This window comes from Lathyrus oleraceus, chromosome 6 (assembly GCF_024323335.1).
Source record: "Lathyrus oleraceus cultivar Zhongwan6 chromosome 6, CAAS_Psat_ZW6_1.0, whole genome shotgun sequence".
Lineage (NCBI taxonomy): Eukaryota > Viridiplantae > Streptophyta > Magnoliopsida > Fabales > Fabaceae > Lathyrus > Lathyrus oleraceus.
In genome coordinates, this window is record NC_066584.1 from 18,583,120 (window position 1) to 18,644,067 (window position 60,948).

The 60,948-nt window shown below is 33.1% G+C and overlaps 2 protein-coding genes and 1 pseudogene across 2 annotated transcripts; 1 reads left to right on the forward strand and 2 right to left on the reverse strand.

Annotated features, from left to right (window-relative positions):
* Positions 1 to 43,621: 43,621 nt before the first annotated feature.
* On the reverse strand, positions 43,622 to 44,299 carry LOC127093735 (secreted RxLR effector protein 161-like). Its single transcript, XM_051032641.1, has one exon. The coding sequence runs from the start codon at positions 44,297 to 44,299 to the stop codon at positions 43,622 to 43,624; it is 678 nt and encodes a 225-aa protein (XP_050888598.1).
* An 8,839-nt stretch (positions 44,300 to 53,138) lies between these two features.
* Positions 53,139 to 55,444, forward strand: LOC127093736 (uncharacterized; annotated as a pseudogene).
* Positions 55,445 to 56,365: 921 nt separating this feature from the next.
* On the reverse strand, positions 56,366 to 57,169 carry LOC127093737 (uncharacterized). The gene is made up of 2 exons (XM_051032643.1): positions 56,721 to 57,169; positions 56,366 to 56,641 (listed from the first exon to the last, which is right to left on the reverse strand). The coding sequence occupies exons 1-2, from the start codon at positions 56,859 to 56,861 to the stop codon at positions 56,366 to 56,368; spliced, it is 417 nt and encodes a 138-aa protein (XP_050888600.1). The 5' UTR covers positions 56,862 to 57,169.
* Positions 57,170 to 60,948: the final 3,779 nt, after the last annotated feature.

The window sequence follows — 60,948 nt, forward strand, 5'->3', positions numbered from 1 at the left end:
TTAGAGAGCTAAGGCGGAAAGGGAAAGTTGGTGATGATCTGACATTTCTAAAAAGAGAATAAAGTAGGCACGATAAGCGGAGATGGTCAGTGCGCTTAGCGACCATACCAGATCAGGCTCTATAAATAGGGGGTGCCATTTTATGGTTATAGGTATGAATTATGAAACTCTATATTTGAAATTTGTATAAAAGAAAATGATTTTGAAATGTGGGCTATTTTAATCAATGGTTTGTTTTTTCCTTTAATGATGAGGTAGTATATAAAATTGATTTTCATTAGACCGAAGAAGTGTTATACCCCAATTTTGTCAAATATTTTATAATTTTTAGGTAGATATTTGTGTAATTTTATTGCATGTTTTATTTTTATTCTAAAAAAAATGATTGTTTTAGTGGTATTTCCTTTGATATTTAATTATTTTAAATTTCTTCCACTTCTTTAAAATATATAAAAAAAATATGTCATAAATTATTTGTTATCTTAGTGAGCAAGTAAAGAGTCAGGAAACTATTCGTATGATCCTTTTTAATTTGGAAAAAGAATAAAAACAAATAATTTATGATTTTATCTTTTTATTATATTGATCAAATCGATTTTCTTACCCTTTTATTTTAAACCTAATGTGTTAGTATTAATAGAAGCCCAATTGACACAAGAAAAGATGAAAAAAGCCTCCTCAAACCTCTATCTCATGTGTGATATGTTTTAGAAAAATTAAAATCATACAAAGAACCTCATTCCTTCATCACCACAAACCAATCCCACACCACACTTTTATCCATCATAACCTTCAATATAAACCTCATTTCAAACACCTTACTACCACCACCATCATCATCATACAACCATAACTATACTAAACTCCATCAAATTGCAACCCATTAACCTAAAACAACTCTCCACTAAACCACCCCATAATCAAGCATCACAAAGCATCAACTATCACAACATAAAATAACCACAACAATCAACAATATTAAAACAAAAAAATCATAAAAAAATTGAACCAAAACAGAAAAGAAGAAGGAGATTCAAATTGTCCAGAAGTCATCGCGAAACCACCAACAACAACTGTCACCACGTTGAAAATCATCAACCATAATCGCCGCACACATCGCCTCCTTCAATGACGCAACCATGACCCCCGATCCTTACAGCTCCCCACACGATTGCTCGCTCGCACCATCCGCCTTCACGTGTCTCCACGGGCCGGTCACCCTGTTAAGCCATTCTGCCGCCACCCACACTTCTGATTCAGTAGTTTGTTTTGACTTTTTTCTTGCCTTGTGATTTGATTTCATTGCTTAATAGTAGATTGTTGTTGAGTTGTTAATTTGTGTTGGGAGAATGAGAGATATTGAGATGGAAGAGAGTTTGGGAAGATGAATGTTGAGAGAAGTTGAGGGAGAAGAGAGATGTCGAGAAAGAGGAAGAGGGATTTCACATTCTGATTTTTTTTATTTCTTTCTTATATTTTGTTTCTTTTAATTAAAAAGGGACACATGTCAAGATCTGAGTGGTCATTGAATTTAATTGTTTGAGCGATCCTTTACGGGACTCCCTCATAGGGTCTATTTTTTCCTTAATTTTGAGTCGTTAGATGTCGCTATCTCTTTCTTGTATTTTATTTTTTTAATTAAAAAGGGACACGTGTCAAGATCTGAGTGGTTGTTGGATTTAATTGGATGAGGGATTCTTTATGGGACTCCTTCATATGGTTTATTTGATCCTTACTTTTGATTCGCTAGACCTCAATCAGAAGGCCAAAAAGTCAGGATCGCATAGCCCAAATTGCAACCGTCTGATCATCATCAGAAGGTCCAGGGTTTTTGTTTGCCTTTCTTTTTATTTTGGGTGATTTTTATTTAAGTGGGTTCGGCCTTGGGATCCTAAAGCTATTTACCCCCACTTGTTATACTTGCACCCCCTTTTTCTTATTTCTAATCTTTAGTTTTGTAGATTGACTAATTTTAATTCTTAAATATTATAACAATAAAAAACCCCACATTCATTTTCAAATTAAAATCAAACTTTTCCACAATAAAATCAAACTATTTTTCACAATTAAACTTAACCTTTTTCATAATAAAGTCTGATGAAAGAGGATTTCTTATATGTAATATCCAGCCTAGTCCCCGAGCATTTGAATACAAGTCCTATAGCTTGACTTTCGAATACTCGTCTTCCATCTAAAAATAACTTCAACCAATCAAACCTACTTTTTCCGCCTCAGCACAACCAACAACTTTTTCACAAATGAACAATGTTTTATCCATTCTGACGCGAGAAACAAGCAAATGCTTCATTCCACCTATGCGCGACAAGAAAGCTACGCTTAACCGCACAAATGCGACCTAAATATCATTCACTAAAATCAACCAACAAAGAAACATTTTCTACTCAGAACTACGTAGCTTTGAGTTTCTTATCACACTTGGACATACATAGGAGAAATATTCACAATCGTTAAGCACCCCAATAAAAAACTAATTTTTCCCTTTGCAAATACATCTTAGTAATTAGAAGAAATTAAAATACCATACCCTAACACTCTTATTCTCAAAACTAATTAAATGATTCATGTTAGATACAATGGATGCCGCCGGACGCTAATACCTTCCCCGCGCATAACCGACTCCCGAACCTGAATTTGGTTGCAACGACCATACTTTTGTTCTTTAGGGTTTTATAGACGTTTCTTCCCTTTTAAAAATTTAAACTTTAGTGGCGACTCTTATTGATTTTGAGCGTTCACTTTCTTGGGTATTTTTATCACCACGACAACTGGCAACTTTGTCGGGGACTTTAGAGATTCAAGCCTAGTATATTTAGCTTTGCAATGAATGTTAGCATTATTTATTTGCTTTCTTCTAACTTCTCTTAAACTTTTATCTCTTATGTGTTATTTTTGTTGTTTATTCATCTACTATAGGATTTCTTACATGTTGTGGTTGGAATTTTCTGGTTGCTTTCATTTTAAATGAGGCCATATACCCGATTCTCAGAAAAAACTAAGTTTAAGTTGGTGGTTATGTAGTGTTGGCCTTCGAGATGTATGTCTCGCTTTGGTGACACGAAGACCCTGCCTAGACTAGATCATCTTGGAGGTATTGTTGTCTAATGAGTAATTCGTTATTAATGACTATATTTTCAAATAAGATCCATGACTCTGGAAATTGTGTCTAGAACATTGGACTCAATGGTTGTGTAGTGTTGGCCTTCGAGATGTATGCCTCGCTTGGTTGACGCAAAAAACTCACCTAGATTAGATCCTCTTGAGGGTATTGTTGTCTAATGAGTAATTCGTCATTTATGGAAATATTATCAAATAGGATCCATGACTCTAGGAACCTTCTAAAATTATAGAGCCTACCTGTGTGGGGATTGTTGATTAGATAACAACTAAAATCCTTCTATAGTGAGAAATCATACATGGATTGTTCAATACCATCTTACCCATAAACCCAAAACACATGCATGGAATTGCATTCTCATAAAAATCTTTGGCATATAAAAAACAAAACAAAAATTCATGCATCTGCATTCATCAGCATGTTTGCACATCTCACCTTTTATCTATAATTGCAAGTTGAACTCTCGACACTCGCTTGGAACTCGAAACAACTCTAAGAGAATCATGGATGAACTTCAGCAAGGACATGAAATGTTAAGAGAGGAAGTCAACCAGTTGAAAATCCAGATGGGTCTGGTCATGGAAGCCCTGTAAGTTTTAGTAAGGAGATAAGGTAACCTTCAACCAACTGCTACGGCAAAAATGGATACCCCTATACATTTGTCCAGTTCCACCCTAAGTTAAGGGAAGTCCCGTGTGGCAACCATTCATTATCTGATGTATGGTCCTCCTCTTGGATATCCTCCTCAACATTTGCTTCTGATGCCTCCATATCAACAACACCTGTTCGTCCCTCCCCAAGGTTACCGGAATCAGAATCACAACAAGAATCAGAATCTGTGTAGAAGAAACATGACTCATTTTGATCCAATTCTTATGACATACAACCAACTCTACCCACATTTGATTCAAAACACATTGGTGGTTTCCAGGTCTCTTCCCCCTTTGACATCACCCTTTCCTCCTTGGTACAACCCAGATTCTCAATGCGAGTACCACGAAGGGGAAATAGAACATTCCTTGGATGGTTGCATGGCGCTTAAAGTTAAGGTACAAGGACTAATCAATAACAATATTTTTAACTTTAAAGAAGAAGATCCATGGGTGAATAGAAACCCTTGACTCTTATGAGTGAGAAGACTATAAGAAGCATCTCTTAAAGTCGGTGAATCAGACAGGAAAGCTTATCCTCGAAGTTGATGATCATTATGCCATTTTATCATTTTCATTTGTAATTTCCTTATTTGCTAAGTACTATTTGTTTTAAATTTGTTATTTTTTGAATGGTAATATTAATGAAATGAGCATGCATCTTTAGAATAAATCCTTTCGGTTTCACTTTCTTATATTTTTTCATTCGCAAAAGAAACAATATATCAATGTTTCTTCATTTCACTTTTTCCTTCGTCAAATTTTTGTGTTAACAAATATTTGATGGGATGATGTAAGCAAAATAACCAAGGTTACTGAAGTATGCTTTTGTTAGTAAGACCTAGCTGATGATGTAAGGCATTGTTTCATTTCCCAAAATAAGGGGTTAAGGAGATTTAGTCCATAGTCAACCCCTTCGAGCCTAGAATCTGGTGTTCCTTCTGTTTAAAAAAAAACTCGATCTTAACCAAGGGCATGGTAGTTTTTTCAGTTGGTTTGATAATGCATTCATATTTCAAGAGAATCATTCCATCTAATCAACCCAATAAGAGGTTCACTCACATCTTCTTCCTCTCACTCATCATACAATGTCGAAGAATTAGTGACAATCCAAAGCTTATAGTGGTTATTTCTCTCAAACCATTAACATGGCAGCCAAAAATCAAAATAACAAAGTTTGTAGAAATTGTTCCCGGAAAAAAATAAGATATGGAAAAAGGGAAAAAAAAAGAGGTCATCAAAGTACTTCTAAAAAAACAGGATTATGGCCATCATTTAAAAAAGAGTGGTTGTCATCTTAAGACGTCTCATCAATTCTTGAGCCATCACATCTTCATTTTTACAACCGAAATATTATCTTAGAAACTGAATGCATTCGTTGAATTAAATGAATTTAGGAATGGAGATGATAAAAAAGGAGAGTCGGGGAGAGTTAAAATTGAAATTTGAGCCTTATAATTCTTTTGTTCATAAACTGTGAACATGGCCACGTTATTGTTAGTGTAATCCCTAGAGACCAACACTTTTGGTACTTGTATCGAATTATTTATTAATAATAAAAGGTTCTTTCTTTATTATGTTTGTTTAATAAAGTCCCTAGAATAGCTAGTCCGTTTAATGTATCAAGTGTGACTTAATCATGAGATCCCATTAAACATAAGGATATTATTCTTAAAGTATATGTAGTCTAGCTTTGTTGTGAAGTGGGATAACATTAAAGCATTAAGATTATTATGTGTATAGACTGATGATCACATCTCATGGATCATGGATAAGTAGTTATCAAGTCTTAAACATAGGTATGAATATTATGAGTAATATTTATGCTGGATTGATCCGCTATGAGAATACTACATAGAATGTTAGGCAAAATGTCATAAGTTATTCTCATGATGATATTGGTGTATACCACCCTTAGACTTGAAACCACCATGGACCCTAGATGTAGAGCCGAGTGCTTTATTGCTGATCAAACATTGTTCGTAACTCGATGACCATAAAGACAGTTGATGGGTACTCCACGAAGCATGTTGAGGGACATGAGTGACCTAGATGGAATTTGCCCATCCTATATAACAGGATAAATGTTTAAGAGGCCAATATTAAACTGGACAAGGATGACACAGTCTATGCCTTGTGTTCAATATAGACATAAGGGCAAAAATGATAATTATACACACAAGTATTATCACAAAAAGGGATTTGTCAAATCACATGAAATTTTTCGTGTCCGAGGTAGCAGTGATATGTTGCTAGATACCACTCACTATTTATTATGTTAAATACGTGATTTAATATAATTGCCAGTATCGCGAAAATCTACATGGTCACACACAAAAGGACGGATTGATGAGAGACATACTAAATAAGGAACACTATGAGGTACGGTGCACTTAAGTGAATTGTAGAACATCATAAGGTACGATGCACTTAAGTAGAATACGAAATGTGGTAAGGTACCACACGCTTAAGTGATTTTTTGTATACCATAAGATATGGGCGACATACACTTAAGTGGGTCTTTTGAGCTTGCATCCCACACAAGTGGTTCTATAAATAGAACCCTTATGCAGAAGCATTTCACTTGATGAAATTTAGTTTCTCTCTGTCTCTCTCTCTCTCTCTCTCTCTCTCTCTCTCTCTCTATATATATATATATATATATATATATATATATATATATATATATATCTCAAAGCCTTCATTTGTAGCAGCTAGCACTGAGACTGAAGGAATCTGTTCGGATGGAAGGTTTCAACCGCTACAAGATGTAATAGTTTCTATCATTGATCATGCCCATTTGTAAGGATCAATAAGGAAATTTTTTAATTCCGCTGCGTTTTGGATCTCAATTTTCCTTCAGTGGTATTAGAGCCACTTACGAAACCATGTATCTGATAGCTATTTATTTTCTGTATTTTTTGTATCAATACGATTAAAAGACATAATGAATTTAATAATAAATGAGTAATTAAATTTGGCATCATGTGTGTACGATTTGGATGATTGATGTTGACTATGCTTCGGAATCCGATGTTAGTATGGTGAAGCAACGATACTTCGATCATCCATAGGTTACACAAATGAGATCGATCAATTTATATATATGATATAAGTAATTCTGATGCAAAATATGGTATATATGATATAAGTAATTCTGATGCAAAATATGGTATATATGATATACTGTTTATATTTCGTTTATTCAAACACTTAATGATTGTTATTCCTTTGGGTGATCAATGGTCATTTGCTTCGGAATCTGACATTATTATGGTGAAGGAATGACGTGTTGATCAATCATACTGAATTATCAATCGAGGTGTGTTTGACGACATGAAATTGCTGCATTAGGATTCATGACGGTGCAAAGGTTATGCTGTCAAAGAGTTATGTGATTAGGGTTGTGACTGCACAAGAGTTGTGCTTTAAAGTATCAAGTGTTGATGCGAAAAACGACGTCGATATCAAATGAATTGTTCATCAAAATTTTGCGTCAGTTTCATTAAAATTTTGTGTTTATTATTAATAGGTAGCGGAACCCCCGACTAAGTCTACGTAGTATAATCAATCGCCGAAATTTAATTTGGTTTATTTAATTAACAAAATTTAAATTAATAATAATAATGTGTTTATTATTATTGTCTTGTGGTGATCAGTTATGGCCTTACCTTTCCTTTATTTTGTTTTTGGGATTTTAAAATACGGCCTGCATGTTGTGTCTCTCTTTTAATCTCTTAATGTAACTTATTTTCTCATCACACTCCTTCGTATATAAAATGAGTTTCTTTTATGTAATGTAATGTTATTAAGAAAGAGAAGAATGCAATATCAAAGGAGGACAACCTTGAAGATCTTGCTTGGAGAAGCTTAGATCGTTATTAGGTTAGCTTAGGTTCTCTCATTGGCTTGGGAGAACAATTGCACTAGGGGTCATAACTGTTTCATTTTGTATGTATGTTGACGCATGTGAATGTATGTTGATGCATACGAGAGACGATTTATATGATAAATAAGCTAGTGAGATCAAAATAATTGAAAATTCCCTCAAATTAAATATTAAGTTTATACTTTCCAAGTTTTAGCACTCATCAAGACTGGTATCGAATAATGTAGGTTTCGCCTACACGAGGTGCATGTTCTATATTAGTAAGGTGTGATGGGATAATTGTAATATCCAATTGCTAAAACAATGGGTCAAACTTAACTAAACAAATTATAATAAGATTATATACGTTTAGAAGCAAGAGTTGGAAATGATCCATATGATGGATTGAAATAAGGAGTTATTCACCCAACTAAAATATTCAAGAGTTGTATTAGATACAATTGGAAGGAGTTCCTACATAAATAACCTGGTTTTGTGTAATCCACCTACTCGAACTTAAAACAAAGTGAAATGTGGATCTCGACCCACTAGAAAATCTTCCAACAGGACTTTTCGAATCAAATGGTGAGGGTCATTTGTTTTGAGTAAAATAGTGGGAGCATATTTAATTAAAGGCCTAATTGAATATGTTATTTTAATGATACTTATATTTTTCATGTAGATTACCATGACAACAAACACCTCTAACAACATTTTGCGATCAATCCTTAATAAGAAAAAAATGTCAAGGGAACAAATTTTATGGATTGGCACCGAAATCTAAGGATTGTCCTCAAGCATAATAAAAGGATGTATGTCTTGGAGGAACTTGTTCCTAAAGAGGAACCTCCTAGTTCTGCACCAAAGGCAGAAAGAGAGGCTTATAAGAAGCATGTCGATGATTCCAATGAAATTGCTTACCTTATGCTAGCTACCATGAACTTAGAGTTGCAAAAGCAACATGAGAACATGGTAGTGTTCGATATGATCGAACACCTAAAGATGCTCTATCAAGAGCAGGCATGGGATGCAAGGTTTGAAGTTTCAAAATCCCTTTCTCAAGTCAAGTTAGCTGAGGGAGCCCCTATAGGTCCCCATGTGCTCAAGATGATTGGGTATGTGGAGAACCTTGAGAGATTGGGTTTTCCCCTCAGAAAGGAACTTGCGACTAATTTGATCTTGCAATCGTTTCCAGAGAGCTTCAGTCAATTTGTCCTTAATTACAACATGAATCATATGGACAAAACTCTTCCTGAACTGCTAGGCATATTAAGAACTGCTGAGCAAAATCTGAAGTCAAAAGGGAAGTCCATTATGATGATCGGAAATGGAAAGAAACAGAACAAAAGGCCCACCAAGCAGGGTGGTAAAGGGAAAGGAAAGGAAGTTGCCAGACCCAAACCCATTGCTCCTGCTTTGAAGCCTAGTGGGGGTATAGAAAATGATGGCACCCGTTTTCATTGTGGTAAGACCGAACACTAGAAGAGAAACCGCATAAAGTACCTAGAAGATAAGAAGAATGGAGTAGATACTTCAACTTCAAGAGCTAAAAAGGAGTAGAGATTTGGCAAAAGGTGAAGTTGACCTACGAGCTGACAATGGAGCAAAGGTTGTTGCTTTAGCCGTAGGAACTTATGTATTGATTTTACCTAGTGGTTTAATAATTCAGTTAGAGAACTGTTATTATGTACCTACATTTAGCAGGAATATTATTTTCGATTCTTGTTTGGACAAATTTGGTTTTTCATTCATAATAAAGAACAATTGTTACTCCATTTATTTGAATGATATATTCTATGCTACTACACAGATGAAAAATGGATTATATGTCCTTGATCTTGAAATGCCTATTTATAATGTTAATATTAAAAGGATGAAACCTAATGAGTTAAATCTAACTTACCTCTGGCACTGTCGATTAGGCGACATAAATGAGAAACACATTTCCAAACTCCATAAAGATGGACTCTTGGACTCTTTTGATTATGAATCATATGAGACATGAAAATATTGTTTAATTGGAAAGATGACAAAGTCTCCATTCACATGAAAAGGTGAAAGAGCTAATGATCTTTTGGCCCTCATACATACTGGTGTATGTGGACCACTGAACATACCAGTCAGAGGAGGTTTTCAGTACTTCATCATATTTACTAATGATTTCAGTAGATATGGTTATGTGTATTTAATGAAACACAAATCAGTCCTTTGAAAAGTTCAAGGAATTCAAGAATGAAGTACAAAACCAACTAGGTAAGAATATTAAAATCTATGATCAGATCAAGGTGATGAATATTTAAGCCTAGAGTTTGATGACCATTTGAAAGAGTGTGGGATTCTATCCCAACTTGCTCCTCCTAGAACACCCCAATGGAATGGTGTATCTGAGAGAAGAAATCAAACCTTATTAGATGTGGTCCTATCCATGATGATTCACGTCGATCTTCCAAACTCCTTTTGGGGATATGCATTATTGACAACAGCTTACACACTTAACTGTGTTCCATCCAAAAAGGTTCAGAGGACACCATATGAGATATGGAATGGTAAGAAACCACATATGTCTTACATGAAGATTTGGGGTTGCGAAGTTTATGTGAAACGACAAATTTCAATTAAGCTTGAGCCCAAATCTAACAAATGCTTATTTATGGGGTATCCTAAAGAAGCCTAAAGAAGCAAGAGGGTATTACTTCTACAATCCTTCTGAGGGCAAAGTGTTTGTCGCTCGAACTGGAGTTTTCCTAGAAACGGATTTTATTTCCAAAGGAACCAGTGGAAGGAAAGTAGATCTTGAAGAAATTCAAGAATCACAAAGCATTAATACACCTATGAAGGGATTAGAGCAGGAAACACAAGTAGTTGTGGAAGGGCAACCTGCTCAAGTAGAACAAGACCAACGTTGGTCAAGCAGGATACATCACCTACCTGAGAGATATGGATATCTCATAACTGATCAAGGTGATGTATTACTCATGGATTAAGATGAGCTTGTGACCTACCAAGAGTCCATAACTGGTCTTGAGTCTGAGAAGTGGCTAGAAACCATGAAATCTGAAATGGATTCCATGTACATAAACCAGGTTTGCACCTTGGTAGAGCCTCTTATAGAAGTTAACCCTATAGGATGCAAGTGGGTCTTCAAAAAGAAGATTGACATGGATGGTAAGGTACATACCTATAAGGCAAGACTGGTTGCAAAAGGATATAAATAAATTCATGGGGTTGACTATGATGAAACCTTTCACCAGTTGCAATGCTTAAATCTGTTTGGATTTTACTTGTTATCGTTGCACATCATGATTATGAAATATGGCAGATGGATGTCAAAAATGCTTTCTTTAATAGGGATCTTCTTAAGGATGTGTACATGGCACATCCTGAAGGATTTGGCATACCAAAAGAAGCCCAAAAGATATGCAAGTTACCGAGATCAATCTATGGATTGAAGCAAGCTTCCAGAAGCTAGAATATTCATTTTGATAAAACGGTAAAACAATATAGATTCATCAAGAATGAAGATGAGCCTTGTGTCTACAAGAAGGTTAGTGGGAGCATGATCGTCTTCCTGGTCTTATATGTAGATGGCATATTACTCATTAGAAACGATATCCTTACCATGCAACAAGTAAAGACTTGGTTGGGGAAATGTTTTTCTATGAAGGACCTAGGTGAAGTAGCCTATATATTAGGAATCGGGATTTATAGAGATAGATCACAAAAACTGCTTGGCCTAAGTCAGAGTACATACATAGACAAAGTGCTAAGACACTTTAATATGCATGATTCCAAGATGGATTCATACCTATGCAACATGGCATGTGTCTATCAAAAACACAGTCCCCTTCAACTAAGGAAGAAAGGGATCATATGAATAAGATTCCATATCTATCTGCAATAGGATTTATCATGTATGTCATGTTATGTGCTCGACCAGATTTCTCGTATGCTTTAAGTGCAATGAGTAGGTACCAATCTGATCTCGGTGATGCTCATTGAGTAGTTGTCAAGAATATCCTTAAGTATTTGAGAAGGACTAAGGACTCATTCTTGATATATGAAGGTCAGGAAGAGCTTGTTGTAATTGGATACAACAATGCTAGATTCCATATAGATAAGGATGACTATAGATCGCAATCTAGTTATGTGTCCTATTTAAATGGTGGCGGTGTGAGCTGGAAAAGTTCCAAGTAAGATACAATTGTTGATTCTACAATCGAGGCCGAGTATATTGCTATCTCAAGTGCAACAAAGGAAGTTATTTGGATAAAAAAGTTCATTACTGAACTTGGCATAGTTGCTAGCATTGTGGATCCCATCGATATTTATTGTGATAACAATGGTGCTATTGCACAAGCTAAGGAGCCTAGATCTCACAAACGATCCAAACACATACTTAGGCGTTATCACCTCATTCGAGAGAGAATAGATAGAGGAGATGTGAAAATATGCAGAGTAACTACACTTGACAATATTGTTGACCCACTGACAAAGCCTCTTGCACAGCAGAAGCATGATGGTCGTACTAGATCTATGGGTATTAGGGGTATCCCTGATTGGCTCTAGTGCTAGTAGGATATTGTTAGTGTAAACCTTAGAGGCCAATACTCTTGGTACTTGTATCGAATAATTTATTATTAATAAAAGGCTTTTTCTTTATTATGTTTGTTTAATAAAGTCCCTAGAATAGCTAGTCCGTTTAATTTATCAAAGTGTGACTTAATCATGAGAACCCATTAAACATAAGGACACTATTCTTAAAGCATCTGTAGTCGAACTTTGTTGTGAGGTGGAATAACATTAAAGCATTAAGACTATTATGTATATAGAGTGATGATCACATCTCATGCATCATGGATAAGGAGTTATCAAGTCTTAAACATAGGTATGCATATTATGAGTAATATTTATACTGGATTGACCCGCTATGAGAATACTACATAGAACGTTAGGCAAAGTGTCATAATTTATTCTCATGGTGATAGTGGTGTATACCACCCTTCGACTTGAAACCACTATGGACCCTAGATGTAGAGTCGAGTGTTTTATTGCTGATCAAACATTGTCCGTAACTCGATGACCATAAAGACAGTTGATGGGTACTCCACGAAGCATGCTGAGGGACATGGGTGAGATAGATGGAATTCCCCCACACTTGAACTTTTGCACTCTGAGCAAAATTTAAAATAAAACAAAGAAAACACAAACACATCATTAGTTACTCATCCTAGGCTACAAGTCTTCTTCGGTTAAGTTTGCATCGATAGGTACTAATCTTGCACACTAAGGATATCGTAGGAACACTAATCCATAATTGTGCAGTCATAAACCTCCCGAATACACAAATCAACTCGAATCATGTTAATATGTTAAAGCCTAACTTACTCATCCTTCTTTTTGTTCTTTTTCATTCAGGCGCAATCACATTAAGCCCGTTATCTCCACACACCCATAGCAAGGCGACCGGTTAGTGACTCTGATCATTTTTGCACAGGATTTTAGTACTTACGTGGCATAACCCTTTGCTTACTCAGTTGTAGTTGCGGGGGATCGGACCGTAATCCGCCCTACCAAGTTCAGCACCAGAAACCGCTGAACCAACTGACAACGAGTCTTATTTTCAAAAAAAAATTTGAAGGTTCTACATCCGTTGGGTTAAGTGACCGGGTGAGGGTCACCAAACTTAGAAGGTGCATTCCCTTTTCTTTCTCTTTTTTTTCTTTTTCGGAACACTCACTTATATTCATCGGCTTCCCTGCGTAGAGTGTGTGTGAGATGGTGCTGACTGCTGAAATAAACTACTCAAGAGCTGTTAGAGAATGAGAATTTAAGGCTAAAACATAATAAGAATTCGAATCAATTTCCATATGCAGGAGACTTACGGTGTTAAGACGATACCGATCTTGTGAATTTTTCCCAAGTCTCCGCAAACTAATCTCAAATTAGTCAGTCTATAGCCTAAAACTTTCAAGAAGATTCATTTTTTTATTTTTTTTTTAAGAAAACAAACAAAAACCAAAACAGAGAAAAACTGAAAATAAAACAAATAAATGGTTCCCTCCCCCACACTTAAAACATACATTGTCCTCAATGAAAGATCATAAATATAAAATAAGAGTGAGAGAAAGGAAAGAACACACCCGAGGAGTCAAGGCGGATAAGTGATCGCATAAGAAGCCTTTCCCAAAGAGAGTTCTTCTACAGTCTCTTCTTCCAAAGTCGAGTTCTCATGTAGTAGCTTTGGATAGTGTCCATTGACCTTGAAATTTTGATTAGTGCATTTGCCTTGTATTCCAGGATCAAAGAAGAATCTTTGATAAGTAAAAGTGTTGAATGGGCGCGTGAAAGTGATCTCCTTTTTCACAATATCAAGAATCAAAGGATTACGGGGATGCCTCACTACTTTTATTTCATCTTTAAGTGAGATCCTATGCATACATATGGAATGGCTAATATCACGAGTGTCAGCCAAGGTACATCCAATTCCCTTCTTATGTTTCTGCTTAAGTTGAAGCTTTGATGAATAATATGAATTCTTGGGAAGTGGTTTAGGCTCTATAGAATGTGGTTGTTCAATGGACGGTATGTTTGGGGAAGCCGGAATGTCAAGAGCTTCAGCTACATAAACAACTCCATTTACACTGTCACCCTGCAAGGCAACATCAATTTCAGCACAAACAACACAAAAGTTAGTGTTAGTACAATCATCACATGAGTAAATATCATCAATACCAGATAAAGTTGGAAAATCAGCTGAAAACAAATCAGAATAAGCTTCATCAACAACTTCAGAAACCAACTCTATTTGAAAAATAGAATGATTTTCCTCGTCAACTTTCTTATTTTTCAGTACTCCTTGTGGGAAAGGGATTGGTGATACATACTTTTTTTCAACCTCAATAACAATAGAAGGTTCAAGTTTATTTTCAGGTGTTACACTAACAATGTTTTTATTTTTTTCTGGGGATGGTTCTGTAACTTTTTCGGATCTGAAGGAAATTGCACTCACATTAGAGCCTTTTGGATTAACTACTATTTGGCCATGTAGTTGGTTTGATCCTTGAGCTTGTTGCATGGAACTCAATAAAGTGGCAAGTTGTCCAATTTGTGTTTTCAAAGTCTGAATACTATAATCTGTTCGTTGTTGAAATTGGAGACTGTTTACAACCATTTGCTTGACAAGTTCCTCTAGTGAAGGTTCAGAAGGTGAAAAGATGGTTACTTGTGGAGAGTTATATGGTGGTGGTGGTGGTGGAAGGGGTAATATCAATTGTTTCACTAAAGAGGTAAGTTCATCAATTCTGGTTTCTAGAGCTTTGTTGGAAGAAGAAACTTGAATCTCATTCACATCTTTTGCTTGGACCACAAAATTATCCCTTGTTGTGAACTATTGGGAGTTAAGTGACATCTTCTCAATCAAGGATTTGGCAGCAACTGAAGTCTTATCAACAAGTGCTCCACCACTAGCAGCATCTAAAATGTTTCTTTCCATTGGTAGCAATCCCTCATAAAAGTATTGTATTAGTAATTGTTCAGAAATCTGGTGGTGAGCACAACTCGACACTAATAGCTTGAATCTCTCCCAATATTCAGCCAATGATTCCATGTCAACCTGTCTAATACCACATATTTCTTTTATGATTGAAGAAGCTCTTGAAGTAGGGAAAAATCTTTCTAAGAAGATTTTCTTCATATTATTCCAACTTGTAATAGAATTTGGCTCAAGATAATATAACCAATCTTTTGCAGCACCTTGTAGTGAAAACGGGAAGGCTCTCAGCTTGATGTGATCTTTGGTGATTCCTTAAGGTCTCAATGATGTAGAGTAAACAACCTGAAATTCCTTAAGATGCTTATGCGGATCCTCACCTGCAAGACCACTAAACCTTGGCAACAAGTGTATTAAACCATATTTCAACTCGAAAAGAACAGTAACATCAGCATATTCAATACATAAACCATTGTAATTCATATCAAGAGCAGCAAGTTCTCTCAGAGTTCTTTGGTCAGCCATATTAAACTCAATAGAAAAAAAATCAACAAACAATGAGAAAACACATAACTAATTTAGCAATGCAGCAACAAATAGGAAAATATCGACAATGTCCCTATTAAGAACAAACAATTGAAATACGTAAAAAACTATTAAAATAAAAGGAAAAAAATACAAAAACACAAAAATTAATCTAATAACGTCAATTAAAATTTTTGAGAATTTTTTCGGAATTTTCTGAAACTATCAAAACAGAAAAAAAAAATCATAAAAAATAGAAAAATAAGGAATTTCGGATTTTTAGAACGGCTTCCACCATTTAGTTCCTAAATAGAGGCTTTTGATCCTTGATTTTTTCCTAGTTAACCGACAAAAAATCAGAATAATTTAGATAATTTCCTAAAAAAATAGATTTTTTTAATCCTAAAACGCAAAAAGACCAAAACGCAAGAAAGTTAGGGCAAAAAAATGCTAAAACACAACACCTATGGCTATAATAATAGATAGACTATAATAATGGTTAAAATCTACAAGAATCCCCGGCAACGGCGCCAATTTGATCCGCTGTCGCACACAGGTCAAAACGAGTAATTAGAAAACTGTAGTTTAGCGGAAGCGACAACTCGAGTATTGTATCGCAAGGATTCTTGTATTATTCTTAACCTAATGAAACCGATTTAAAGGGGTTTATGTTTAGTATTCGATTTAGAAAATAAAGCAAAAAATGATTAAAAATAAGAGATTATAACATAAGTCAATCTACTGTTTTCGGTTTCCGGCTAATCACTCGTTTTTACCTACCAATTCCCCTAAGCGGCTTCGATCTCTATTCGATTCAAATTCGATTGACAAGCGTAATAGATATATGACATATTTATATTCCTATACTCCGAATTAAGCAAACGGATAAATACAATCGTGAATTAAGCAAACACGATTTACAAACGCAATTTAACGACAAAGTGACGAAAACGGCGATTAATAGTTAGGAATGCAATCATACGAATTTAATCAAAACCATTCCATAAAATACAGATTAAGCAAATGAAATTTCATAGAATAGAATTGAAAGAGAACGAAATTAAATTGATAGAATAAAAACCTCAAAGCCTTGGAAATTCGGTTATAGCAGTTTGACTCTAGGAGATTAGTTCCTCTTCATGATCGCACAAAAGCAAAAAGTTATCGTGAATAATGTTTATTTTCCACAGTACCGCGGCTGCCTTTTAAACAGAATAGGGTTTCACTAATAATTCAAACTGGGCCGGAAAACCTAAATTCGACCAACAAATGGCCTAAAAGAAAATATTTCCTAAAGTACGAAACTTCAACGAATTAATTGAGACGTCTTCACTCCGAATCAGCTTTTGGCTTCAACATAAAAGTTGTAGCTCTTTCTCTTAGCTTTCCAACTCTTGGTAGCACGCCTTGATCCGATACTCCTAGCTCCAGTTATGATTTTATTCGTGCAGACTGCTAATGCTGAAAATAAACTGCGAAAAACAAATAAGTGTAAAAATAAGATAAATTATAAAAACACATTAAAAGGGAAAAATAACCAAACTAAAACATGGAAATTCATAAGTATAAATATAGAAGAATGTGCATCAAAATGCACTGATCAATGGAATTTAGCCATCCTGCGTAACATGATAAATGTCTAAGAGGCCAATATTAAACTGGACAAGGATGACACGATTTATGTCTTGTGTTCAATATAGACATAAGGGCAAAAAGGGTAATTATACACATAAGTATTATCATAAAAAAGGATTTGTTAAATCACATGACATTTTTCGTGTCCTAGGTAGCAGTGATATGTTGCTAGATACCGCTCACTGTTTATTATGTTAAATATGTGATTTAATATAGTTGCCAATATCGTGAAAACCTACAGGGTCACACACAAAAGGACGGATTGATGAGAGACATACTAAATAAGGAACACCATAAGGTATGATGCACTTAAGTGAATTATAGAACATCATAAGGTACGATGCACTTAAGTAGAATACGAAATATGGTAAGATACCATGTGCTTAAGTGATTTTCGGTATACCATAAGATATAGGCCACACCCACTTAAGTGGGCTTTTTAGCCTGCAGCCCACACAAGTGATTCTATAAATAGAACCCTTGTGCAGAAGCATTTCACTTGATAAAATTTCGTCTCTCTCTCTCTCTCTCAACCTTCATTCGTAGCAGCTAGTACTGAGACTAAAGGAATCCGTTCATGTGGACTGAGTAGAGGCATTGTCACCATTCAATGTTTGTTATCAATCCTTAGATGTGATCTAAGGTTTCTGTAATATCCCAAATTCCCTTAAATACCCAATTAGTTGTCAATTGAGACCAATTGAGTTCCTATGTACTCTATCTATCATTAGTTGTAACAATTAGAGCTCATATGTGCTCTAAATGTTGTTAATTGGGACCAATAGGGTAACCAGTAAACTCTGAAAGATTAATTATTAATAAAAGAGACAGACCAATATTAATAAGTGCAAGAGAGGATATTTTTTATAACATTAATAAGTGGTCAATTGGTACTGGAAGATAAAATATCGATTGGTATATTTTTATTACTACCTAATATTATAATATGTACTATATATATATATATATATATATATATATATATATATATATATATATATATATATATATATATATATATATATATATATATATATATATATATATATATATATATATATATATGTTATAAGAGAAGAAGGAGAAAAAGATAAGAAGAAGTAGGTAAGAGAGAAAGAGAGATATCAGAATGAAAAGAAAGAAAGGGAAGAGGAGAGAAAGAGGAAAAGAGGAAGAGGAAGAAGAGGAAGGAAACCACCACCATCATCATCTCATCTTCATCATCATCATCATCACCAACTTCACATCTATTTCACCATCTTCATCTCTAAGATGAGTTCTTAGATAGATTTAGCATTTGGGGAAAAATAATCCATGTTTGAGGGTTAGGATTTGTGATGAACTTGTTGTGTTTATACCCCCATGGTGCCATGTAGTTGTTGTTGTATGTTGTTTGTGATCTTTCATGTTGCCATATGAATGGATTTTATGTTATGATGGATTAAGGTGTTGTTCCTTGTTTACATGATGCTCATGTTGGTTGGGTTGATGGGATGAATTAAAGATGGTTAGGGATGGTATAAATGGAGTTAACAGGTGAATTTTTGAAGAAAAAGGAAGAACCAATCGATTTAGTGAAAATTTTTAGAGAAATTCACATTCAATCAATTGATTCATTTGATCATTCTATTGACATGAATTAATTATTTGATGAATAAAAATATGTCACAAATGCGGTTTGAACCTAAGACCTCCTCAGAATGGTACAAGCCTTACCACTAGGCCAATGATTTTGTTATTGAATATGAATAAATGTTAATCTAAATCTTGATTAAGATAGATTAATGAATTAATTGAGTGTTATAAATTCGTTTTGGACGCAGTCGGAGGCGTTGGAAAGCTCTTTCAATGCTCTATCATATAGTGATGAAAAACATGATTATATGTCAATTATTGGTAGTATAGTGATGATATATATATATATATATATATATATATATATATATATATATATATATATATATATATATATATATATATATATATATATATATATATATATATATATATATATATATATATGTATGTATATATATATATATATATATATATATATATATATATATATATATATATGTATATATGTATATATATATATATATATATATATATATATATATATATATATATATATATATATATATATATATATATATATATATATATATATATATATATATATATATATATATATATATATATATATATATATATATATATATATATATATATATGAGTTGTTTTTTTTGTTGATTGAATATATGGTTCTTGTTCTTGCCATAATTCAAGAACCGTGAATCCGACTGATATGAGACTTAAAGATTTGAAAAGCTCATACAATGAGATATTGCATGGTGATGAGAGACCATGAGCTAACAAAGAATTATTGGTAAAGGATAGTGATAATTGTATGCTTGGGTTATGTTTGACTTGTTTGTATGTGACAACTTGAATAACCTAAGAAAATGAGGAGCATGTTGTGAGTCGGATATGTCTAGGGTTTACTGTGACATATTATGCTACTATGGGTGTTCTTGTATGATGTTTAATGTGCTAATGTATATGCTATAAATTGATGGGATGTTGTTGGATGTGAAATAATATGATTAAAACTCTATAAAGATGAGCGAGGAAACCTAGGAGAATAACTTGATTAATAACTTAGAAAGATGATCTAGGTTATGGAAATGAGTATACGGTGATGCTTGGATGCAACGGTACCTAGGTGTGTATCGTGGACAAGTATTCACTTGGTAAGTGAACCAATATGCCTTGTATGGAACATGTGTGATTTATGTATGAGAATGGATCATGTTATGATGCCATGAGAATTGATATGATGTCATGAGAATCGTTTGATATTTTTGGTGAAGAAAATTTGTTCCAAAAGTCCTATTTTTGGTGAGGAGCATTGCTCCGAAAGCCCTTTTGGTTATTAAGAATTAATCACGTATTCTGAATTATTTGTGATTGTGCACATACCACTTCACGGGATTCGGTAAAGCGGTAAGTGGGGATGTGGCACCAATGATTCGCGCCTCAATTGGGTTTGAGTCCCAACCATGACAGACATCGAGGAAAGGTGGACACCTAAGTGGGTTAGAGTCCCATATGGTGAAAGATACTCAACATGGGTTCGAGTCCCATACGAGTGATGGTTCTTACAAGTGGGTTCGAGTCCCATACGAATGATGGTTCTTAAAAGTGGGTTCGAGTCCCATAGGGGAACCTGATATCCACCGTGAAAGTCGAATCATACGGACATGCGTGAACCAAGCCTTGGCCTAGATGTAGGTCCGGTTGGGGATCGATGTTGCGTGAATCCGAATAATGATTTGTTGAGTTATGTGAACTCAAGTGACAAGTTTCCATACATTGTGTTTATCCCTCTGTTACTCAAGTCCTAGTTACAAGGTGCGAGTGATGCACAAGTAACGGAAGGTGAATACTTGAGTTAGAATCGAGTGGGAACCCTGTAGAGCCGAGTGGACCCATAGGATAGGAGAACTCATTGAGATTATTATCTCATCCCATTATTGTCGCTATTTTTCAGGTAATCCTTGCAGGCTGAATCTAAGAGAAGTTGTTTATGGATGTTTCAAGGGATGTTGTTTATCATGATCTTCCACTGTGGAGTTGTGTGCAATGAAGATATTGCACATAGTTCTTAGATTTTTTATTGTTTAGGAACTATTGTATAACATGTTTCATTGATGTTTTTAGTTTGGACATGTATATATATTGTTGCCATTAGGCACTTATGTTGGATCAGTACCAATTATTAACACTTGTATGATATTATTCTAGATATATATTATACGGGTTGTTGCAATTTCAATCGCCACAAGAGGTAACGGTTTCTATCAATGATCATGCCCATTCGTAAGAATCACTAAAGGAAAATTTTTAATTCCGCTGCATTTTGGATTGCAATTTTCCTTCAAAGACCTAATTGGAACTAGGTTTACTTTGAAAGAATACTACAGCAAAATTGTGTTAAGCTAACTCCAAAAATATTTGTTAATCATCTACGTTGGTATCATGCTTGCGCATTACCATTTCCATACTTTAAGTGTCTAAATCGACATTGCATTATGACCAGTGATCCCTTCACTCTGCATTTCAACATCATTTCAATAACAACTTTCGATTTCAAAAATTTCCAGAGCATTGCATTAGAATCACCATTTTGAAGGAATAATTTTATTTGCAAATCAGCATTTAGCATCGAGGATATTTCAACAATGTAACATCAAGAGTAAGCTGCCTCAAGACTTTATTGATGAGGGGAAAATCTCCAAAGACTCTGTTGGTCAGGGGAAAACTGCCTCAAGAATCAGTCAATTTGGGGCAAATTGCTTCAAGACCCGCTCAATTAGAGGTAAATTGCTCCAAGAGTCGGTTAATTAGGGGCATACGACCTCAAGGTTCAAATATTGGGGCAAGTCGTCTCAAGGTCATATTATGGATACAAAACTCATATGGGGGGAATTTCTTCAAAGACCCAACAACTGGGGCAAGATAAGCTAGAAAGGGGAAAGTTTTCTCCATACCTCAAGGTGCTTAGGAAAATCTACAACGCATCAGCAATGATCAAGTTCAAAATGAGTGTCGAGAGATCATGCTAGAACAATCTCCTATCAAATAATCTTTTCCCTAAACAAGAAACCTTGATTCAAAAGAATCCTTCCATCCATTACCCGCCACAAGAGCACTTTTGGAAACTCACAAGTCATTACATAAATCACCCTCATGCATTAACCATGTTTGCATTGGTCTAGCATATAAACATGCATATCATCTTATTCATCAGGCATATTCTCATATCATGCATATGACATAAAAAACAAGAATGGTAACATAAGTAAAGCAAATCAAACATCTGCAATCGAAAGCCTTGCCTTACCTAGGGCACCTCAAAGTCCAACTTTTATTGACACCTCAAAGTCCAATGTTCCATTGGCACCCAACCATTTAAACCACAAAGGCCCAATCCCACTTGATACTTACTCATGAACCCAATCTTCATTGGTACCTACCAAAATCAACACACTACATGCATCAATAAATCATTGAATTTCACATAACATATACATATCTGGAACATTATGCCAAGCATCCATAACATTTCATGCAGCAGCCAAAACTCACAACGTAAAGCATATTCAGTTATAATTCATAACACGAACCAAGTTCATTTTTCACACGCATCTCTAGAAGAACAATCATCATTGGCATCAATCATCTAACCTACACACTTCCCCAGCGAAGCCAGTCACAACTCCCCAAGTGAGTTTCATCTAAACAAGACTCCTCGCTAGGTGTCCCCAATAAGTGTTCTTCCTAGTGATTTCCGTTGAAAATCTTCCCCAATGGACATTCTTCATGAATTGTTCCCGATCAATCCCAACTGTAGGATTCCCTGGTAAATCTCGGTATTAGATTTCCTAAGTAAATCTCGATAGTAGGATTCCCCAGTAAATCTCGGCAATAGATTTCCTTAATTTCTTGGCAATAGGACTTCCCATCAATCCCGGTAGTAGGATTCCCCAGTAAATCTTGACAGTAGATTTCCTCAATAAATCCCGATAGTAGGATTCCCTAGTACATCTCGGAAGTAAATTTCTCTAGTTCTTAAGCAATAGGACTTTCCAGCATATCTCGACAGTAGGATTCCTTAGTAAATTTCAGTAGTAGGTTTACCTAGAAAATATTGGAACTAGATTTCCTTAGCAAACCTCGGAAGTATGATTCCTCGATAAATACAGGAAGTGGGACTCCCTAGTAAATAATGGCAATAGATTTCCCTAGTTCCTCCGCATAAAAACTTCCCAACATATCCCGGTAGTAGGATTCTCTGGTAAATCTTGGAAGTAGATTTCCCTAACAAATCTCGACATCAGATTTCCCTAGAAAACCTCAGCAGTAGGATTTCTAAAAAATCTGGACAATAGGATTCCTCGATAAATCTCGATAGTATATTTCCCAACAAATATTGGCATTATATTTCCCCAACAAATCTCGGCAATAGAAGTCCCCAATAAATCTTGGCAGTAGATTTTCCCTAGTGAACCTCGGCAGTAGGCTTCCCTGGTGGAACTACTTAAAATTTTCCTAGTTAATCCCCAGTGAATCTCATATCCAATTCTTTGTCGATCCAACTATCAACATAAGCAATTAAAGTCAATCATCTCACTTCATTTAGATCTAACTATCAGCATAAGCATATGAAGTAGATCATATAATCTCTTTTTGATCCAAATATCAATATAAACAGCTGAAGTTGATAATCCAATCTCTTATCGATCTAACTATCAGCATAAGCAGCTGGATATGATCCCATTGTTGATTTACCTTTAGCATAAGCAGTTGAATATGATCTTCCAAATGTCATGTTGGTCTATCTTTAGCATAAAAGGCTTAATATGATCTTCCAAACGTCATGTTGATCCACCTTCAACGTAAGCGGATGAATACAATCTTTCAAATTTCATGTCGATCTACCTTCAATATAAACAACTGAAAATGATCTTCTAAATGTCATGTTTATATCCTTCAGCATAAACGGCCGAATATGATCTTCCAAATGTCATGTCGATCTACCTTTAGGATAAACGACTGAATACAATCTTAAAAATGTCATGTCAATCTACCTTCAGCGTAAACGGATGAATACAATCTTCTAAATGTCTTGTGGATCTACCTTCATCATAAACGGATGAACACAGTCTTTCACAAGTCTTGTTGATCTACCTTTTACATAAGTGGATGAATATGATCTTCCAAATGACTTATCGATATACGCATCAAAACTCTCGAGTTGACAATAATCTCCTTAACTTGATCCATGCATCGACTCTCAAGATGACGATGATCTCCTTACCTTGATCTACACATTAGCTCTCAATTTGATGACGATCTCCTTACCTTGATCTATGCATCAACTCTCAAGTTAAGGACGATTCTTACCTTGATCTGTGCATCAACTCTTAAGTTGATGATGGTCTCCCTACCTTGATCTATGCATCAATTCTTGATTTGACAATGATATCCTTCCCTTGATGAATGCATCAACTCTCGAGTTGACGACGATGTTATTACCTTGATATATGCATCAACTCTTGAGTTGGCGACAATATTCTTACCTTGATGTTCGCATCAAATCTCGAGTTGACAAGGATCACTTTACCTTGATCTATGCTACAACTCTCGAGCTAACGAAGTTCTCTATACCTTGATCTATGCCCCAACTATCGAGTTGAAGACGATCTTTTTACCTTAATCTACACATCAATTCTTAAGTTGACGATGATCACTTTACCTTGATCAACATATCAAATCTCGAGTTGACGACGACCTCTTTACCTTGATATATGCATTTAATCTCTAGTTGACAACGATTTGTCTTCCTATCCTGATTTAGATGTTTTTTTTTATATTTCTACTTGTTCTTGTTCTATTTCAGTACCTCGATGTATAAAATTTGGGTCCATCTTACTTAATTACCTTTCCAAAATATTATATTAATACTTTGGTCATTCAGATTCTCTAAGTTAAAGGTAATTAAGTAGGGGCAACTGACGTACCTCAATTTTGTTCGGTCTTTTAGAATTTTTAGATAGATATTTGTGTAATTTTATTGCATGTTTTATTTTTGTTCTAAAAAATGATTGTTTTGTGGTATTTTATTTGATATTTATTTATTTTAAATTTATCCCATTTCTTTAAAATATAAAAGATAAAAAAAAATTGTGTCATAAATTTATTTGTTATCTTAGTGAGTAAGTAAAGAATCAGGAAACTATTTGTATGTTCTTTTTTAATATGGCGAAAGAATCAAAACTAATAATTTCTGATTTTGTCTTTTTATTATGTTGATCAAAATTATTTTCTTTCCTTTTATTTTTTAACCTAATGTGAGAGTATAAATAGGAGCTCAATTGACACAAGAAAAGAAATAAAAAATAGCCTCCCAAACCTCTATCTCACGTGTGATTTTTTTCAAAAAAACTAAAATCATACAAAGAACCTTCATTCCTTCATCACCACAAACCAATCTCACACCACACTTTTCTCCACCATAACCTTCAACATAAACCTCCATTAAACCACCTTACTACCATCATCATCATAATCAAAATAACTTATCATACAATTCTAACCATACCAAACTCTATCAAATTACAACCCTTCTCCTAAAACAACTCTCCACTAAACCATCACATAATCAAGCATCCTAAAGAATCAATAGTCACAACATAAAACAACCACAACAACCAACAACAATATTCAAACAACAAAATCATAAAGAGCAGAACTAAAATAAAAAAGAAGAAGGAGATTCGAACTAATCAGAATCCGCCGCGAAACCACAGTCAACAATAACCACCACGCAAGAAAGCATCAATTGCAACAACCACACACACTACCTCGTTAACTGACGCAACCACCAACTCTAATCGATACAACGCCCCATGAGACCTCTTGTGCGTGCCCTCCTCCCTCGTGTGTCTCCACTGGTTGGTCACCCTGTTCGGTCATTCCGTCGCTTCTGATCCAGTAGTTTGCTTTCATTTTTGTTTTGTTTTGTGATTTTATTTCATCGTGAAATCAGGTTATTATTGTGTTGTTAATTTGTGAAAAGAGAAGGAGAGAGATTGAGATTGAGAAAGAGAAATAGGGATTTCAAATTCAAAATATTTTTTATCTCTTTCTTGTATTTTATTTTTATTTTTTAATTTAAAAGGGACATGTGTCAAGATCTGAGTGGTTATTGAATTTAAGTGGATGAGGAATTTTGTACAAGACTCCTCTATAGGGTCTATTTGGTTCTTACTTTTTAGCCATCAGATCTCAATCAGAAGGCCCAGATGCCAGGATCGCATAGCCCAGACCGCGACCTTCTAATCATCATCCAATGGTCCATCATTTTGGTTTGCCTTTATTTTTGTTTATGTGGGTTGGGTCTTCGGACCCTCAAGCCATTTACCCCCGCTTGTTATGCTTGCACCCCATTTTTCTTTATTTCTAATATTTAATTTTATAGGTTGATTAAATTTAATTCTTAAATATTATAACAATCAAAAACCCCACATTAACATTCTAATTAAAATCAAACTCTTCCACAATAGAATCAAATTACTTTTTAAAATTAAGCTTAACCTTCTTCACAATTAAATCGAATGAAAAAGGATTAGTTGGACATAATATCCATTATAGTCCCTGAGTATATATAATCTCCTCGATGACCCCAAAGTATGCTCTAGATGCCAGTACATGATTCTTATCTTTCGAACTAGAGAAGTAAATGAATTTAGCTTAAACCATAATCCCTTTATTTTGCATGGTAATACAGTGATCCTTTGATTTTGTATAGAATGAATATTTAGTAATTCCGTATGCACTCCAAGTTATTACATTAAACTTAGGCATATGTGTATTCCACTTAATTATCTATGATACATTAATCTCTTTATAAACCCTTTTATTAAAACAAGTTATGAATGTTTTGTTATACTCTGTCAACAATATTTTTTCACTCATCCGGGGAAATTTTTCCTTGAAGACTTATGTGAATGGTCAAGTAAGGTTGAACTTCATTAAAGTTATTCAATAGATATAAATGTGTTTGAAGAAGTACATCTCGATCAAATTTCTTAACATTTAAACCTTGAATACCTCTACCATCATATCTTCCAACATGAAGAGAGTCATGAATTCCTATAGAGTTCACTTCTGAAAAATAGTTTGTACAAAACTCAATAGCTTATCCGGTGATGTACCGTTCAATAATCGAAGCTTCCAAATGGTGATGATTCTTTGTATACCCTTTAAAAATCTTCACGTATCGCTCTACCAAATACATCCACCGTAAATAAACTGGACCACAAACTATAATCTCCCTTATTAGATGAATAATTAAGTGAACCATAATGTCGAAAAATGATGGAGGGAAAAACATCTCTAATTGACACAAGATAATTGCAGCCTCATGTTCCAACTCATCTAAATTTCTAGGTTCAATGACTTTACTACATATAGCATTGAAGAATACGCATAACCTGGTTACAGTTACCCTTACATTTTTTGGTAGAATGCCACGAAGAACCACTGGTAGAAGTTGTTGCATCAAGACGTGACAATCATGAAGTTTTAATCCAACTAATTTGAGATCATTCATTGAGACAAGTTTCTTCATATTTTATGAGTACCCTTGAGGAATTTCGATACCCTTCAAACAATCGCAAAAACTTTTTTCTTAACGGGATTTATTACCTATATCTTTTGGGACTAAATTTTGGGACAATATGATTTATTACCTATATCTTTTGGGACTAAATATGATTTTTCTTAACGGAATTTCGATACCCTTCAAACAAATGCATGAGGGAAAATATGATTTATTACCTATATCTTTTGGGACTAAATTTTGTCGTATACCCATCACCACCATATATTAACGGGATTTCTTAATATCTTTTTTCTTGCCTTTAATGTTTAGAAGTGTTTCAATCAAACTATCACATACATTTTTTTCACATGCATGCCATCAAGACAATGTCTTACATCGAGGCTAAACTAATATGGAAGATCAAAGAACACCGACCTCTTTTTTCAAATATTTTTCTTCACATGTCATTTTTGTTTCTTTCCAAATATAACACTAATGTCTTGTTGTCTTTGATAAACTTCCTTCCCGGTTAAGGACTTTGAAGCGATACCAGACTCCTATTTTCCATTAAAACCATCCACAACCTACAATATGGATGATTAGATCTTAGAAATTTTCTATGCCCAAGGTAAACAATCTTATTTCTATTTTTTTAATTGGTGGGAGCATTATCATCTTCACATATTGGAAAAGTTTTATGTCCCTTGACGTTGTACCTAGACAGATTATTGTATACAGGAAAGTCATTGATTGTGCAAAACAACATGGCACCCAGCTGAAAGTTATGACTTGTATATGCATTTTCAACATCAACACCTTCCTCCCACACAATTATCAAATCTTCAAGAAATGGCGTTAAATAAATATTTATGGCGTTCCCTGGTTGTTTTGGACCCAGCTGAAGGTTATCACTTGTATTTGTTTTGGACCCGAAACAAATATTATTTAGAGTTTACATCTTGGTTTTCATAAAATTTGAGAGAACAAAACTGAGGTAAAAATTGCGTTCAATTTATTTAAATAAAATATTAATCAAATTTTAATGTCGATTTTCTAAAAAACCCGAGGTATAAGATGATTTATAAAATAATGGAAAAAATTTGGTTCTAAATAAAGCATAAATTTGTAGGAACTGAGAATCGAAGCTTAAACTCTGAGCTACATAACATTTAGTTTTCTATAAAACCGAGACATAAGATTAAAAAATTTAAAAATAAAAAATAAAATGATGCATTTCAGGTCATTTGAACTCAGATTTTTATTGGCTGAGGTGAAAGTTTTGTCATGAAATATATTATTTGTAGTAGTGTGAGAAAAAATCAGCAATCCTAATTCATCCCCTCTATTAGATTCCATCTCATAATTACAATTTGGTATTAGAGCAAGAGTTGGGTAAATTGATCCTAGATCTGAGACAAATGGCTTCCCTTAAACCATTCCTAGGAGATTGTTCTAACATAAATAGACCACCTAGTTTCACCAGTGAATGTTAAGATTTTTGTAAAATTAGAATGCAAATGTTTCTTGAGTCACAAGGTGTAAAAGTTTAGAAAGTTTTTAAACGGTCCCTTCATTCATAGTACAATCGTTGTGGGTGTAAATCAACCAAATTTTGAAGATGCATGGAATGAAGCTGATAACAAGAAATTTTTATATTATAAGAAGGCAGAAATATTATACATTCTTCCTAAGTATAAATCCTTGTGTGTTCTTTACTTTATGCACTTTAAAATTCAGCATTTTACCTTCTTCCTAAGTAACATTCATATCATTGCTTCCGATACATTAAAAAGTTAAGAAAATTAGCACAAAAATGAGAAAAATTCAGCAATCCTAATTCATCCACCTCCCTCCACCCTCTTAGATTGCATCTCATAGTTACAATTTGGTATTAAAGTAAGAGTTGGGTAAATTGGTCCTATATCTGAGACAAATGGCTTCTACTAAACTAATGTTGTAGCATAAATAGATCACCTAGTTTCATTGGTGAATGTTAAATTTTTTGGAAAATTAAAATATAGATGTTTCTTGAGTCACAAGGCGAAGAAGTTTGGAAAGTTGTAAAAAAATGGTCCCTTCATTACTAGTATAATTTTTTAGGGTGGAAACCAACCAAAACCTAAAGATTCATGGAATAAAGATGATAACAAGAAACTCCTATATGATAAGAAGGCCACAAAAATTATAGCATCTACCTTAGAGATGGAAGGTATCAAACCGCCAAACCGCTAAAGAAGTATGTGAAACCTTTGAAACCACACACGAAGGAACGAAAGAAGTAAAGTGGTATAGACTAAACACTCTCTCTCAAGAATATGATATGTTTAGAATGATACCAAGAGAAAAGATTCAAGATTTGCAAAAGATGTTTATTCATTTGAAAAACCATTTAACCTCTCTTAGAAAAACCTTCACCAACAATGAATTAAATTTAAAGGTTCTTAGATCTTTAACAAGAGCACGACAACCAAAAGTGACTTTAATTTCAAAAAAGGAAAGTCTATGAAAGATGACATCGACAATGGTGTTTGGAAAATTTCAAAAACATAAAATAGAACTCGATCGATTGGAAAAGCATGAAGGTCGTGTATAATTAGATCTCTTTCTTTAAACCCTAAAGTCAAAACTTATTATTATGATCAATAAGAAGAGTATCAATAAGATAGTGAAGAATAAAATGATGAAAATATAGAATTTGTTAGAAAATTTAATTTAATCAAATGGATCGAGGCTAGAATCGTGAATGAAATTACTTTCCTTATAAGTATTTCAAGCACTCTCAAATATCTTAGAGTTGGAACACAGGAATACCCTGAATAATTCAGCCTATACTTGAGTTTGCACAAGATCGATGAAAACTCGAACGTAGGGAAGAATATCTGGAATTTTAGTGAAAAAGATGTATGTTTTTCTTGTGTTTTTCTAAATCTGGAATGAATTATTTATAGGTCATATTGGTGTTTCTTCACAAGGCTGCGACCCTTGGTGAAACGACTTCCTTTTACCAAGAGTTACAAGTTTTTGCCAAAAGTTACATTGTTTCGCCTACTACAACATTCTTCAAGAGTTGCATACTTTCATTCTACAACACTTCACGAAGTGTTGCTTATTTCTGAATTCAAACTTACTGCAACACTTTACAAATGTTGCCTATTTCTGAATTCAAACCTATTGCAACACTTCACAAGTGTTGCCTATTTTTGAATTCAAAATTAATCTTCACTTGCATATTTTCTTGTTATTTTGGAATACACACAAGACTATTAATTCTTAATAATTTACAACAATACCCCCACTTGTTCTAATAATGACAAGACCAATTCCAGAAAAGAGAAATAGAGAATGTTAATACAATTAAGTATCTTTCAATTTGAACTTAACCTTATTAAGGATAATGCAAAGTTTAATCAGAATGTTAGGTAGTTATGCTTTGAACTGTTATCCCTCTTGATTATATCGTCATTAACTTACATACATTCTTTAATGGTTTTCCGCCTACATCTCTCTCCTAGCACTACTTATGGCCATGTGTTTTTCCTGTTTTTATGAATTTTTCATGAGAGAAACTCCAACTCTCAATTTGAGACGGCATCATCTAGAAATTCAGATAGGTGAAGTTCATTTTGTATCTACTTATTGAGATACATATCCTCGATATAGAACTTCATTGAGAGTTTGGAAAAACTCAACCCTCAACATGTAATAGTCAACATTGTCACATAATGTTGCACAAACATCCAAGTCAACAACTTGTTGTTACCCGTTGAATCTTAGGTTAATATTTGTTAACTTCATATTGGATTGCTACTGTTGTCAGAACCCTTATTCAAGGAGTTTCAATCCCATACCTCTCGAGGTAGTCTTTACTAAATATCTGGTCAGTGGTCTAGCAAATGGGTTAAACAAATTATAGTTCGATCATATATGTATGAAATGGTTACACCCTTAATCAATTTTCTCACGAAAGAATGTCTAAGTCCTACTTGCCTAGACTTTCTTTTATACACTTTTTGTATGCTCTAGGTAAAGTGGCTTGACTACCGCAATGTATTAACACCTTTGAAACATTGACTTTAGCCAATGGAACTTCCAATAGAAGGTCCCTCAATCATTCAACTTCTTCACCAGCAGAAGCAAGATCCTTAAACTCTGATTATATGGTTGAGAGAGTGATCCATATTTGTTTCTTGATCTTCCAAGAAATCGCACCCCAACTAGTGTTAATATCCACCCAAATGCAGATTTATGATATTCAACACTCCATATCCAACTCGCATTGGTATATCCTTCTAATATAGAAGGAAACCTACCGTAATGGAGGCCAAAATTATTGTTTTTCAAAATATAACCAAAATTATTTGTGATGGCCTTCCAATGCTCATAATTTGGATTTCTAGTAAATCTACTCATCTTACTAACTACAATTTCTATGTCAGGTACATTGCATCAAATGCATTAGACAATCAATTGCACTTGCATATTTCAATTGGGCCAGAATTCTTCCATCATTATTTTAAAGTTTGAGACTAGGATCAAATGAAGTACTCATTTTATTTAAATGTAAGTGTTTGAACTTATCAAGTAATTTCTCAACATAATGTGTTTGACTAAGTTCATAACCCACACTATTTTGCTTTACTTTGATCTTCAAAAGCTTGTCAACTAGTCCAAAATCATTCATCTTGAATGTGGAAGTTAGAAACCTCTTTGTTTCTAAAATTCCATTCATCTTGTTGCTAATGATCAATCATATAATCAACATGGAGACAAATGAATATCACAATATTCTCATACAACTTCGTGTAAACACACTTGTAACAAGAATTAGATGAAGAAGATTTTTAGATAATCATGAGTGATGATGCAAGAAGGTTTTAGATAAAGTGAGAGATGAAATTATGAGTAGTTTAAAGTAGTATAATATAAATTGCAATGATCACCTTAGTTATATTCACTTGTCTCAAATCTTCACTTGAATTTCTATGTTAAACCTTTTTGATCGACTTCATCATTGACGTGTATGACACTTTTGATCCTTTTCTTCTTTGATAATCTTTGTCTTCATCAAAATTGAACTAGATATAAGATATATTCCTCACAATCTCTCCTTTTTTATGACAAACTCTTTGAATTCGTGTTTTGATAATGATTGAAAAGTCTCCCCTTAAGTTGTATGTCTCTCTTTTAATTGGTGAATCTTGCAATGACAAAGTCAAACTTTTGATGTCATTGTTTTAGTGCTTATTTTTTAATCCACGCGGGGATTTGACAAGCTTCCACACCTTTTATTCATTACCAAGAAGCACATAACCTTATGGTTGCTCCATGTAAATTTCCTCATCGAGATCTCCATTTTGGAATATCGTTTTGAAATTCATTTGATGAACTATAAGGTCATGCAAAGAAACTAATGCAAACAATAATTTAATTATCGTCATCCTTGATATCAGTGCATATGTGTTTAAATAATCAACACCTTTTCATCTAAAACTCTTGGTTACTAATCTATCTTTGTAAGTGTTTAGTGTACCATCCTTATGATACTTCCTTCTAAACACCCACTAGCATCCAATGAGTCTTAATTCTTTAGGTAGATCAACAAGTTTCCAAGTATTGTTTGAGATTATTGTATCCATTTCATCTTGGATATCATCCTAAAAAAAAGAGTCATTTGAAGCTATTACTTCCTTATAAGTCTTAGGATCATCTTCCACTTGAAGAATAATAGGAAATTTACAAACAAAATTCGCATTATTCCTTCTACTAGATAAAAGAAATAAATTGATTAACGATTTTCTTTGGTCCTAGATCGTTAGCCTTTCGGACTCTCTTGCTTATTCTAAGTTCGAGTTGTTTTTTCAACAATATGTGACGAACTTCCGATTTGTGTTTTAACAATTCGTGAAGAATCTTCCTCATGAGGTTCTTCATTTGTCGTAATCTTGAATTCCATATCCTCCATTAAAAGATTCTCAAAATTTCAAATCTCAGGATTCAATAATTACATTAGACTCCAAATTCAAAAATATATATAAGTCATGAAAATAAATTTCATCAAACAAAAACAATTGACATGGCATATAGATCATAATTCAATTTCGTAATTTAAAATTATAAACTTTAATAGATTTAACTACTTTAATAATTATCAAATCCAAACTTTAAGAAATTTCAAAATTTTCAATTTCAATTACCTTTCACATAGTAATTATTATTTTAATAAAAAATGGGAAAATAAATAAAAAATACAAAACTTTACAATATGTATATTTGAAAATTGATTACATTCTAAAATAAATATAAATAAATAAATCAATAATAACAACAACATGCGTTGCCACGTTTATATTCAGTCTTAAAAACATGATAAATTTGTAACGTTATGACCACCAATATAGGATTTCAATGCATGCATATGTCTCAGTGTGAAATTGAAGCGAAAACTAATCAAGATTTGTATGACAGTAACAGTACCCAGTCTATGGGAAAAAAAAAGATTCTATTAATTGTCAAAATTTATTTTTAGATTGATAATCATTCCTTAATTATATAAATAATAGATTATCTATAATTCAAAATACTACATATTCACTAATCATCGGAAAATCATATAATTAGTAACTAAAGCTATGCTTCCAATTATTAAAAACTAGAATTATTTTATTTGAATCTAGATAGTATGATTTTTATAATGTTCTAATATCTATGAAAAACAATAAACACATATCCGTATTTATAATAATTATTTTTCTTGTGTTTAGAATGTGTTTGCGATGCAACATTTCATCCTTTGATGATTGAAATGGAAGTCTCGGTTGTTATTATTTAAAACACTTGTTAGAAAAACTAATTTAATCAAATGGATCGTGACTAGAATCATGAATGAAATCATTTTTCTTGTAAGTACTTCAAACGCTCTCAAATATCTTAAAGTTGAAACGCATGAATACCCAGGATAATTTAGCATATACTCATGTTTGCACAACATCGATGAAAACTAGAATGTGGAGAAGAGTATATGAAATTTTAGTGAAGAAGATGTATGCTTTTGTTGTGTTTTTATGAATCCGGAATGAAATATTTATAGGTCATATTGGTGTTGTTTCACAAGGTTGCAACTCTTTGTGAAACAACTTCCTTTTACCAAGAGTTACAAGCATTTGCCAAAAGTTACGTACTTTTACCAAAAGTTACATTTTTTCACATACTACAACATTCTTCAAGAGTTTCATACTTTCATTCTGCAACACTTCACGAAGTGTTGCCTATTTTTTAATTCAAACCTACTGTAACACTTTACAAATATTGCCTATTTCTGAATTCAAACTTATTGTAATACTTCACAAGTGTATAAATTCAAAATTAATCTTCATTTGCATATTTTTTTTGTCATTTTGAAACATATTCAAGAGTATTAAATCTTAATAATTTAAAACATAAGTACTAGTCAAGAAGTTTTAAAAATTCTTGAAAAATGACAAAACACTGAAAATTGGTCAATGAAAGAAGGTTAATGAAGCATAAACTTTAAAGCAAAAGGTCACTTACTTTATATTTGGAAAATAAGGACACATTAATAGTGATTTTCCTTTTCTTCAAAAGAAAAATATATTCAACAACAAAAAGGATAGAAATCCAAGAAGAGCGTACGTCACTTGGGAAGACAATGATGTGAGCACAATTTCTAAATGAAGAACAAACACATCTATCTTTTATAGTTTCACATCACTCTGATGATGATGATAAGGTCAGTAACTTTGACTCAAGTGATAAACCTTCTTATGATGAATTACAAGATCTCTTTAATAATTTGCATGATGAATGTATAAAGTTTTATAGATTATATACTAAACAAAAGGAAATAATTTCATCCCTAAAAATTAAAACTAATACCATGCAAGAGAAATTAGATAAAGTTAAAACAAGTCCAGCATGTAATAAATGTAATTCTCTGACACTAAAGACTAATGAATTAAATCAAGTGATATGCATTATGAAAAAGGACAACTTGATTTAGAGAGTGTTCTAAAGAATGATATACGAATGATAGAAGTGAACTAGGATATTCCAAATTCGATAAACCTAGTCCAAATAAATAAAATATTATCTTTGTTAAGTATAAAAATGCTTACAATAATGTTCAACCAAATAAGGTGCAAAAATAATTTTCAACCAAAAGTGAATTATATGAAAAATACTTTCTATTCTTTTAAAAAGAATAAGTCTTCTAATTCTTCATGTCTTTATTGTAATCGTAAGAGACATACCCCTAATACATGCTATATGAGAATATTGTATGTACCAAAGGGAAAACATGTGTGGATTGAGAAAGAAACTAATCAAAAGAATCCAAAGAATTTTGGATACCTAGAAAGAAATATTAATTTATTTTTGCATATCTACTTGGAAACCAGTTAACATTGTATTATAAAGATTGATTGTTCAAAGCACATGGAAATCATATGGTACGGTAAGATTAAAATCATATTATCTTGGATAAAATTGATACATAATTTGTATTCTTCATTGGTTATCATATGATTGAATTGAAAGTTTTGACTCTTTTGAAGAAGAGTTTATATCTCAAAATATGTTGGTTTGATTGGTGCTATAATTTCATATCCTTATTTGGTATTCAAGCAAAGTGTGTAACTTTACCCCTTGGATTAATTTATTATTCATATGGATTGTATTATTGCATTCTCCATTATATTCCTATGGTAATTCTTCATTTTCTTATTTTTGATTATGTCAAAAGATGTAGAAATGATTGTTCTTGTTATGTTCATAATATTTTCAAGGGGAGAAAGTCTTAAATTGCAAAACAAAAGGGGAGACATATAAGATTTGTGGAGTTTCTAGTTGCTACAAATATTATAAAATTCAGAAATATTAAAGCAACTTGTTAATGAATAAGAAATTTCAAATGATGTTTTTCATCATCAAAAAAGACAGAGATTGTGGAGAAGATCATGTCTTTGACCTTGGTTATTGTTTTGAAGACAACAAATAAATCAACAAAAGAAGAAAATTAGAAAGATAACAACAACATAAAAAAAAATAAAGATGAAGACTATGATTGATCAAAGGTGATTGGAAAAGATCTTCAAAGTTTAGCTTAAATATATTGACCTTTAAAATATCATGATTCATCTCTTATATCACTTAAAGACTCAATAATATTTATCAAACTTCATCTACAAACTTCTTAAATCATTACGCATAAAAGACCATCGACGTAATGCCTTAAAATGTTGTATTTCTTGCTTGAAGTGAAGTTGTAATCAATTATAGCATACTTGTAATCAATTACAAGTTGTATGATTTCAAATTTTCTTCATGTTGGAATATTGTAACCGATTACATGCTTATTCTAATCGATTACAAGTTGAAGCAATACGTATTTTCATCAAACAAAAACTTTGTTTTGAATGGAAAAGTTTCATGAACCTTTTTAAAGACATGCAATCGTTCATAGAGGTTTATAGAGGTGTACATAAAGCATTATACACCAGAAAATGAATTAAGATCTTTAACATTCTTATTAACACAATTCAAAGATCATTTTCGAATATCATTTATTTTCAAAATGGTTTTAAAGTTTGTAAACATTCATAAACATGAAAAGTTTCAAGACCAAAATAGAATATTAGCATTACATGATATACAATTGAATTATAATATTGATAAGAATCAACAATCAAATTTTGAATGTGATTAGTGTATAGCCAACATAATTTCTTCGTTTCTCAACAAATCTATTGTGACTTATTTCACCATCGTGTTTGTTAAAGATCATCACAGCGTTTGGTGATTGTAAAAAATTTATTTGAGTTGAGGTGATTCAAAGTCCATCATAGGGTTAAGGACGTTGTATAAACAAGAGAATGGTGAGCTTTTATGGTTGGTTGATAGGTGTTTCTTTATAGTGCTAGGTGTGTGACTTGTAAAGAGCATTTGATCATAGTAGAAAATCCTCTAAGTGAATAGAGGGACTACATGTACTTTTGAGTTAATAAGGGGACTAGTATTAATCCTCATCTCTTCTTTATATTTGGAACTTTACCTTCTTCCTAAGTAACATTCATATCATCACTTAGCAACATAAGAAACTTAGCGCAAAAACGAGAAAAATTTAAAAATCATAGTTCACCCCCTCTTTCATTGCATCTAAAAATTACATATCTCTCTCTCTCTCTCTCTCTCTCTCTCTCTCTCTCTCTATATATATATATATATATATATATATATATATATATATATATATATATATATATATATATATATATATATATATATATATATATATATATATATATATATATATATATATATATATATATGAGTGAGGATCAACTTACTCCTAATCATAGCCTTTAAATTAGATTTAATCGAATGACTAATTAAGTAAAATATTAATTTAACCCTTAGATTAAATTCAATTTAAAGGTTATGATTTGGAATAAGTTAAATAAACTTACTTTTGGAGTAAGTCTCTCTCTCTCTCTCTCTCTATATATATATATATATATATATATATATATATATATATATATATATATATATATATATATATATATATATATATACACACACTTTTTCCTTAGTGCTTCTTAAGAGTAAAATCTTTTATCTGTGAGGTGTTTGAGTTATATGTGAGGGCATTGTTGTAATATCTCTTTGGGAGAAGTTTAATTTGGTTGTAAGCTAAACCAATTGAAAAGTTCATGTTTGGTTGTTAAGATGATCTTGTTAAAACATCTATTTGGTTTGGAGGTTTATGTAGTTGAAACTTCGTGTTTGGTTAGTGAGTTCATCCTGGTGGTAAAAGCTCTCCTTGGTTCGAGATTGTCTTGGTGATAAAATCTCTTGTTGATTGTGGAGATCCCGTGGTTAAGACTTTATATTTTGTTAGGAATTTAATTGTAACACTTACATATAATACATGTCTAGAATACATATTATACATCGTGTAAGTTTGATACTGAAATATACAAGAGCTTGTCAGCAATAGTGTATATATATATATATATATATATATATATATATATATATATATATATATATATATATATATATATATATATATATATATATATATATATATATGCCCAAAATACGATACACAAATAAGGAACAATATATACAAAGGCGACTAACATAAAAATAGGAACTAGATCATCCTCTGAATGATCTCAAAATAACTATCTACACAACGGAACATCATCATAAATATCAAGATGCCAAGGACATCAAGCCAGCTTTCCCTTTCCTTTCACCAGAACTACCTGAAAAATGTTAAAATAAGATTTGGTTATGCATCTATACCTTGATTTTTGATGATAACAATATTGTATTTACGTGAGAATAATTTTGGAACCCTAATGGTTTGATATTGTGTAGTTTTAACAACCAATTCTGATTCTGAATATATGATGTACAATATCATCAATTTTTGAACTATGTGTTCTAAATACACTTATGCGCAAGTTACTAGAAGTTCTGAAAGACGTAAATATTGTTGCTGCAATGTTCTTTCTACTTCTGAGTTATTTAACTCATTAGAAGCTTCTGAGGAGACATTATGTTGCTACTGCAATGTTCTCTCAATTCGTGCTTCTAAACGAGACTCTGATAACCAAACTTCTAAAGAATGACAAGCTTTTGAAGTTGTGTTTTGAAGCTGAAAACTCTGAAGTTCTCAAGCTAGACGATTGATGTTATCAAGGTTCTGACTGAGGATTTTGAAGTCTCAGAAGATTCTGAAGATACTGAAGACCTCAAGCCTGACTACTGACGTTGTCAATGTTCTGACCCAAGGTTCTGAAGTTTCTGAATCCAGCTCTCTATTTCTTCATTTCATGTTTCATCAACTTTCATCAGAAGCCAATGAATTTGAAGATAATATCAAAATGGGAATGTGATCAAATAGTACATGGTACAAAACGAACAACCTTTCCACTACCTGATTTCATGGACAAGGACAATACTAAACATCACACATATCACTGCTTTTGTGGGAGAAAGGACGTACGCAATATCATTCTTTTCCCATCCAACAGTGGACAGTCGCTCAAATGAGATTTCCCCATTTCTCCCTCCAACGGTCCAGAGCTCATGCTATATAAGCAAGACTTGGAGACTTGAACAAAAACCGACATGTTACGCAAATATTTTTGACAATTTATTTTCTTTGTGAAAAGTTATAATTATTTTGTATACAATTTTTTTTAAGTGTTTGCTATTCATTTGTGTAAAATATGCTTGTGTAGAAGCATCTTGTAACACACAAAATATTATTTAAACTCTTTGTTAGATTCCTTAAGGAGGTTATCCTTAAGAAGACAAAGAAGGTTGTTCTTTGTGAGTCCTTAAGGAGACTAAGGTTTAGTTGGATCCTTGAGAAAACAAATAAGGTTAGTCTTTGTGTTTGTTGTAATTTGTTGATTATAGTGGATTAAGTCCTTATGTGTAAGGCCAAATCACCTTGGCGGGTGGACTGGATTAGCTTTGAGTTCAAGCGAACCAAAATAAAAATACTTGTGTTTTTATCTCTTTGTTATTAACTTGTTAGTGGTGTTTTTGTTTTAGAAAAAGATTTTCCTTGTAAAACCCAATTCAACCCCCCCCCCCCCCCCATTTCTTGTCTTTTCACACCTTCAATTGGCATCATAGCTCCGGTTCTGATTGTGATAAAAAATGTATCAACACCTTACAATGTTCAGTACCGATCCAGTTGTGTGAGAAAAAATGGTTGCTGCTAACGTTGTTAATAATAGTGATAGAGATCATTACAGTGCAAAACCACCTATTTTTTATGGTGAGAAATTTGACTATTGGAAAGACATAATATAAAGTTTCTTTCTTGGTTACGATGTTGATCTCTGGGATCTCGTAGTCAATGGCTACATTCACCCAGTAAATGCTGAAGGAAATACTTTAGCAAGAAGTGATATGTCTGATCAACAGAAGAAAGACTTCAAAAATCATCATAAGGCCAGAACCATATTGCTTAATGATATTTCTTATATGGAGTATGAGAAGATAACAAACAGGGGTTCTGCCAAATTCATCTTTGACTCTCTGATAATGAATCATGAGGGAATCACCTAAGTAAATGAGATAAAGGAATTGACCTTAATCCAGAAATATGAGGCTTTCAAAATGGAAGATGATGAAAAAGTTGAGACTATCTTCTCAAGGTTTCAAATGTTTGTCGCATGACTTAAAGTTCTGGACAAATGGTATTCTACAGTTGATCACGTCAAGAAAATTATCAGAAGTCTTCCCAAAAAATGGAGACCTATGGTAACTTCCTTGAAGCTGGCAAAGGATCTCAACAACATCAGTCTTGAAGAACCTGTTAGTTCTTTAAGAAGTAATGAGATTGAGCTAGGAGAAGGTGAACCTCAAAAGTGAGGTAAATTTGTTGCTCTAAAATCCAAGCCTGAGAAGACAAGAGCCTACCAAGCTGAGGAAGAATCAGAAGGATCTGATGAAGACTCAGATGATGATGATGATGATGATGAGTTGTATCTAATCTTAAAGAGAGTCAACATACTCTGGAAACACATGCAAAGAGGTTAAGGGAAGTTCAAGGGAGTCAGAAGGATAGTTAGTCGCTTCGATTCTTCATCTGGATAAAAGAAGCAAGGTTCTAGAAAAGAAGTTATCTACTTCGAGTGAAAGGAGCCAAGCCACTACAAAAATGACTACCCCAAGCTGAAGAAGGATAGAAGGCCCAAGAAAATTTTGACGAAGAAAAAGTAAATGTTGCAGTGATGGAAACCACAGAGGATCCCACAAGTTCTGAAGAACTAGAAGATAAGATATCATCAAAATCAAAATCAGACTCCGATTCTAAAGAGGTATTTTCTAACCTATCTCGTTCTGATATTGAATCATGTCTTTCTGAAATGCTGGAAAAGTACCAGGGTCTTCAGAGTAAATACAAGGACCTTAAACAAGTCTAAGAAATTGCTTATGAAACTCAGAAAGAGCTTGAGAGAGCTATTTATTCTTTAAATGAAAAATTATTTTCTTTAGAAAGTATCAACTTTGCTTTGAAAAGCAAAATTTTAAAACAAGAGGAGGAAATAATTTCAGAAGCATCTAGTACTGATTGCGTCATCAGATATGACAGAGCATTCCAGTACTTTCTGGCTAAAAGCATAAATAGAAGCAAAATGGATTTTTTGATCTATGGAGTTAGCAGAAATGGCAGGAAATGTATGGGTTGTACAAAATCTATAAAACCTGACGAAAGTGAGAAGGTCAGACCAAAACCTCTCTATGTTCATTTTATGCATGTTGGCACTAAGCTTGATACGTTTTCACAGACACATAAGCATATTAAGGATAAGAACTATGTTCTGAAACCTAAGTATCATGCATAAATCTCTCATGATTATCCTTCTACTAAAAGACCCAAAGTTGCAAGAAACTCTAGGAAAACTAACAAAAGAGGACCCCAAAAGTGGGTACTAAGGATGAAATAATTTATGTTGCGGACATCCTTAACAACTCAGCTGAAACACCAGTCATGGTACCTGGAAAGTGGATGCTCGCGACACAGGATGGGCAGAAGTTCTATGTTCCAAGATTTGGAACTTAAGCCTGGAGGCTTTGTGGGTTTCGGAGGAAACCAGAAAGGGAAGATCATTGGCTCTGGAACCATTGGTAACGGTAAACTTCCCTCTATTACTAATGTTCTTTTAGTTGATGGTCTGATGTATAACCTTTTGTCTACTGGCCAACTTAGTGACAATGGTTATGATATCATCTTTAATCAAAAGTCCTATAAGGTTGTATGTCAGAAAGATGGTATAATACTTTTTAACGAAAAGAGGAAGAATAACATTTGTAAAATTAGACTTTCTAATCATGAAGATCAAAATGTAAAGTGTCTAATGTCTATTAATGAGGAGCAATGGGTCTGGCATAGACATTTGGGCCATGTTAGCATGAGAAGGATTTCTCAGCTAAATAAGCTTGAATTATTTAGAGGTCTACCCAAACTGAAGTTCGCTTCAGATGCTCTTTATGAAGCAGTTTAGAAAGACAAGTTTTCTAAAACTTCTTTCAAAGCTTAAACTGTTGTTTCTATCTCTAGACCGTTAGAACTTCTGCACATTGATTTGTTTGGACCAATGAAAATTGATTCTATCAATAGAAAAAAGTATGGATTAGTCATTGTTGATGACTACAGTCGTTGGACATGGGTAAAGTTCTTGAAACACAAGGATGAATCACATTCTGTGTTTTCCACCTTCTGCTCACTAGTGCAAACAGAAATGAATTGCAAAATAGTCAAAGTCAGAAGTGATCATGGTATCATGATTTTCACAGTGTTTTAGATTCTATAAATAAAACCGTAAAAGCGTACCCGGATCCATGACGTCGATTTATTGATCCTTGTTTGCAATTGTTTTCTCCTCTCTTCCTTCTTCCTTATTTGTATCTTTGATGATGAAGATACTTTTGTGTATTTGTGAGAAAATGAGAAGGAATGAGAAAAGTTGGTGTTGGTTGCCTAAATGTGTCCTTTTATAGACACTTTATTCCAACAGTCATATTCCACCCCAAGAGTCATGTCCCAACAGTCATGAAGAGAGAGAAGAGGGATTTGTATTTTGAATTTCAAAATAAAACCTCATTGACTTAATTATCCATCTACCAAAATAATCATCACATTTAGGTGTCTTTTATTTAAGCCAAATATTGTTTACATGAGTCACACCTAATTAATAATAAATTAATCCAACAGTCTCCCACTTGACTCATGTGACATCTTGATGTTTCAATCTTATACCATAATTGTGCACCATTCATTGAAAGCACCAAGTTATTATCTTTAATGAATTGAAATGATCGAATCATGGCGGTCACAAATTATTCATCAACTTGATTCTTTCCATGTATCACGAATCAATTCAATTCAAATAACTTTAGGGGATACAATAATGTGTCTCTCATGTCTTTTCAAAGACACCTAGTCATCATATATTACAATAACATGTATAATATAATATGGATGTCAAAACTCAACAGAAACATAACTTTAATTGAATTCACAATTGTCATACAATACGAACATTAAACTATACTTGTATATATACAAAAAATAATACAATGTTAACAAGGACTTTTACATAATGCCCATCCTTTCTACATGACCAATAAATGTTTTGGACGGTAAACCTTTAGTTAACGGATCCGCTATCATTAAATCTGTTCCAATATATTCAAATGACACCTTTTGTTTCTGCACTTCTTCTTTCACTGATAAGTATTTCAATTCCATGTGTTTAGCACCTTTGGAATATTTATCATTCTTAGAGAAGCACACAGCTGCAGAATTATCACAATAAATCCTTAGCGGCCTAGCTATACTGTTGACAATACCAAGCCCTAAGGTGAAGTTCCGCAACCATAATGATTGAATTGTGGCCTCAAAGCATGCCACGAATTCTGCCTCCATAGTAGAAGTAGCAATGATGGACTGTTTTCCACTCTTCCATGATATTGCTCCTCCAGCCAGAAGAAAAACATATCCAAATGTGGATTTTCTTGAGTCCACACATCCTGCAAAGTCTGAATCTGAGTAGCCAACCACTTCAAGGTGATCTGACCTTCTATATGTGAGCATGTAATCTTTGGTTCCTTGTAAGTACCTAAGAACTTTCTTTGCAGCTTTCCAGTGATCCATTCCAGGATTACTTTGATATCGACCTAACATACCAACAACAAAACTAATATCCGGTCGGGTACATGTTTGGGCATACATCAAGCTCCCAACCACTGATGCATAGGGAATAGACTCCATTTCTTTTCGCTCTAATTCATTTTTGGGACATTGCATTTGACTAAACTTGTCCCCTTTCTAAATAGGAACTGTCCCTCCAGAGCATTTGTCCATTCTGAATCTCTCTAAAATTTTATTTATATAGCCTTTCTGAGACATTCCCAATAGTCCTTGTGATCTATTACGGAATATTTCTATTCCTATCACATATGATGCCTCACCCATATCCTTCATTTCAAATTTATTGGAGAGAAACTTCTTTACATCATGTAACAAAGAAAAATCATTGGCAGCAAGTAAAATATCATCAACATATAAGACTAAAATTATGAATTTGCTCCCACTGACCTTCATATAGATACACCGATCTATAGTGTTCTCTACAAAACATATGACAAAATAGTATTGTTAAATTTAAGATACCATTGTCTAGAAGCCTGCTTTAATCCATATATTGACTTCTTTAATTTACACACTAAATTTTCTTTTCCTGCAGTAACAAAACCTTCAGGTTGAGCCATATACACTTCTTCCTCTAAGTCACCATTTAGAAAGGCGGTTTTTACATCCATTTGGTGAAGCTCTAAGTCATAATGAGCCACTAAAGCCAAAACAATTCTCAAAGAGTCTTTCTTTGAAACAGGAGAAAAGGTTTCTTTGTAGTCAACACCGTCCTTTTGAGTGAAACCTTTGGCGACAAGTCTAGCTTTATATCTTTCAATATTACCTTTCGAGTCTCGCTTGGTCTTAAAGACCCATTTGCAACCGGCTCGTTTTGAACCTTTAGGTAACTCAACTAGATCCCGTACATTATTGTCACTCATTGATTTTAACTCTTCTTTCATAGCATTGAACCAATTTTTAGAATTGTCACTTTCCATGGCTTGTTTAAATGATACTGGATCCTCATCAATGCTCAAGTCACATTCATTTTCAAGTGAATAAATAACATAATCATTTGAAATAGTTGGTCTCCTTTGCCTTTCAGACCTTCTTACTGCTATTTCTTGTGTTTCTTCAGTCACTTGTTCTTGCTCATTTGTGACTTGTACATTGTCAACTGGTTCATCAACTATATGTTCATTTTGTGGGTTTTGAATATTAATTTGTTGTCTATTTGGGTTGTATGACGGTACCACAACCAGAGGGACAACAACTTGAGAAGATTCTTTAGGTGAAGAAGATTCTCCACGAGTCTCCATAATATCCACTTTACGTGATTTCTCACTCCCACTAAACTGCCCATTTTCAATAAACCGAGCATTACCATACTCAATTATTCTCATACTATGATTAGGACAATAAAATCTATACCCTTTCGATTTTTCAGGATACCCGATGAAAAACCCACTAATGGTTCTTGCATCAAGTTTCTTTTCATGTGGATTATACACCCTTACTTCGGCTTGGCATCCCCAAACATGAAGATGCCTCAAACTAGGTTTCCTTCCCGTCCATAGTTCATAAGGAGTATTAGGAACTGCCTTGCTAGGAATCCTATTAATCAAATACGCAGCGGTCCTTAATGCGTAGGTCCACAATGATAAAGGTACATTACTATAATTTAACATTGACCTAACCATATTCATGAGAGTGCGATTCCGCCTCTCAGCCACACCATTTTGTTGTGGTGTGCCTGGCATAGTATATTGTGCACATATGCCACGACTTTCGAGGAACTTTGCAAATGGACCTGGACATTGTCCCTTCTTCTTGTCCTTCTTGCCGGGCTTGACCTTACTGCAACTGGCTCCATCATGAGTCGTGAGATGAACGGAATGATCTTTCATCTTCTTTAGCCTCCATTCTTCTTGAACCAACATGGCCTTAATTTCTTGAAAGTTCCATTTTTCTTTGATGGTGTTGTAATTCACCTGGAACTGTCCAAACTCAAGAGGAAGCGAGTTAATTATAAACTGTACAAGAAAAGATTCACTCACATCCATACCAAAGGATTTCAACTTTACTGCCAGATTTCCCATTTGAGTTACATGATCATGAATGGGTTGAGACCATTCAAACTTTTTAGTCGTCAACTCACTCATCAAATTTCCCATAACAGATTTGTCAGTGATTTCAGAATTTGAATACTCTTTAACATTTTTCATGAATTCCCTTGCATTTTCAGTGTTGGGTATAGATGGCTTAACATTGTCATCCATCGTCATCCTCATCAAGTTCAAAGACAACCTGTTGAACCTTTCCCAATCCTCAAGAAGAGCTTTTTCATCTTCCGTACTGTCCTCCGTAATGGCTGCGGGCTTCTCGTCCATTATCAATGCCATATCCAAGTTCATAACACCCAGTTGAAACTGAATCTTTTCAGACCAATCAGCATAGTTTAGCCCATTGAACTTTGTCATTGCGTTGCCCAAGGTAAACATATTAGTAGCAACCGCAAACATTTACACGTGCTCATACGTTAATGCTTTGAATAAACTTCATGGATTCAAACTAATTGTAACTTTAATCATGTATCTAAATTCACCTTTGGGTGATATCTACATACATTTCAATAACATACTCAAAAGAACATGCATGTCTATTTTTGGATATACAAGCAACAAGTATGATAAAAACTTTAATTTTATTAATTATAAGTCATGATTCATCTTTGGATGATCTCTATATATCTTATAATAATAAATACTATTATTTAACATAAACATGTTATTTGTATAGCATTGGATTAAAATTATACACTTTAATAAATTTGATCACTTTGGTGATTGCAAATTTTTAATATAATAATTTCAAAACAATGAATTATATCTATTAAAAAAAATAACGATACACAATTTTAAAACAGTAACATTTAAATGAGATTTAGCATGGCAATGTAGCATATATAGGATATTTTGGATTGTCTATTAACACATGCATTGGAAATTCTGGAACATGTATATAAATTCCAGTGCCATCACCATAACGTCTTTAAAAAAAAATTCAAAAGCAATTTTATGCATAGCATACATACATATCATGATACTTTCTAATATAAACTATAATTCTCATTAAACAATCACTACTAAAAAAAATTATAATATCGATAATCAACACCGAAAAATCATAATACCGGTAACAAAGCTCTGATACCAACTGTTAGCAAAATTTTATGTTTTGGATCTTGATATCATGATTTTCACAGTGTTTTAGATTCTATAAATAAAACCGTAAAAGCGTACCCGGATCCATGACGTCGATTTATTGATCCTTGTTTGCAATTGTTTTCTCCTCTCTTCCTTCTTCCTTATTTGTATCTTTGATGATGAAGATACTTTTGTGTATTTGTGAGAAAATGAGAAGGAATGAGAAAAGTTGGTGTTGGTTGCCTAAATGTGTCCTTTTATAGACACTTTATTCCAACAGTCATATTCCACCCCAAGAGTCATGTCCCAACAGTCATGAAGAGAGAGAAAAGGGATTTGTATTTTGAATTTCAAAATAAAACCTCATTGACTTAATTATCCATCTACCAAAATAATCATCACATTTAGGTGTCTTTTATTTAAGCCAAATATTGTTTACATGAGTCACACCTAATTAATAATAAATTAATCCAACAAGAGAGAGATATTTAACTTTCAAAGTTAAAGATTTGAATATCAAAGAAAAAGTGAAACATTCATTCAAAATCAACTAAATTGATTTACAAAATACCATATAGAAACGTTCAATTAATGCTTTCTTCTAAAAAAAATATTATTAAAATCCTAGAAAAGATACAATCTAAAATTGAAAAATATATTTTTAACTATAGACACTTAAATTGACAATGGTTGAAATAAGTTTTGAATATATTGCTTTTTAAAACTAACTTTAAAATACATATTATGATAATTATATATATTTCAAACCGATATAAATATTAATAGATTATTTATATTATTACATAAACATAAATAAATATCATTGTTAAAAATTAAAGTACAGTTTATTTTCATTTATATTATCTAACAACTATTTCTAAGGAAAATCTCTAACCATATGACATTCTCCTTGACACGGATAACATCTCATCTATCTGGTAGCACATCTTCCAAATTTATTTGTCTTACATCACTGTCATAAAGGATGTTGAACTGGCCTTGCATTATGTCCTAGCCTTTCCTTAAAAGGTTGAGGCTTAGGCCTAAACTGATGACATGGTTTTCCTTGGTCCTTTGGACCAACTCTATATTGATCCCTCTCCTCTCACACCTTCTTTAAACTATTCTTAGCAACTTAACATTGTCTCAACAAATCCACATAAGTAGTGATCTCTCTTTGAGAAACCCTATGATATATTTCACCCTTAATCCGAATATAAACTGATCTACCTTTCACTTTTCATCTGGTGCATACATGGATTTCCTGGAGTAAGCAACCATATCCTCGAACTTTTATGCATATTTGGCCACTGACATGTTTCTTGTCTAACCGGCTAGAATTCAAACTTCTTCTAAGTTCTCAAAGTACTTGGGAAATACTTGTCAAGAAAATTAGTCTTAAAATGTTCCTTATCCCTGGGTACTTCTTGATTAGTCATAAGAGTCAAAGCACTCCCCCACCATCGAACAGCAGGACCCCTAATTATATGAGAAGTAAACGCAACATTATTCTCTTCACTGCATTGCACAATCTAAAAAGTTCTCTCTATGATGGTTATCCACTCATGAGCTTTCATAGGATCTAATCCATCTTGAAACAAAGGAGGATTCATAAGGAAGAAATTCCGGAAACTATCACATGCAACTTCTTATGGAATCACTTAGGGGTGAAGACCATCATCCAATTGTTGCATCATTAGCTGCATGAATTGGTTTTGCTGCTGCATTTGTTGCACAAACTGAGGCCACTGAACTCCATCATTCCCAACTACTAATTATGGATTCGAACTCTGAGTTTTAGGCCTACCAGGACCTCTGCGTCTGTCAGCCATGAAATGTCATACAAATAAAATTAAGTTGATAAGGCTCAATGCTATAAATATGACATCGAGAATAATTATGACAATACATATATGAGGCGGAAAGAATAACTTATGATATTTCACGGTTGGGTCGATGATTCAACCTGCTCTGATACCAATTGTAACACCCACATATAATACATGACTAGAATACATATTATACATCATGTAAGTTTGGTACTGAAATACACAAGAGCCTGACAGCAATAGTGTACATATATACATGCCCAAAATATGATACACAACTAGGAACTAGATCATCCTCTTAATGATCTCAAAATAATTATCTACATAGTGAAACATCATCCAAAATATCAAGTCGCCAAGGACATCAAGTCAGCTTGGTCTGCCTTTCATTTGTAAAGAACTGCCTAAAAAATAGCAACAATAATGGGGTGAGATAATATACTCAATGGGCTCCCTATCTTATCGGTACACTCGGTTGTACAGGGTTTCTAATCAATTCTTAAATCAATTCATTAAAAGGGGATAAATACTTAAGTATCGGTGAAATTATTGCATTGTATGGAAAATGTCACTTGAGTTCATTCAACTCAAAACAATCACTAATTGGAAACCGTATAAAGGCCTTTTTTCCCGACCAACCATACGTCTAGGATTATTGACACATGTCATGAATCCTTGTATCATACTTCGACTTTCTTGTGGATTTAGGATTCTCCATGGGACTCGAACCCACTTCAAGAACTGTCACTCCATATAGGACTCAAACCCATATCGAGCCTTCTCCTCGTATGTGACTCTAACCCACTTTGAAGTCCACGTCTTCCATGAGACTCTAACATATTTGGTTGATGTGAAGTATTGGTGCGTGTATCCCAATTCTTACTTTTCATAAGTATTGCAATTTGGGATGGACACTATAATGAGGTTGTTTCCGAATACATGACTAGTTTATCAATCACAACATGATCTTACTCATCAATCACTAGTTGATCACGTTTACCAAATCAGATATCATCACCTCATGTTCCATGCAAGGCCTATTGTTTCATAAGCTAAGTGATTACTTGTCCATGGTACACACTAAAATACCATTGTGTACAAGCATTGCCATCTAAGTTATTCGGCATAACCTAGTTATATTTCTAATTCATTCACCTAATTATGCTCCTAAGGTTTTCACACCCAACATCATAGGTTTTAATCATGTTATTACATATACATAACAATCAATTCATGACATACTCCTCACAAGATCATACATGAAATGTACCAAATTAATTCTCATGGAATATAATTGATCAATGATAATATTATGCCCACATATCATAATATAATTTACAAGACTCCTAAGATAGCTTAGAATCCTTAAAATACATGATTTTTGGAAAATACAGGGGTTGCAATCGATTGCAGCAACTTCATGAACTTTCTGCATAATTTTCTATACCAGTTCATTTTCTTTCTAATTGTTTCAACCCTCTTCCTTCAAGACACAACCTAACTCATCTCTAACCATCCCACCATATGCCAAACCATACACTAACACAAGTCCTTGAATCAACAAGTTCATCATCAAGAATCAACCTCAACAAGCATATTATCATGAATCCAACATAAACACAAGCATATTATCATGAATCCAACATAAACACACAAACATGGTAGCAATCACAAACATGGTACCAATCACAACATGAATCAACACAAAATCATGAACTATTACTAATCATCATATTCATAGAATCAAACTAAAACCCTAGTTTTATTTTAAGAATGAATCTAACTAGAACGCACCTCTAGTGTTAATTGATGATGGAAAAGAGTTGTTTTAGTTGATTATTTCACCTTCTTCAAGTTTTCCTCTTGTTTCTTCATGTTTTTCTCCTTCTTCCTTCTCTTCATTGTTTCTATGTTTTATCTCACATTTCCTTGTTTTTACTGATAAAGAAAAATAGAAAGGGCAAGTGTGTTAGTGACACAAGGTAGGAAATGTGTGGATGAAAAGAGAGATGAGAAAAATGAGTGATTGGTAGTGTGAGATAGAAAAGAAAGTATCTTAAATGATATTTCTTAAGAATATTTCCTCTACTAGATCAATTGACCAATTATTAATGTTACCAAAATGTCTCTTCTTGTACTAGTTGTTAAAAGGTCAGTCTCAAAGAATAATAATTAAGTCCATTTGGGTTAACTAATTACTCTATTTGTCCCAACATACAACTAATAGAGCATATAAGAACTTAGTTGATCTCAACTGACAAAGATTTGAGTATCTATGAGAACATGGGATATTACATTAGCCATTGTAAAACTTTAATCCTTTTGTAAGGAGGTTCATGGACAAAACATATTAAAGTTCATATCATAATGGAACTCTCGAGAAAGAATTCTTGGGGAGGGGGCGTTGTCCAAATCATTAGGTCGAACATCTGTAAATCTTAGGTGTTTTTCTCTCTTGCTTTATCTCTTTGCATTTTAGTCATATATTTTCATTGCATTTTCGTCTATCTGATTTTCTATTTTCCATTGGTTTTATTGCGTTTATGACAAATATTTCATCTTAGCGAATTAACAACCAAAGTGTAAACCATAGACACACCATATTTCAATTTTTTTTTAAATACTACCTATTGTCTCGGTTATGCTAGAAATCAAGAGGAAATGTTATAATCAATCTCTTTCGAATTCCAACAACTGCATTTATTTTTTGTTAATGGATTTTATGTTTTGTTTTTTATTTTATTTTATTTTTATTTTCAAACTTTTATTTTTTTTATTTATAGGACAAATGATTTGGATAAGTGATGCCTAGAAAAAGTATAACCATGTTAAAATTATAAAATTCCTTTTCATTCAAAAAAAAGTTAAAATAAAAAATAAAAAAGGATTATTAATATTAATTATAAAAATAAAATAAAATATGCATAAATAAATTATAATAAATAATAAATAATTTCTTAACCTATGTATTTATTTATTTTAAAATAAGTCATTTGATAATTATGTAGAAAAAAACATTTTTAATAAGGAATTTTGTTTAAAAAAACTCAATTAGTTTGTTACATTTTGAAACGATATATATATATATATATATTTTTGTAATTAAACTCTCTACGAAATCTTTTGTCACAAAATAAAAAATTTGATTGATGATAAATAATAATATACAAATAATAAAGATATAATAATTTTAGTACAATCTTCTTATATGTATTTATATTTATTTAATATTTTAATTATAAATTCAATTAATATTTATTAATTAAAAAAAGCAAACGAAAAATATGGTGGCAAATAAAAAATTATGGGGAAAAAACAATTCATTGCTTTGGAACACATTAGCGTCGCAGAAACCGATGCATATATTTAATTATATAAATAAAAAAGTAGGCAAAATTTGGCACCAATAGGATTATGTTAGCGTCGGTCAGTAATTTTGAAATAAATAAATTAAAAATTAATTAAAATATTATTAGATAGTTAACGACAGTCGAATGCTAAAGTAAATAAATAAATAGATAATTAAATAGTTAAAGAATTAAATATTAGAGCATCAGAAATGGCTAACGCTATTATTAAAGTCATATTTAAAAGGGTTAAATACACTTTTCCCCCCTGTAATGTTTGCGAGTTTAGGATTACCCCCCTGTAAAAATATTTTTTGTAAACCCCCCCTTATGTTATGTAGATTCCTTCATAGAACCCCCTAATATCCAGGTGGCATGGAATCTAATAAGAGGTCCTACACCTGGCATATTTTTAATTTTGTTAAAGTGATTATGTGTCATTTTACACTTTTTAATTTCAAATACCCCCTTAGAAAATTAGGGTTCTGAACATAGCAGGGAAGACGAAGACGAAATTTCCAGGGGAAGACGAAGACGAAGAAGAAGAATGCAGGGAACGAAGCAAATGAGAAAGACGACCGCAGTGAAGACGAAGATGAAGACAACCTCAGCGAATACGAAGAAGCGATCCAGCTCAGTGAAGACGAGCTCAGTGAAGATCCCTCTCATCAAATTGTTAGATGCCAGTAACTGCACGTCCCTGGTTTCAGTTTCGGATTTAAAAACTATTGCAACAAAGATGATGGGAAATGCCAAATACATTTCATTCACGAACAACCTGAATTTGGATGGACATTCACTTAAACATTTAATGGAAAGTCTCAATTTAACAATGATGAGCGCTGCATTTCAAAATGTGTCTGTTAGAAGACTTCGCGTGGCTGTTCACAGCTACAATTATACCAGTGTTGATGCTTGTCTACCAGGAACAAGGGTCCCAAGGCAGTTCAAATATCAAACTACTACCGAGTCCTCCATTACCATTGAACTTCCCAACCATTCGAACTTACTGGGATTTCTTTACTCAGTGGTTCTTTCTCCAGCAGCTGGAATGAAGAAGGGTGGAGGAGCTAATATAAAATGTCAATGCGAATTGGGAGAAGAAGGTACAAAGGTTACAAGGTTTAATACTTATGGCACAGAACTGAACTCGGATCATGTTTATGTATGGTACGATCCATTCCATTGTGACAACATTCTCAAATTTTATGAACCAAAGCTTTGTTTTGAGTTTTGTGTTACTAATGGTATGGAGGAAGTTCATGGTTCAATCTGTATTAAAGAGTGTGGGGTACGACCCGTATGTGTTGATGAACTGCAGAGTGTTTTACAGCAATTGGATTTGGATTTGGATTCGGAAAAGAGAAATGAGTTGAACAAGGCAGTGGAATTAGAATCAGGACGTAGGATAACCTTGAAGCCAATTGAAAAGCGTTCCACAAGCATTATACAAGGTTTGCAACTTCTTACTCCCTTTCCCTAGTCTCATATATGCTATCATAATATACTCATATAAGAGATGCAGCCAAAATTTCCACTAATTAAAGATAGTTGAACCAGAGACAAATTCTAATTTGGAAGAGAGCAGTGGTGGAAAAGGTCGACATCATGATACCTCAAAACCTTCAAAAGGTTGCAGTCACTTCTTTTCTATTGACAAACTTCGGGTTTCATCTTTTCTGAAAGTTTCAAAAATACAAACCAAGTTCAGTGCTGCATGTGGTAGCAAGGAGAATGCCAAAAACTCTACGGAAGACGTGAGCACTTATTTTTTGTTTACAGAATTGTCTTCCATCTAAATTGAAAAAAGCAATATTTTTATTTTCAAAAAATATCATTTTTGTTACTATAGTGATTCGTTAATATAGTGATTTGTCTGTGCAGGTCAAAAGCAAATAAAATAAAGGAAGACCATCTGAATCTGAAGCTAAATTTCATCTACCGGTAACGTCAACGGCTGAAGACAACGCTTCTGATAACATACCAGTTGAAAACAACTATGATTCGCAAGATAATTTTGACGAGACCAAGAATTCAGAAGAAAAACCAAATATAGCAGGAGGACAAATCACTGTTCCCGACACCAATGATCTGATAAGTGAACTAGAACAAAAAAAAGAAAATGCACCAATAATGAATCTTACCGAACCTGAAAGTGATCAAGAAGATGGATCAGACGAGGACCCTTTTTCTGAACTTGAGAGCATCCTGGTGGGAAGTCCTGAGTCCTCGCCAAAAGCAACATGTTCCACAAATAATGACGCTGTAAGAGAAGCTTTGCATAACCTTGAATGCGTATTGGAAAATTCACTCGAGTCCATTATCAGTGATGTTGAACTACAACGGCAACTACATATGTCTTTGGATTACATAAAACAGGCATCTCATGAAAATGTTTCTCCTAATGTTGTGAAGCTTGTCCAGAAAATGACATCCACTATTGAGAACCTCTTCAAAGACTTTGTCAGGACTAAAAAAGTGGTTGAGGATCACATTGATGCTTTGAAACAAAAAGAAACGCTCATGCAGCGAGTGAGAGATGTTAAGAAACAAAAGGAATCAAAACAGAAAGAAAAGAGTCAGTTGGAAAATGAAGCCAAGCGTCTCAAGGAAGAGGGTGAAAAGGTGGATGAAGAAATTCGAATTCTTGTTGAGCAAAAGAAAAGTATTGAGTTGGAAATAACCAAGCTGAAGGAGAGCATGGAAAGATGTGAAGGTGAAAAGAAGAAAGTGAAAAATGAGGCTAAGAATATGATAACTGAAAGCAAAGAACTCATGTTGAGTATTAAAAATTCTAAATCATCATATGCTGCTGCATTGTCAAAGCAACAGAAGTTGAAAGACAAATGGGAAGGTTTCAGAATAGATTTTGCAGACAACTTTGGAAGTAGCACTACTTGAGAAGTATTGATATGTTGGGTTCATGAGTGTGGTGAGCCCCACATTAGCAATGCATGACTTAAATATTTGACATTTAAAAGAGCTTTATATATAAAAGAACTTTTACAACTAAGGACTATCTTACCATGTTATCTGGTTGGTAAGTAAGTTGTGCTTATGCACTTGGTTGTATTTGTTATAATTATATGTTACAATCTTAAGTATTATTAAAAGACAAGAACAGAGAGAGAGAGAGAGAGAGAGAGAGAAACTATGCAGTAAATGAGCCCATAAGTCCATATGTGCAACAAAAAAACTTTACTACTTCAAAAAACTAGAATACACAACAATGTCAAAATAATATCAGTACCAAAAAGTATAATATTGTCATCAAACAACTCATTTTTCCTGAGATAGTTGTTGAATCATTTAATCCACATTTCAATGTGTGTTTCATTGAAAGGTCCCTGCATAATAATACAAACTAATCAAATATCATAAGCAAATTATGCCGCCAAATTCAAAAAAATTATGTTGTCAAATTCAGTCCAACAACAAAGTTATACAGCCAAACTCGACAAAATTATGCTGTAATATTCGGCCTATTTTAACAAAGTTATGCACTCGAATTCAACAAAATTATGCAGCAAGAAAATTTCTTATGCTGCAGATTCTGCAGCTAAGTTGCAAAATTATGCAGCAGAAATCTTGCAAGATTATAATAAATAAAAAATAAAAAAAGTAATGCCCATTACGAAACAATACACAAATACAAATACAGTGATATAGAAAAAGAAAAGAAAAGAAAAAACAAAAAATAATGATGTTGCACTGACAGTTTAAGATTGATGAACATATTACATTTCATTGATGAACACATTACAAGTTCAACATTACATTGCTGAAAAACACTAATGACATAACAATTACATGACAGACTCATTAGACTAACTTAACCATAGCTGCTATCAACATCCATGACAGACCAATTACAAACATTAACCATAAATTTTTCCTCTTTTCCATTGCAATCTTTTTCTTCAGTTTTTCTAACTTGTTAAGCTTTCCGACTCTGCAATCTATCTCCTCAACAATCTCTTTAGCAAATTCAATCAAATAAGCCTTGTTGACTTCACATTGGCGGCATCCGGACGGATTGGTTTCTTTCACTGCAAACTCACTGACCAAATCATCCCACAAAAATAAACCGCACCCATTCTGCAATTTGAGACAAACACCACCAACAATTAATTTCGAAATCAAACTCAAAATAATAAAATGCTTCAAAATTGCTCACCATATAATTCCTGCATTTCCAAAATTTGCGACCGGGGTTTTCAATTGACTTGGAGACCAACAACTTCATGGTTTCATTGCATCCACATCTTGGTAAGCCGTTTCCAACTTCACTCGTGGAAGATGCCTTGCTGCCACCCATAACCTAGATGAAGGGGACACGGACGAAGATGAAGAGAGGGATGGATTTGGGGTAGGGATGGATTTCACGAAGAGAGAGAGGGATGGATTTGGGATAGGGATGGATTTCACGAAGAGAGAGAGGGATGGATTTGGAACCCTAATTTCTAGTTTATGCCATGCTGGAGACCTAATGAAGATTCACATGTGAAAATAAAAAAATTAAAAAGCCACGTCTGAAATAAAAAACCAAGATTCCATGCCACCTGGATATTAGGGGGTTCTATGAAGGAATCTACATAACATAAGGGGGGTATTGAAAAAATAACTTTACCAGGGGGGTAACCCTAAACTCGCTAACATTACAGGGGGGTAAAGTGTATTTAACCCTATTTAAAAATAAAAAATAAATGAATAAACATGTTAGTGCAAGTCATTAATGACGTAAATTAGACGCTATTAACGTCAGTGTTAGGATTGACACTAAGTTTTTTAAGGCTAAAATGTCTTTTTATCGTAGTGTAAGCACATTTTATTTTATGTCTAAATTATTTATTTATGACATATCCTCTTGAGCATTTTATTTTTTATTTTTTAGGCTAAATTTTAGAGGAGTTTTTTTATGACATATATTTCCTTGAGCATTTAATTTTTTATTTTTCAAATTTTAAGGCTAAATTTTAGAGTATTTTATTTTTTATTTTTATTTATGGTCTATTCTCTTACTACTTCTATCAATCGAGGGGAAAGTTATGTGTTTGTTTGTTTAACTAACAAATTTTTTTCGTTCATATATAAAGTAACAACATTAAGATATTGTCAATTCATCAATCCACACGAAACTCACACCAACCAATATATTAGGACGTAAATACCATAATCTTATTTTGAAAGCAAAATGAGAGTCTTGAAAAAACATTGATAATGAAAGCATTTTATGAAGTAGAAGTCATTCCATGGGATTGATTGCAAAGTAGATAAATATCTCAAGGTTGGTTCTTTAATGTATTTTCTATTGTAATTTTAAAAAAAATTATGGATATTTGATAAAATCGTTTATTGATATGTTAGAAATATAATAACTCAAAAACAATAACTCATGTTTTCTTAAAAAATTAAACTTTTTTACAAGCATGAACCAAAGAAAATGATTTTAACAACTAATATTATAAGAGAGGAGGAGTCAACTTCAATCAAGACATTTATACGCTCTTGCCATTCTTCCTGAAGAATGGATTTATACTATTGATTTCTTCTTTATGGAAAATCAATCAAAAATAAAAATTATTTATTTTACCTCAATTAAAAAATGAATCAAGAAAAAAGTAGAAACTTTTCATCACGTCATTTGTTACCTTACCCACGACAATCAATGTATGTTATATTTCAAACAAAAAAAACATGTTTCATAATAGTGGATTCTTAAACTAAATATTCCATCAATTTAATTCTATCCTACAGTACTGGAGATCCAATTAAACTCATAGCTTGATTCGCACAACTCATGAATTGTTAGCTCCGGTGGAGTTCAAACCAAAAACCTTCAATAAGCACATATTCTAATATCTCAAGAATTTACCAAGATGTTGAATAAAAAATTAATAACTACTAGTAAAATTTTGTGAGAAACGAGATATGGAATGCAAAGTACTTTATTAATATATTTATGAGTTAACCACTTCACATGTGATATTTCGTGGTTATCTATAAAACCATTTAATTTAACAACAATTACAATGACAATCTTTCTCTTCTCTACATTCTCCATGCGCAGAAAATGATCCACATAATGCTTTGCAAAGTATTTTGGAAATCAAAGTCCTTCCAGTGGTACGACATAAACCAGCTACAACTTTGTTACATTCTTTTGCATTTAACATTTATACCTCATTTCCTGCATAAAGACACATATCTAATTAATTAAAGAAACACAAACTCATGAGATTTCACAAAAGCTAAATACAAAAATATCACAACTTGTAACAAAATGAATTAAAAAAATTAGAAAAATAATAAAGATGATTCTCATATTTAAATATATTCAACTTTCAATGGTGATATTTCATTTAGTGGATGCATATATATATATATATATATATATATATATATATATATATATATATATATATATATATATATATATATATATATATATATATATATATATATATATATATATATATATATATATATATATATATTTAACTTTAAAAGTTAAAGATTTGAATTTAAAAGAAAAAATGAAAAATTAATTCAAAATCAACTAAATTGATTCATAAAATACCACATAAAAACGTTCAATTAATGCTTTCTTCTAAAACCCATAATTAAAATCCTAGAAAAGATACAATCATAAATTGAAAAATATATTTTAAACTATACATACTCAAATTTACACTAGCTGAAATAAGTTTTGAATATATTGTTTTTGAAAACTAACTTTAAAGTATATATATATATATATATATATATATATATATATATATATATATATATATATATATATATATATATATATATATATATATATATATATATATATATATATATCAAACAAATATAAAAAAAATTAGTTTGTTTCTCTATTATTTTTCATCTCTAATTATAAAAATTTATTCATTTATAAATATTAACAATTTATTTATATTATTACATAAACATAAATAAATATTATTGTTAAAAATTAAAGTACAATTTATTTTCATTTATATTATCTAACAACTACTTCTAAGGACAATCTCTAACCATAAGACCTTCTCCTTGACGATGATAACATCTCATCCCTTTGGTAGCACATCTTCCAAAATGATTTTTCTTACACCACTGTCATAAAGAAGGTTGAACTGGCCTTGCATTATGTCATAGCCTTTCCTTAAAAGGTTGAGGCTTAAGCCTAAACTGATGACCTGGTTTTCCTTGGTCCTTTTGACCAACTTTATATTGATCCCTCTCCTCTCACACCTTCTTTAAACTATTCTCAACAACTTAACATTGTCTCAACAAATCCGCATAAGTAGTGATCTCTCTTTGAGAAACACTATGAGATATTTCACCATTAATCTGAATATGAGTTGATCTACCTTCCACTTTTCATCTGGTGCGTACATGGATTTCCTGGAGTAAGTAGTCATATCCTCGAACTTTTATGCATATTTGGCCACGGACATGTTACTTGTCTAAGCTGTTGGAATTCAAACTTCCTCTAAGTGCTCAAAGTACTTGGGAAATAATTTTCCATAAAAGTAGTCTTAAAATGTTCCTAATACCTGGGTACTTCTTGATTAGTCATAAGATTCGAAACACTTTCCCACCATTGAACAGCAAGACCCCTCATTATATGAGAACTAAACACAACATTATTCTCTTCACTACAGCACACTATCTAAAAAGTTCTCTCTATGATGGTTATCCATTCATGAGCTTTCATAGGATCTAATCCACCGTGAAATAAAGGAGGATTCATAAGGAAGAAATCCCGGAAACTACCACCTACAACTTCTTATGGAATCACTTAGGGGTGAAGACCACTATTCGATTGTTGCATCATCTGCTACATGAATTGGTTTTGTTGTTTCATCTGTTGCACAAACTGAGGCCACTGAACTCCATCATTCCCAACTACTAATTATGGATTCGGACTCTGAGTTTTAGTCCTACCAAGACCTATGCGGTTGTCTTATATGAAATGCCATACAAATAAAATTAAGTTGATCAGACTCAAGGCTATAAATATGACATCGAGAACAACGATGACAATACACATATGAGGCGGGAAGAATAACTTATGATATTTCACGGTTGGGTCGAGGATTCAACCTGCTATGATACCAATTCTAACTCCCACATATGATACATGTCTAGAATACATATTATACATCATGTAATTTTTGTATTGAAATACACAAGAGCCTGACAGCAATAGTGTACATATATACATGTCCAAAATATGATACACAACTAAGGCACAATAGATACAAAGGTTCCTACAATAAAAATAGGAACTATATCATCCTCTTAATGATCTCAAAATAATTATATACATAGTGAAACATCATCCAAAATATCAAGTCGCCAAGGACATCAAGTTTGCTTGCCATGCCTTTCATCTG

Coding starts and splice junctions, on each gene's coding strand:
- LOC127093735 (XM_051032641.1), bottom strand. CDS start 44,299: ATGGAGTCTATTCCCTATGCATCAGTGGTTGGGAGCTTGATGTATGCC.
- LOC127093737 (XM_051032643.1), bottom strand. CDS start 56,861: ATGGGTGGCAGCAAGGCATCTTCCACGAGTGAAGTTGGAAACGGCTTA. Junction 56,642..56,720: donor GGAAATGCAGGAATTATATG/GTGAGCAATTTT, acceptor CTCAAATTGCAG/AATGGGTGCGGTTTATTTTT.